This window comes from Protopterus annectens, chromosome 15.part0 (genome assembly GCF_019279795.1).
Source record: "Protopterus annectens isolate FY-2018-M chromosome 15.part0, PAN1.0, whole genome shotgun sequence".
In the NCBI taxonomy this organism is placed as follows: Eukaryota; Metazoa; Chordata; order Ceratodontiformes; family Protopteridae; genus Protopterus; species Protopterus annectens.
The window spans coordinates 124,997,376-125,069,464 of NC_056749.1; the positions used below are offsets into that span (position 1 = coordinate 124,997,376).

General features: G+C 38.7%; 1 protein-coding gene across 1 annotated transcript; it reads right to left on the reverse strand.

Moving 5' to 3' along the window:
* Positions 1-4,838: 4,838 nt before the first annotated feature.
* LOC122789799 (aristaless-related homeobox protein-like) lies at positions 4,839-34,523 on the reverse strand. The gene is made up of 5 exons (XM_044057241.1): positions 34,334-34,523; positions 32,753-33,221; positions 31,731-31,776; positions 17,405-17,682; positions 4,839-5,752 (listed from the first exon to the last, which is right to left on the reverse strand). Exons 1-5 carry the CDS (start codon positions 34,521-34,523, stop codon positions 5,530-5,532), a joined length of 1,206 nt encoding a protein of 401 aa, XP_043913176.1. The 3' UTR covers positions 4,839-5,529.
* Between the last annotated feature and the right edge of the window lie 37,566 nt (positions 34,524-72,089).

Below are 72,089 nucleotides of genomic sequence, written 5' to 3' on the forward strand. Positions count from 1 at the left end.
GTCTGATCTTACCAATGAGGGGTATACTTCTGGTGTGGAGCATAGGGTCCCCATGTTGGTGATGATAAGGTCAAGTATGTTTTCCCCTCTTGTGGGAGTTGTGACTAGTTGTTCCATGGCATTTGAGTTTATAAATTCCAGGAACCTTTGGGCTAGGGTGTTGGGGCTTGAGTAATGCTCCCAGTCTATGTTTGGGTAGTTGAAGTCACCCAGTAGAATGGTGTTTGGAGAGATCTTCATGTTCTCAAGAAAGCCGAGTGGGATTCCTGATTTTGAGACGGTGGTTTGTAGCATGCTATAAACTGAAAGGCAGTTTTGCCCACTGTTAGTTGCACATGGATGGTTTCTGATGCTTCGTGCAAAGCCACTAACCTGGAGGTGTGGGTATCCTTGATAAATATGGATACTCCCCCTCCTTTTGTGGTTCAGTCCAAGTTTTGGGGCCAAAAAGCATGATATGAGGTATAACCTGGTAGTGCTGGGGTGCTCTTTGGAGCCTTGAACCAGGTTTCTGTCACTGCGCAGATATCGATGTTCTCCATACTGAGGAGAGCTTCAAGTGCGTGCATTTTGAGGTTTAGACTTCTGGCGTTTAGCAGCGTTACCCTTAGTTTCTTGTTCTTTGTGTTTTCTATGGAGGTGGGTTTGTCTTTTGAGCCTTGCCTAAAAAGGCACTATGGGGGTGGCAAGAGCCTTTGCCAGTATCCAAAAGCCCAGGGGTGACAGGTGCAAGCCGTCCCTAGCGAAGCAATGTGGCTTGTCGAGCATGTCATCCCAGGCTGACAGGCACTGGATCCCCTTTGAATGACACCAAAATTTTAGTCAATTGTTAAAATCGATCATTTTGTCTTTATACTGCAGCATCATTCTAGGTGAGGGTAAGATGCTGCTCAAGGTCAGGGTCATACCGGCCTGGGCTACATGATCGGAGAGCTCCTCTATGTTTCTTTTCATGTAGTCGAGGGATGTACGTCTCAGGTCATTCACACCAGCATGTACTATGAAAGAGTCAATTTTGTACTTGCTTTGGAATGACCTGAGTGCTTGCGTTATGTGGCGGATCCTAGCACCCAACAGGCAGCTCACTGTGACCTTCTCCTTGTTCAGCCTGGTGAGTGGGACGTCAGTGTGTCTGACTATAGAATCACCTATTACAAGTGTATCGGGTGTGTTATTCAGCCTTAAGGGCTGTGACTGTTTGGCACACTGACTTTGTGAGCTATGAGTTGCACATGTTTTGCTGTGGGGTAGCGTTTGCTTGGATGTCTGCTTTGGAGGTCTCTGCTGCTTAGGTAGATTTTTATTTAGAGCCTCTGAGTATGTTTTTGTGTGTTTATGTGTTTGGTTTGCTGTTGTGGTAGGACTATGTGAGACTGGATTAGTGTTGTGTGAGGTTACCTTCTCCTCCTGACTGGTAACACCAGTTCTGAGGTGAGAGAGCTCAGCCTCCAGTTTGGCTATATGGTTGCATCTCTCACATATGTTTGAACCTGTTTGGAGGAGGAGAGGGTTGTCTGTGTACATGAGGCAGTTGTAACATTGCCTCAAGATTCCCAGATTCACCAGCTGGACTGGAGAGGAAACCATTAACTGACCTTTGGACATGCTAGAGTAGTAAAAGGAACTCTTTTATCACTTAATTAAAAAGGACCAATAGGGGACAAGGTAATTGTGGAGAGTATATGAGGATGTAGTGCTTTTAGTTTATTAGTGCAAGATTGTAAGATTGCTTATTTGGGCAAGTGCAGGGTCTTAGATTGAGAATAGGGTGTTTAAATTGAGAGATAGAGCAGTTCTAAGGGAAAAAGTGAAGAGCAGACTTTATGGAGCCGGGAATAGTTTTAACCCAATTAAGCGGCACTGCCCGATGCTGTGCTATGTGCACAATCGCGCAAAGCTGCGCTAAAGCGGGTTTTTATGCAGGGAACTTCAAATAGCTAGAAATGGCCCAAAACAGCCAATTACTACAAGATTCTTGTGCTGAGGTCACTCCTTCGGGGACAGATAGGCTGCTCAAGGCTCCCCACTCCCACTGGTGAGCAAAGAAACTTCCTTCTATCCAAGTAAGGAAATGGGCAACACAGGAACTATCCAAAAGTCCAGAATACAGCAAAGCCTGTATAAGGGACTATTCTAGTTTAGGAAAGGCGGGAAACAAGGATATATATATATATATATATATATATATTTTTTTTTTTTTTTTTTTTTCAGGTGTTTACCTTACAGACACAGGGTGCAAGGTTTGATTCTTGCTCGGGGTAACTGGCTAGACTTAAAATGGCCCACATGGGCAGTTAGTCTAGTATAAATCTATTGGAGGAAAACACTCTAATACAACTTTGGAATCATATTCAAGAAAATTTGTAGACGGCTATATATAGACAGACATCAAGGATAAATCAGTGTGCATTTATTGTGCAATATCTAGGGAGCCATACGTGTTTCTTTCTTTATTCAAATCTCTGGTTCAGTCCAGACTGGAATACAGAATCTTGGTACGACATAAAAAGGAATGAAGAATTTGCATTATAAAGACAAGCTTTGAGCTTTAAAGCTGATACTTTTTAACATTTGAAATATTATAATAAAAGTTAATATAAATCTGTAAAGCCTTTGAGCATGAAGAGCTGTTGTCCAAGACTTTTTCTTGCTTCCCCTACTGAACTTGAACTGATTTACCCAATCATTCTGGAAATGTACCCAACCTATGACAGACATCTGAGGGGCAGTACATCATACAGGCAAGCATGAGGGTGTTTTGGTTCCTTTCTTAGTGACCTTAACTCCACCCCTGGTGTAGGTGGGGATAAGTTATCCACATCACTTCAAAAATGTACAGTGCTTTCCTTTTGTGAGTGTGCTCCTGTACACTCACTGCAAGGGGTTTTCTCCTGCCTCACTGTGTTATCTCTGAGGGTTTATTTACAGTAGTATGTACCCTGCTACATCCTGTCCCTGCACCAGGATGGACATGTCCATCTTCCTGTGGCAGTTCTGTCGAGTGCCTGTGACACTATCTGAACTTGGATTGCCTGGGCCATACTCGAAGCTTTATTCCTCTGTACTGTCAGGGATGAAGAGCTGTTTTAAAAGAGGCTTCATACTAAGGCAGACAAACACAAGACTGATAACAAGAATTAAATAGAAAATTAACAGGAGCTGTGTAACTAACATGGTTGTGCAATGATGGAATGTTGTCTACTTATGGCACCAAAACTGTGCCATCTCTGGAGAAATTTAAAAACACATTAGAGGCATGGCAGAAAATACTGTTTGAATGGGTTTTTGAAGTCGGTATGGAACCCATGTTTTATGTGTATATGCAGTTATGCATGTATACACACCCCCTTCCCCCCATACAGATAAATAACCTTGAACAAACATATATTCCATTAAGGTAAAGCAAGCAAATGACTGCAACATGCTTATTCTAAGGAAATACAGGTGATTTAAATAATCACACACATTTATAATGTATTACACATTTATATGTGCATATGACATATTTGGTAAACATTTCTAATCTTTATTGCAACATAGTGAAATGTTGTGAAAACAAAAACTTCTATTATAATACAAAATAGTATCTTGTTATTCAAGACTTTAAATATTTTATTACTGCACATGTTCGTATTAAACATATTAAATTGTTTATACAGAATCATCATTTTTGCTTGTATTGTGTAACATGTTATTCCAAAATGGCAGCTGTGAATTAACTGGATAATTGTTTTAACATTTTAATTTGTACAGCAACATCATAATTGCTGGCAATTGACATAATGTTTTAAAGTAGCTCCTTTTTTCACTGCATTACTTAATTGAGTCACAGAAGGTTGTTTAAACAAAATGTTAAAGTCTAAGGCTCTGTTCCATGACATACTCGAAAGCATAAATGTTATGCTTCTCATACAAGTAACTTCAGAGACTCCCATATTATGATATTAGAAATGCTTTGGTGTGCACTAAGTTATGAATGCAAAAAACATAGTACCTATTCACCCTAATGGCAACATCCAGCTTGAAGTTCATTTGGATTTTGATAGATGGCAGCCACTAAACTTAGTGCCACATTTTCTTAGAGATGCAGCATCCTAGCTGTTGGTGGTAATGAATAGTTACATGTGTTTGTGGTGGTGCTAATGTCTTACACAGAATCACCTGGTCTTCAGGCAGTGGCATTGACCTGACTACGCTCGGTGGTGTTCTAGGTAATTAGGGAGTATCAGGATTCTAGGACATGGTAGTACCCTGGCTCGGGAAATAATGACATCATTCAGCTGGGAAGTCAGTCAGGTTCTGCGCGATTAGATCCCGAGTGAGGTTTATCTGGGCTGTGCATGGTGGCAGTATATTTGCTGACAGTAACATTTGTTTTAGGTGAAGGATATATCCTGATTCCTGACTGATCTGTTCTAGGTGACAACAGTGCTATTATATTATATTTAAAAGTATCTAAATAATAAAAAGCACCAAGCTTGTGTTCTTTCACAATGATGTCCTTATTAAACATATCATTTATTTAAAAGGAGTGAAGATGACAGATTTAAAAAGCAGGCATGCAGAATCTGTTCATTGTCAGCTGACTGTAAGAATATATAAAACTAAACACTACAAGAATACATTTCTTTGACAGTTTTTGGCAATACAACATATAAAATGAACAGGAAATATTAAATAAAGTGTGTACTATTGCATTTTTAAGTATAGTTAGCAGTATAATGTATTCTGTATTTGAATTTAAAGACATGCAGGTAGGTGCAAGCATGTGTGGGTGTGCCTTCTTTGAAGGCTGGGTGCTGGGCTGGCAACTCGACACCGTAAAATTCACTACCAGTCATTAGCAGACCGGAGTTCCGCTGTGGTGATCCCTAACCGGGAAAAGCCGAAAGACAGTGTTATAATGTATTCTATATTTAGAATGGAATTCTCTTAAGTTCCTGCATGAAACATAACTAGTTCTGGAATCAGTCAGAACACAATTCATGAGCTTGCTTCTTACAGAAATGACTGTCAGGTTTAACAGTATAATACGAGTATTGATAAACAAGCTTAACCATACTTATTACATTTAAAAAAAAAAAAATTGGATTTCACCATTAGTGTTCTTTGCATGTCATCCTAAATCTGATGTTCATCTTTGATAAGGTGTCCTTAATGGTTGATGGCAACAGCTTTGCTATTATTGGCTGATAACAGCTTTGTTGTTAACTACTACATAGATACTATGCTATTCTATTTCTACAAAACAGATAAGCAATCTGACCATAAGTCATTTGCCTCAGTTTTTTTGCTTTCAGATTTATATGCTTTAACACAAAAGCATTTCCAGCCTATTAAGATGCATTTTGCAGGATTCTCTTCATAAAATTTTATTTATGGTAACTTGCACTATGATCCAGGAGTGTCATTTGTTATGCTGCAACATACATTTCATAAGAGAGAGAGTACAAAATGTGTTTTATTTACATATCATGGCAGTCACAGTAAGGAAGAGAATATCTTTTTGAGTTTATAATATAAGTGATATCACAGTTCATGACTGCCATTTGTAATGCTAGATGCCCCATTTATGTATGGGTTCTGAGCAGAATGTTCTTTAGCTTTTAGTCGGAGAACTGCAATGCTTGATGTTTTCCTTTCAACAGTTGCTGGGTCAATGAGGGCATTAACAGCAGGGTCTGTTACTTGTCCAGGAGGTTTCATTAATGCCGAAGGAGCTGTCATCAAAGGGTTTATTGCACCAAGAAACCTGTACAAAAGCAGTCATAGTCATAAATGGAAGAGACGGTATATTCAAGGTTTCATTATTGCACTGCATTATCAGGTTAAGGTTTGCATGGTTACAAAGTACAGTAGCATCATTTGTGCATTTATTGGAATTTATCCACTTGTGACCACAAAACTGTGTCTTTAAAGATAAATTGCATTAAAGTTTTAAAACATTTGCATCTGTTTGAGAACAAAGAAAGAAACGATTAAATAGTTGTGTTAAGTTAGGATACCAGACATATGCACCCCCCTCACACACGTGCACAAACAGAGATATGCATGTCTTATGACAGTTTTAGTATTCATCAGAACTATCATCAGTGCAGCTAGATGTGTTTTGGGTTCTGAGTCTCACTGGAAGCAGGACCGGCCTTAGGTCAGCTGGCGCCCCTGGTTGCCCCCATCCTGGTCTACCTACATCAAATAAATACTGGAAAAGCATCCCTGCTACAGCGGTGCCCTAGGCGGCCGTCTAGTTGGCCTATGCATAAGGCCAGCTATGGGAAGGACAACAACACTGAAATGTAGCACCCCCACCTCATTATGCACCACAGTGTCCGTGCTTAACCATGAACCCAAGCCACAGTGTCCGTGCTTAACCATGAACCCAAGTGCCTTAACCCTGTACACTGGAAAATTACCTTGTAACTATTCGGTATCAAAATTAAGCATTCAATTAAAACTGGATTTGTGAATACTGCCTGTAATCTTCTCATAGTATTCAAAGCTAAACAGGTGACTTGGTGATGTACACACACTTCTTGATTTGTGTTTATTAATGTTGTAATTTATTTTTGCAATAATTAGGCAAAGTCAAACAACTGTTGTGAGAAATGCCCTATATCTTTTGAATCTAAATAGCAGGCAAGATCTACTTTTCTGTAACATAGGTACCGTAAATAAATAAAGCATATCATTAATGCCCTGATTGAAACAGTGCTTTTTTCATATGTAGTATTTGTCTATATCTCAAAGAAGCACCACTTTGGATGTTCAATAGCAAACTTCATCCCGTAAGCTGCCCACATGATGTGTATAAGAGTTGACTGACCGTAGCACAAACCATGACTCCTGAGAGTCTCTGTATTAGCATTAACTGAACATTGTTGAACATGCCCTTCAGATGTACCTCATTATGAGGAACCTTCTCGTTCTAAGTATTAAAATGTCTGTGGCTGTTCCACACTGAAAGGTTTGACACACAGTTATTGTTAGGATGTTTTTTTTTCCAAAAATCCCATGGCATGTAATACTAAAGCACAACAATTCATAAAAAAAATTCTTTAAATGTGAATAAACACTTATTAACCATGCCATAAGCTTCATATCTTGAGTTTAGTAAGTGCTCCACATTTTGTTGACCAGCCTTTATTTTTTAAATATAATAACATATACCATGTAATGGAAAAATTATTTATCACTCATACAAGCCTGTAAGGCTGATTCCACCCCCGCCTTAAACCCCACTTTTTTATTACATATGCAGTTTTAAAACTGGTAGACAGTAGGAGCTTTATAGTGCATGTATCCGTGCTCCAGCACTGACAGTCAACCGTTAGTCTTTGAAACCATGTCCCAACCTTCACAAAAATATTGGTGTGGTGGTGCTTTGAAATATCACCTAGTATTTATTTGAGCGTGTGTATTTTAAAGGTAGTTGTTTGTGTTAAATAGAGAGAAAACTTAATGAATGTGCATTCATTGTGAGTTAAGATTATAATACAGTTTAGCTAACAGAAAGCGACAGTAACTTTGCCTAATTATTGCAGTTGGCCTAAGGCAGCTGTGGACTTCCGAGCATCACCATTCCACAGTCTGTATAGCCTGCTAATTTAAAATATTCATCTGCCCCACTTCTGCCACTATCCACAGTCATTCCAGTTACTGATTCAACCACCTTTTTCTTGAAAAAGTATTTTCTAATATCAAAGGCTAAATTATGTTTCCTTGATCTGCTGGTCATGCTTCAGCCTACCTGCCCTGCCTGTGTTTCCGTTGTATTATTCAATCTTATTTCACCTTTGGGCCTTACATACTTATATAATTACCCCCTCTCTGGTCTTTTCTCCTTTTGAGTGAAAAAAAAAAGTTGAGATCCCTTAAGCAGTTCTCCTGTATCATACCTTCGGTTCCTTGTATCATTTTAATTTTATTTATTTATTGTTACTTTGTTGACCAGGTAGGTGAACTAGTCTGAGGATCCTTTTCAGCCCAGGGCCAAGGTACAACTCTATTGTTACAGAGCTACAGTAGAAGCTAGAGTCATTCATGTACACAAATGAGAGTATTTCAGATACAGAAAATGTCAGCTATAGAAAGCAGCTATTATAAGAAAAGTAAATTCACTTGTTCTTCCATGTTAGATGGTATGAGAAACACTCATAACATTGTACATTCATCATTGATAACATTTTGTCATGAGCAGTAAGACAAGTATTTACATATTTACAGAAAAATAATTTCACCTTTTGAGGGTGGATCAGCTGAAGGTACTTCGTATTCAGATCTACAATAGGGGTAAACAGATGGATGTGATCTTCCTCTGTGCTTTTCCCAGCACTATGACCTCCCTTTTCCTATAAGGCCTCTGGACCTCACATATTATACTCACAACTGTTGCCTAATCGGTGCCTGATAAAGGGACAGTGTCACCTTCTTGTCTCTGATTTCTATTCTTTTGATATATATCTCAGCATTTGGTTTGCCTTTGCCACTGTATACTTTCATGTTGTACCAGATAGTTTAAGCTTTCCTGTTGCAGAGTTTTTGGACTGATTTATTCAGTTAACTGGTCATTCCCTGAGTTTACCTTTGTCCAGTTAAATGGTCATTCACTGAGTTTACGTTTGTTAAATGAGTAGTGCTTTACTTGTGAACTGAGAAGTGAACCTGACACTTTTCACTCTGTGCTTCCAGTCTCCTTAGATCTGTCTTCATTTTTGTTTCATCATCTATTATCAGTTCTGTTATCAACCTTGCTTTTATCTGAAGTGAGATTAATACAATTTTCTGTGTCCTGCATGACATTCTGGATAAACATTGAATATACAGAGACTCAAAGCTGCTGCGCCCTTCTTATTTTCATGTAAACCCTGTTATTTTCAATTTTCTGCTTTTATAACTGATACTCTGCCACCTTTATATGCATCTCATCATTCCAAGAATCTTGCTGTGTAGGCCTAAACCAGAGGCTTAGCAGAAATTCAGATAGAACACATTCACAGGTATAACTGTATCCAGTCATGGGACCTACTATAGCCATTTCCTTAGTGATCCAATATTTTTAACCTACCTGTAGCTACTTCCGTACAGATCCAATATTGATAACCTACCTAGAAACAATCCCTTGTTACTGTCATCAAAGGACATACTGCTAGCCCAGCTACCTGGAATTTTGTAAATAATTATATGTCATTTGTGAAACATCATCATGATTTAGATTTAAATGTGACAAAGGGGGATACTGCCAGCTCAGCTATCTGGAATTTTTTAAACAATTATATGTCATTTGTGGATATCAACATGATGTGTATAAAATGGTTGTGTTACAAATATATTAGAACTGTATGTCGTGTGTACGTCTAATTTGTTTGTACAGGCATGTGTGTTAAAAAAGCTAATATGTAAAGTACTGAGTTTAAAGATGTATCTACAGTGTGCACTGCAGGAATAGAACAGAAATGTACTTACACTATTGTAATTGTTTAAATGTATATAGTTTAATAGTGGAAATTGAAACACAGGAGGTTAACTTCACTCCAGCAAAACTTCTGAAAAATAGCTGAAATTAAATTTCTTTATGGTTGTGCAATAAAATATGATATTTTTCAGTTTCAGTGCAGCAAGGAGACCATGTCTGTACTAGGGAACTTTCTGTATAGCCCTGGAAGTGTTTTATGACTTCCAGCATCTGCTAAAGATCTGAGGTTTATGTATTTTCACAGGTAGATGCTAAATACTGCCAGATTCTAGCAGTGAGGGTTTCCACCTGGGATAGATTCAGATGACAAGAAATGATGTCATTCTGTAAGCTATCCCAGCAGCAATATTTGAGATATTAATTTAAGAAGTCTGTTAGAGACAACATTCTGTATTCTGTCTTGGACCTGACCAGACCCATTCACCACACATCTGCCTTGCTCTGTAAGTAAGTTAACTAGGGTATAGTAATTCTCTTTGATATAGTCAGGAATATAGCAAAGCTTAGCTTAAATATTTTTCTTTATTTATGTGAGACTCCTGCAATGTTTTAAATATTTCATGTGATTTTGAAGTCTGAGGTCCATGTGATTACATACCGAGTATTTTCTTGTTCTTTTATTATTTATTATTAATTATATTTAAACCTGTCATTGTGGCTGATCTTTGTGAGACCTGTTTAAGTTTTGAGAGTACTTGCGTATTTATTTAGTGACACTGTGGGCCACTCCTAATAGTCTTGCTGGTGGTCAAACTACCATTTGTATTAATAGTAACATTACACAGGAAGATTGGACACCCTTTGTTAAGGGCCTTAAAGTAGCTGATAAAGAGCTGGCTGGTGGCAGTGATACCTACCTTATAGTCTGGGCAAAAGGGGGCGTAACTAGTAAACCTGTGCCAGACTTCTCCAGGTGTGTGTGCATGTATAAATCAAATCTCAGAGAGTGTGTGTGTCAGTTACTTGGGCATGGACACAAAGCAATGGTTGGACAGAGAGGGTACTGGAGGTCTTGGCCTGGCCACTCAGCTGAGATCTCAACCCTATAGCTGTGCCAGTGGAGAGTCTTAGTGGGGATCTGGAGAAAGAGGGGGAAATCATCCCCAGACTGACTGTGGTCTCTGTGTGTTCTTAAGGGAAATTGTACTTGATGCAGAAAGAAATATTGTGTATGTACCTTGTCATCCTCCTAATGTATGTCCTCCACTGTTGGTGGTAAGGACTGAGGCTCCTTGATGGGTGGGTCATCCAGTTATTTATCCATGCAACCTGCCTGTGTCAACTTACTTGGTGATCCAGTCGTAGAACCTATAAGTATCTGTAGCCATCTAGCCATGGATCTGGATTATGTTTACATGTATAGAACTACATGCAATGAAGCCATGCTGGAAAATGTTGAACAGCCAACTCTGCTCAAGGAATCTTTTAAGTCATGACCTCAGTACTGATTCCAACATTCTGCCCATCTCTGAAGTTATGCTATCTGGTCTTGTAGTTTCCTGAACTGATCCTTGCCACACCCTTGTAATGCTTTTTTGTAACCTCCAGAAACAACTGCCTCTTTAACAGACTTGTTAAGTACCTCTGCCAGAAGAATCTTTCGATATCTAAGCAATCCTTTTTTGGATTCTTGGCAAGATCACATCATATCCACATGTCATATCTTCCTTGAGACACTTAGCAGCACCTTTTTCACCTCTTCTGCTTTGTTATCATCTGTCCCTTCTTCCTCTGCCTCTGTGCTAAATTTTCAGATTAATAACTTTCTTTATGCTTCCCTAGTAACGCAGACTGAGACTATTCATTTAGAATATTTGTCTCTTCAATATTCAGCTTGGGCTTTTGCCTTCAACATAAGGGAATTCCTTAATTCCCTCCCTATCTTCTTTCATTCTCCTAAAAACCTGATGAAGACGTTTCTTCCCTAATGTCTGCTGTTAAACTCCAGTCTGTTTTTCTCTTTGCTGTCCTGATGCATTATGCTACCTTTTTTTTAGCCTCAGCACAGCTTCCCAGTGATTTCCATCTTTATTCCATCAGCCACTGTACATTACTTCCGTTTCCCTTATTGTCTTATGTTCCATCTTGGTGAGCAAAGTCAGTTTTTATTTTCTTTTACCTTTACAACCTAGTTTACCCCTTTTTCAACCCCTCCCTTAGGTACAGCTTTTATAGTTTTCATAGTTGCTCCACTCCTTTGCTCTCTTGCTTCCTTACTAAATTTCTCTTTAGAAATTCCCTGTTCAGGTATAATCTGCTCTCCTGTAGTGCCAGACTTTGGTCTTTGTGGTCCTTTCTGGCTCCTCCTCCATGGCCTGTGTGAACCATACTGTTGCATGGCCATTATTATCTAAGGTTCTGTGAACTATAGATCACTAATCTTTCTCCTGCAAAGAACAAGCTGATGGAGTCTTCCTTTCCTGCTTTTCGCAGATTGTACATATCTCTCTCTCGCTATTTATATATATATATATATATATATATATATATATATATACACACACACACACACACACACACACACACACACAAACACAGACATGCACACACGTGCGCACACACACACACATATAACATTGAAACTTTTCCATGTCATAAACCTTAATTTCTTTGTCCTGCTTACTTTGGATGGTAGGATACTTCAGGCTGCATCTGGCACACTGAGGCCTCCCATTATACCATCTCACTTCTTAACTTCTCATACTTCTATGTTATTCTTGGCTGGCTAACCATCCCTTGTATTTTCATGGCCCTTAAGGGGTGTCACTGCTCCAGGCTACCCCTTTGGTCTAACTAGTTTTACTGCAACGTAACTTACGTTTGGTTCCTTGTCCTTTTCACCCTCATCCAGATGACGTTTCTTCCATACCCTATTCAAAACTTTACTTGGTTGTACTTGTACCATTCTTGAATCTTTGCTGATCCTGTCCTTTTTGAAGAGATTTTACCCCCTGACCCCCCCCCCCCCCGTATATCAGCCCCTCTTGTCATTCAGTGATTCTGGTTTGCATTACTTAACCATGCCGAATGGGACTGTCCAATACTAGTGCTTCCAGTTCAGCCATCTTCATTCATAGGTTGCTGGTACTGCTAACTACCACACTCCCTCATTTTCCTGTCTCCTTCCCTGTTCAGCCATTGCCTGTCCTTTCTGTGCTTGCATTTCTATGAGATGATGAGCCTTGCCTTTCCCTGATCTTTTTCCTAATCCATGTGTTTGTTTACTTCCTCTTCCTGACATTTCTTTGGTGCTTTTGTTCTGTGTCTGACATCCGTGTCCATCTCTGGCCTGACTTACTTCTCCTTAGTCCTCCTTTTCCTTCCTGTGACCACTTTCTTCCTAATTTTCTCATTCTCACACTACAGTTTTGTATTTCATCCTGTCTGTGTAATTCTTTCCTGTTACTTTTCCAATTTTTTATTACTGTTGTCTTTCTAACATTCTCAGGTCCTTCTTCCATTTCCTTACTAACCTGATGCTTCCCTTTGTTTTTCCTTCCTTCATCCTTGGAAACCTCTCCCTACTTCTGCCTTTTTCTGCTTTTCTTGAACAGCATTCTTGCACCCAACACCTCTTTCCAAACTACTGCGTCATCTCTGGTCCTTCTGAATGCCTCCTCTATATTTCCATCTGCAGGATCATTACATTAATTCTCACAAGGATTGCTAAACATGGGTGACTTTTTTTTTCTTTTGAGAGAAACGTACTGACTTTTAGGCTTATCCTGACAAAGATTAGGTTTGAGAAAAAGAAACTATTCACTATCTCAACCCCCCACCCACCTCCCACATGAAGATCCTAGTGATGGAATCTCTCACTACCAACTCCCCACCCCTTTTAGGATATGCGTAGCTGTCCCTGACTTCCTAGACTGCTCCTTTTCCTGACAACCTGTTTCCATTGACTCACATTTCTGCCTCCCTTCTATTTAAATTCTTCACTTTTTTCCTTCATTGTAGTTTCTTCCTGCTCTTTCCCAGTAGCTGTGTCCTATCTGTCCACCTCTGTCCCTCACCTCCTCTGCCTGCCTCATCTTCTTTACTGTCTGGCTCTGAAATTGTTCATTTATTCTGTACACAGAGTGAGCCGTAAATATTCAACAGTTGTAGTATGCATATTTTTCATCAAATTTGTTTTTGAATTAACTGACTTTTGTAGTGCACTGTCTTTATTTAGTTTACTGCTTAGCTGGGATTTGAAAAGCTGTATTTTATTAGCTGAATTACTTTCTAAGCATTGCATCCAGCAGCGAGTCTTTTCTAAAAAAGTAGAGATCAGAATTATGTCAACTTTCAGAATTCTGTTCAAATAATAATTATTACACAAACTATGTATCAAATTTGTGCCTGACCTCCATCTACTTTTAAATGTTTATGATTTACTGCGGGTCATACCCATTGTCCTTAATAGGCATGTGGTCCAGGCAGCCATTGAGGAGCCTACTTCAGTTGTCTCAGAGCACTGTCTAGCTAAGTGACTTTTTCTGAGTTATACAGTAGGCAATTGCAGGCTGAGGGAATTGAGACCTGGACTGTGGGAAGTAGTTTTAACAGCTCATAGGCTTAACTCTCTGTGCTAATTGCCATTCGTTTACAGAAGTATCAGCGGAAGAGAAACTGCTTGTTTAATAGTTGATATAAGAATGTTCTTCATTTTATTAGTAAAAAAGTAATGTCTTTCGGCTTTTCCCGGTTAGGAGTCGCCACAGCGGAACTCCGGTCCGCTAATGATTGGCAGTGGATTTTTACGGTGCCGAGGTACCAGCCCAACGCCCAACCCATTCATGCACACACCTACCTGCATGTCTTTAAACGTCAATCGACCGTGGGGAGGACATGCAGTCGAGACATTTCATTAGTAATTAAGATTACTAAAGTGTCACAAGTTTTGTTTTAAAATTACACCACCATGTCACAATGAAATGAAAATGTTGAGATCAGATCCCTTTGTGATTGCAAATATTTGATAAAAGAATATGCCAGTAAAGGAGGAATAGTCTGTGATAGACATATCACTGAATACAACTATAGCTAGACAAAAAGCACTGATAACGAAGCCTGACTCATAGAAAAATGCATGAAATTTAAACCTACAAAACATAATCTTGAACACGACAGCATAACCCTAATGCAGGCCACAGCACTCTCTTGTACCTCTTAATCCTAATCCTAATCCTAGCACTTGAACTAACTCTAAACCTATAACTTCCATTCCAGACCCTAGCTGTAACCCTAAAGTCACTTCTTCTTTTTTTGGCGTTTCCCGGTTAGGGGTCGCCACAGCGGATCATCTGTCCGCTCATGATTGCAGTGGAGTTTTACGGTGTCGAGTTGCCAGCCCGGCACCCAACCTTCCACAGAAGACACACACATGCACACACTCACACCTAGGGCCAATTTAGAGTGTCCAATCCACCTACTGCATGTCTTTGTGATATGGGAGGAAACCGGAGCACCCGGAGGAAATCCACGCGACCACAGGGAGGACATGCAGACTTTGGACAGAAGGCACCCCTGCCGAGAATCGAACCGGAGAACCTCTTGCTGTGAGGTGGCAATGCTAACCGCTGCACCACTTTGGCCGCCCGTAACCCTAAACTCACTGAATTCAACAAATTACAGAAAGGCAGTCAACCAAATGGTCTTTCAGTTCAGTGCAACACTCAATTAAACTAAATTCGATAAAATGGTCTTGATGAATTAGCAGTCGATGAAGTGTATGTTGACTGTGTTACTCCTGGGGAGGACATTTTACAATTGTAACTGTACAGAATATTATATAGCACTACTTATAATGTATCAACGTGGTATAACAAGTCGGGTGTCAAAGTTTTCACTTTTTGTGCAAACGTAATGCTGTTTGTAAAGATTGTAAGTCAATGCTCTGCGTTACATTCCACATCTATATCTACACCATTTCTTAGACACTTTATGAAGAGTGTACAGCTAATTGAATGATGGTTGTAAGTTTGGTTCTAGCTGCATGGTAGAAACGACTGTCAAAGGAGAAATGCCAAACATCTCCCTGTATTGTTTAACAACTGTTATGAGTAAGAAAATAAAACGTTTTTCTGTTGGACTACATCATTTTTATTCAGACAAACAATTTTATGTCTGTAAAGCTAATAAGCATAACATGAAACAATTGCATAAATTTAAAATTAAACCTGTGTGGTGGTGCTGCGGTAGCGTTGTCGCCTCACAGTAAGACGCTGTCCGGTTCAATTTTCAGCTAGGGCGTTTTCTCCGTGGAGGCATGCGTGAATGGGCGTACCTTCATTGAAGGTTGTGCATCAGGACTGGTAACTCGGCACGTAAAAATCAACTACCAATCATTAGCGGACCGGAGTTCCACTGTGGCGACCCCTAACCGGGAAAAGCCGAAAGACACAAACATGTTCTTTATTTATGAGTTAGTTAATTTATTATCTACTGCTACAGCTAAGTTAATACTGGCATTCTGTGTCACGGTAGGAAATGCACAATGCAAATGTGTAAACATTTGTTCAAGTTATTACTTTTGGAAGTACAACAGATTCCAAGAGACATTTGGTTAAGATGTTAATTCTTATGACTTGGAAAAAGAGCCAGAAGTAATAAATGCAAGAAGAATACAAATATATACATTATTATCCTTTCTTAAGCCATCCCAAGGAAATGAAAGCACATACTGATATGTCTTATCTGAATATTTGACAAAATTGGCATAATTTCTTAGATTTAATATGTATTATGTTATAAAGTTTGCATTATATTCTAAGCTTTTCAGTATGATTAACTCTAAGATGGCTTAACTCCAGTTTAGGCCTCAAGTTTTTATGATTCACCTAGTGTAAGAGAATGTCTTCCACAGCAAATATAGCGGTTGGGATACAGAAAACATTTTGCTGTCAACACTATATGGGTAGAGCTGCATGCCCAATAGCATGACTGTTAGATAATGTGAGTAAGAACAACAACTCATTAGAGGCTCATTATCTTAGAATCAAGCACTGTGCAGTTCCAGGTAACCACGGTAATGTCCCCCCTACCAAGCAATGCATTGTAGTTGCACAAGCAACTATAAATACGTACATACACTCGCACATGTATGCAGACAGTGGCATACAGACAGACATCTGCAGTCATGCCCCTGCATGCACACACATACACATGGAGATTGCTTCATGGTACCTGCCTTCCATGTTTTAACAGCTCTTTTCCTGCCATAGGATGGAATGGGTGTACACCATCAAAAAATGGTGCACATGCTATTTGCTTTGCTCTCCGAATGACATGATAGAGCTATTCTTTGAATCACTGTACTGTGCTATTCTGATCCTGGTGAAAAACTCCTGAGAAGTGCACATAGCTAATAAGCATTAACCCTGCCACTAGACTGCTGCATTTGCATGTGGCCTTTGCTGCCAAGACCAGTTTAGAGCTACAAATCAGAGCCTTTTTACCACAGTGGAGCTACACTGGTCTCTGATTCAGAAACTCATACGTATTGAACAAGCTGACCCAAAACAAGTTTGTGCATTGTAGAATGGAACAAGTTTCTGAATCCTGGCAATTTTCTTGTTAGCAGAGCATTGGACAACAAACCCTAAATTTTTACATGACCTTCATAGATTAGCTAATGGATGAGCACTGATAAAATGAACTTATGCACACATTCTGACAATATTTTGGTAATATTTCCTTGCTGTATTTCTTTAACAGTAAGAATAAGCTTTATTTATTTATTTGTGATGGTCCATTATTCAACAACTTTATTACCTCTAATTTCAGTTGTTATCTTTGAAGGTAGAATTTATTTCATATGTAAATCTGTACAAGAAATCTACACAAGAAATGTTAAAGATTCGGTACTTGCCAGTTCTTTTCATGTCATAACTTGATATTGGTAACAAGAAATTATTTTATATAAGTAACAGACCCATTGCATACCTGCCAAGCTGTGGGCTTAGTAAGGGATTTCTGAAAATGGATGCCCATGTCAAGCTGCTAAGGTTGAAGGGTCCCAGGGCTACTGGGTTAAATGTTGGTGGCATGCCAAGACCTGTGGTCGGCACAGTTTGCCATGCAGGTTCCAGAACTGGAGACTGATTTAAAGGAAGGTCCAAGTAAAAACCCAGTGGGTGGCTCAAGGGAAGTCCAGGAATACTGCTGAGGAGCCCTGTTTTTTCACGCTTCCTCCACTTTGCTCTTCTGTTTTGAAACCATACCTGAAAAGACAGGAAATAAATGCACAACAAATTAAAAAAAATGTACTTTGCTATAACAAGCTTGATTTAGCTATGGTATTCACAGCAAAAAGTAATGAAAAAATTGTCTTTTTCATATGGTGAGTGTCATCTGTTGTACTTTATTTTTAAATTCTTCTAGACATTATTTATACATTTGTTGAGCAGATGGTCATACTAATCTTGTAGAACTATACTTCTTTTCCAATGTCACTTAACTTCTATAGTTGCAGTATTCGTGACACAGGGCAGGGTTTTGGAGTGGGTAGATTGGGTTTGGCAGGGAAATTCACCAAAACTACAGGACTGTTAGATTAATGAAGGTAATAGGATCCAGGGAAAGTCATCAAGAGAATGCTGAGAGATAAAACTGGTAGAATTCTTAGAAGTCAGCAATTTCGAGGACAGTGACAAACATGGGTTTGTGGGTAAAAGGAGCTGTCAATCAAACCTGATCCATTTTACAGGTGAAATGGACAGAGGAATGTAAATAAACCCTGTCTACTTGGACTTCATCATTCTTTTGACTTGGTCCCATGCAAGAAGGCATACCTCTCAACCTCTTAGCATAAGAAATCTGGACAAAGCCAAAAGTAATGGGGGTGGGCAAATGTCACAAATAGGGACACATTTTAAATATTGTTCTTAGAAAGTTGCTACTGTAAAGGGTTTTCCGTTACCATCCATTTTCTGAAGGAGATGAAGCCTGAAACTCAAATGTCTGTCATTACTTAATGAATTCCGTCCTCACTGATTTGCCAGAAATCAGACTAAAAATATGAGGCAAAAAAATGGACGTTCTGCGAAAATCTGGACAGTTAAGAAGTATGCAGGTTGGTGATAGGAAAAGTTGGACAGTTTGTTGTCAGAACCAAAACTGATTAAATGGATTGCTGTATGGTTGACTGGGGTAGTGAACAGAGCCAAAACTGAGGAAATGGATTGCAGCACAATTGAATGGAAGAAACATTCGGTTATGTAAGAGGAATAAGGGAATGATGAGTGGATTATTACAGAGGTCATTTTTTGTGCAGTACTTTTTCACTGTTTGTCTCAGACATTTCTGAGGGAAAACAGAACAAGATCACAGTTTTGCTGATGACTAGGCCTAGTTTTAGAAGAGGTGGGGCCTAGGGCAGAGGGTGAAGATGGGGAGTCCTTTACTGAGCCTGGTTCAGGCCCCTTTATATTAGTGGGAACTAGGACCATGAGGCCCCTGTAAGTAATTATGGTCTAGATGTTCTGTGATGCAGTTTAGATCTTACCTTAAAAGGGCAATACTTGTTACCTTTTCTGTTTTTATTGTTAGCCAGAATACTTATGTAAATCCCCACCGTGTGTGTGTGTATACATATAAAATTGGTGATGATTATTTACACACACACACACACACACACACACACACACACACACACACACACACACACTACTACTACTACTATGCAGCATGAAGACCAATACACAAATTAGAAAAATGCCAGGTCATGTGTGACATGTATTTGAGGGACTGGACTGAATTAGAACACCTGGATAAAACCCACACAGACATGGAAATTAAATACAGAGTTTTATTTGTGGACATTTTATCTCTTATTCAAAGTTAAAGAAAGAGTATCTTATCAGAATAGATGTATTAGAAAGTGACAAACTATGGGTTACAAAGGCCGAAAGTAGCATATGCAATAGTTTAGGAACAACTTTCAAATATTACAACTCTGTTTATTCACACAAATTCATCCCTCCTCATGTGCTTACATATGTATACACACACTCAAACAGTGACATTGTTCCTGCCAAACTAGATGAATGACTTTAATAGCGACCAAATAGCAGTAGGGGTCAGTCAGTTTTATACATATGATTACAAACCAGATAGACAAAGTCAGCCTTATCCTCTGGTACTTTAAGCAAATCTTCTCATTCAGAGCCAAAGATGTGACCAGGATATGTAACCGATCAAAGGATTCAGAATTAATTACTAGGAACTGTGGTAAAAATATCCACGGGCGTTCATGCTTAACTATTAAATACATGTAGTGGATAGAGTAGTCCATTACTCATTAGAGTGGACAAGAGAAATTCAAAAACTTCAGAGCAAAACAAGAGATGATAGTAATTTTAAGTACCGTGCAAGCGGGAAGTTCTTTGCAGCTACTTATTCAAATAAGTATTCTAATGTAAAAAAGCAGCTCTGAAAAAGTGGTACACGTATATAATTAGTCACTGGAAACGTATATTATCTATAAACCACTTAGTACTTGAAAATTTACATATGAATTTTCAAGTACTAAGTGGTTTATAGATGCTTAAAAATGTACATGTGAACCCAGCCACTGAGGATACACAAACCAGTGCATTTTTTCATGCCGGTCCCAAGCCCAGATAAATGGGGAGGGTTATGTCAGGAAGGACATCCGGAGTAAAACCTTTGCCCAATGACATATGTGGACAACAATACAGATTTCCATACCAGATCAGTCGAGGCCCAGGTTAACAATGACCGCCACCAGTACTGTTAGCCAACAGGGTGCTGGCGGAAATTGGGCTACTGTTGGCCGAAGGAGAAGATGGATGTGGTGAGAGAGGACATGCAGGTGTTTGGACTGACAGAGCAAGATGCAGAGGACAGGAAGAAATGGAAACAGATGATCCGCTGTGGCAACCCCTAATGGGAGCAGCTGAAAGAGAAGAGAGAGACTTGAAAATTTACATATGAAGTGGTTTTAGTATAAAAAAGAACTGCAGAAATCATTGCAGGTAGGCACCAGCATATTCAAACCTGGCTTTGCTTTTGCTGATGAAAAATGAGGTGATTGGCGAGCTGTAGCCATCTACTATTTCCAAAATCATTCACTGAGATGAGCTTTGGCATCTTTCAAGAAGACTGAATGAAACCAAAAGTGTGAAGAACTGAAAATAATCTTACTTTCAGCAGACAACAAAAACTGCCTCATAATGGCATTAAGTTCCAAAGGTTCCTATCTGCTGAAGTCCCTGGCCCAATCTTAATGCTAAGCGCACTCGTAATATCGGTCTGCCTTAAACACTCCAGGACCAAGGCAATGACCATTCAAACTTGTACTGGTGTTTCTGAGGAAAATGGTCAGCAAGTTTGGGCATCTAGAAAAAAAATTAGTGTATTTGGCATTTTGTCTTTTGCTGTCTGTCTGTATCATGCGTCATTAAAAGCATTATTTTTCTGTTCTACTAAAGCTTTGTATGGCTGTGATATGCAGCGTTTCCTTTCTTATTTTTTTTCCAAGTAACTGGGACCATTTAACAGGGTTGGGGCTTGACAATTGCCCATTGTGCTCTGATGATGATGATGGCTCTGATGATGGCCAGAACAACCCTCGTGTGAATTATCATCTTAAGGGAGCGGAACTAATGGCATCACAACAGAAAAAAACATTGTGTTGCTTACCCCTGGTTTTGACTACCAGGAGCAGAATGAGAGGGCAGTGGCAGCATAAAGCAGAATGTTGGAGTGTAGACCCATGGTGCTAGATTCTAGAAGCAAAGAGATACTGCTTCAACTATACAGGTCTTGGTCATGCCACACTTTGGTCACTGTGTACACATCTGGAGGCCATAAAAGGAAAGTGACATCCAGCTGCTGAAAGAAGTTCAAAATAAAGCTGTTAGAAAAAGTTGGAAGATGAAGGGGAAATGGATATAACCAGAGAGTGGACAAACTACAGGTATTCTGATTAGAGACTAGAAAGGATGGGAGGACATGACATTGCTGTACAAGATAACATCTATATACGTATATCTATATATATATATATATATATATATATATATATATATATATATATATATATGTGGGTGTGTATATATCTCACTACTTTCAGGATCACTGAGGATATTTCTTTATACAAAGGGCTGTGAACCCATGGAATGGAATGGAATATTGGAGCAGGTAGAAAGGAGGGAATTCATATGTATTTAAGAACACATGGGACAGGTGGATAAAGGATGGGGGGTAGGTAAGGATGAAGGAGGTAGACCATTAAATGCACTTAAAGAGCAGAATGGATAGGCTTATTGCAACTTTCTGCCATCAAGCAGACGTAGTCTCTTTGAAAAAAGGGGGATATTCATTATCAGGTAACATGGTTTTGCATAAAATAATCTGACCTTAAATGAAAGAGACAGTTATGGCCTTATTCTGCCCTCCCTCTCTTCCATGAATATCAAGTCCCATCCCCTGTAGGCTTACCCATCTTTGGCATTCTAGGTCATTAGGAAAGCAAGGTCATGGCTGCTATCTGGTGGGGGGAGTGGGCTGTAGGTTTACTGTCTGCCCCGAATGCCCACTATGGCTGGAACTCCTAATGTATTGCTAAGTGTTCTGGTCCCAGTGCAGGCACATATGTGTGTACACTTTTGATGCCCCACTAGTGTGCTTGCTTTCTCTTTGGTCAGCTAAGCACTTCCTGAGTTCCATATAATAAGTGATTTAATACTTGGCCTTTTCCCATATGGAGCTGTTGTGGTAGGATTTTTGCTAACAGCTGCTTATTCTTATCCCTTCCTGGATGCCTTGTCCAGTGCCCAGGCCACCAGTCGAACCCATGACACATGGGGCATTGCCAGGGGTAAAATACCAGCATTGTACAGCTAGCTTCTGAAACTGGTTAAAGTTTGTCTGCTAGTCTGCGGAGCTTTTTGTCCAGTCAGCCTGACTTTAATGATATACCTAGTAAACAAGATTACAACAGCATGATTTAGTTTCACCCTAAGAGAAAATGTGCATGTATATTAACAGTAATGTGGGTGGGGGGGTACATTTCATTCACTCATTGAGTTGCTGTAAATCCTCAGGTATCTTATTAATGAACATAATGTGAAAGATACTATAGTGCATAACTGGTGTTTCTGTTTTTTTATCACCTTGAGCTTGAGCAGCATCTTACCCTCACCTAGAATGATGCCACAGTACGAAGACAAAATGATCGATTTTAACAATTAGCTAAAATGTTGGTGTTATTCAAAGGGGATCCACTGTCTGTCAGCCTGGGATGACATGCTCGACAAGCCACATTGCTTCACTAGGGATGGCTTGCACCTGTCACCACTGGGCTTTCGGATATTGGCAAAGGCTCTTGCCACCCCCATAGTGCCTTTTTTAGGCAAGGCTCAAAAGTCAAACCCACCCCCATAGACAGCACAAGGAACAAGAAACTAAGGGTAATGCTGCTAAACGCCAGAAGTCTTAACCTCAAGATGCATGCACTCGAAGCTCTCCTCAGTATGGAGAACATCGATATCTGTGCAGTGACAGAAACCTGGTTCAAGGCTCCAGAGTGCACCCCAGCACTACCAGGCTATACCTCGTATCATGCTTTTCGGCCCCAAAACTTGGACCGAACCACAAAAGGAGGGGGAAGTTTCCATATTTATCAAGGATATCCACACCTCCAGGTTAGTGGCATTGCACGAAGTATCGGAGACTATCCATGTGCAACTAACAGTGGGCAAGACTGCTTTTCAGTTTATAGCATCCTACAGACCACCCTCTCAAAGTCAGGAATCCCATTCGGCCTTCCTGAAAACATTGGAGAACATGAATATCTCTCCGAACACCATTATATTGGGCGACTTCAACTACCCAAACATTGACTGGGAGCACTACTCAAGCCCCAGCACCTTAGCCCAAAGATTCCTGGAAATTATAAACTCAAATGCTATGGAACAACTAGTCACCACTCCCACAAGAGAGGACAACATACTAGACCTGATCATTACCAACATGGGGACTCTATGCTCCACACCAGAAGTATATCCCTCATTGGTAAGATCAGACCATAAATTAATTTCACTGGATGTCCACATCCCGACCCCACCCCCAGCCCAGAAAACCACAGTGAAAAACTTCTCAAAAGCAAACTTCTCACTTCTCAAAACCGAAGTGGAATCCTTTAAGGCCCCAGGGCCAGTGGAAACTACAGCCTAACTGCAGAATCCTATATAAATGCATTCTACGGACATCTCCAGGAATGCATGGATCATGCTTTCCCAAACAAAACCAAGACCCAATCATCCAAAGGCAGGCGTCCGGTCTGGTGGACCCCTGCCATAAATAAACTGTACAACAGAAGGAGGAAGCTACTACATGATAGAGCAAAATCCCTAATAGGGAAGGCATCTCTGATCAGTACTAGCAAAAAATTACGATCCCTCATAAAATCCTCCAAGGCCAGCTTTGAGAGAAAAATTGCACAGGACACCAAAGACAATCATAAGGCTTTTTTCAGTTATGTTAGAAACCTGGGATGCAACTCCCAGACTTGTTCTGAGTTGATTCTAAACGACAAAAAATACACTGAACCCACAGACAACGCCAATATCCTGGCAGACAGGTTCAGTGCAAACTTCTCCACCCCTCCCCAAAAGAGCAAGTATCTATCCCGGCAGAGGGCTGCCTCCCAAACATCTCAGATGCTCAGGTGAAGGCTGCCCTCTCCAAAGCAAAAAACACTGCTTCCATGGGACCAGATGGCATCCCAGGTTGCGTCCTACATGAACTACAAGAGGAACTAATCCCTCAAATAAAACAGCTATACAATATCAGCCTCACTACAGGATATGTGCCCACAGAATGGCATACAGCAACAGTGGTCCCACTCCACAAAGGTGGAGCCTCTATGGACCCTGGAAACTATCGCCACATAAGCCTGACTAGCTTAGTCTGCAAGGCTATGGATAGGATCATCATGGAGCTCATAAACAAAGACATTGGGGACCTACAGACACTAGATCCTACCCAGTTTGGCTTTGTCAAGGGCAGATCCTGCCTTTTGAACCTGGTTGACTTCTTTGAAACAGTCACCAAAGCCATAGATGAAGGGAAGGTAGTCCACACAGCCTATCTGGACCTTGCAAAGGCATTTGATACAGTACCCCACTCAGGCAGCATAGATAAGCTATCCAGCTTAAATATAAACCCCTATGTCACAAGATGGGTAGCAAACTGGCTCAAAGACAGAACCCACAGAGTGAGAGTTGCTGGAGCCATGTCAGACTCGAAACCGGTCACAAGTGGCATCCCACAGGGTTCTGTCCTGGGACCACTCTTGTTCGGTATATACTTTTCCGAGGTACAGGCAAACGTGGGAGGACTATGGCTCACCAAGTTCGCAGACGACTGCAAACTGGGCGCCATAATCAACTCTCCAGCTGACACAAACATCCTTCAAAAAGGTCTCACAGAGACAGATAACTGGTGCCAGCGCCATGGTTTAAAGCTAAATGTCAAAAAATGTATAGGATACCCTTTGGCAAAAACAATGTGCCCACAAATTACCACATAGGCGGAAACCCATTAAGTACAGAGAAAGTTATTAGGGACCTGGGGACCCAAGTTGATAGCAATCTCTCCTTTGAAAACCACATTGCCAAAGTGGTTAGAAAGACCTTCTACATAGCCCACCTCATCACAAAGGGTTTCACATCTAGATCAAGAGAGGTAATCGTGCCCCTTTATTCATCCCTCATCAGGCCCATCATAGAATACAATGCCCCTTTTGGGATGTACCTTACCCGACACCTGCAGCAATTAGAAAGACCCCAAAAGTATCTCACCAAGAGGATCAAGGGTCTCAAACAGATGCCATATGCTGCTCGGTTAAAAAAACTCCAGCTCTACTAAGTTGCATACCGCCTACTTCGAGGTGATCTATGCCTGACATACAAAGCTATGTCAAATCCAGAATTAATGGACATGCTCCACCTCAGTAAATCTAAATCCCTTAGAGCCACACGCTCAAGGGACTTAAACCTCAGCACAGAAATAAATAGAACTTGCTGGAGGGACAGGTTCATAACCCAGAGGCTCCCTTCGCTCTGGAATAGAATTCTAGTTCATGTGAGGCAGAGCACCTCACTGAATCTCTTCAAGAAGAATCTCGATAAGTGGATGGGGGATCGTAGGTTTGTTCCAGGGATTACTCCCGTGTCACTATTAGACAGAGGCACAGTAAACTAAACCTTAAAAAGGGCACAGTATACTCAAATCAAGGGGTGGCATAAGCCATACAGAATCGGGCTAGGCTTATAATTGCCCCAGGGCAGATAGCCTAGTATGAACCTATGAACAGGAAAGGAAGTAATATATTCTACATCAGTGGCATACCTCTCACCCTCTGGACACAAACAATCTGGACAAAGCTAAAAATAATAGGGAGACAAAGCCCCAAAAATAAGGACAAATTTGAAATATTGCTCTTCATACCTCTCAACCTCTTAGATTAAGAAATTTGGACAAAGCCATAAATAAAAGTGGGGCAAAGGCCCAAAAATGGGGACAATTTCAAAATATTGCTCTTACAAACTTAGTTGATAGAATAACAGGTTTTGCATTAGCATGATTTTTCTGAATGGTATGAAGTCTGAATCTCAAATGTCTGTCATTATTTTCTAGCGTCAGTCTTTAATGATTTGCCACTAATTTGTCAGAAAACCATAATTTTATAAAAACAGAACAAAAATATGAGGCAAAAATCTGGACATTCTGAGAAAATCTGTACAGCTGAGAGGTGTGTTGCTTTTACAAACTTAGAAAGTTGATAAGAATGCAAGGTCTTGTGTTACCATGCATTTTCTGAAGGATATTAAGTCTGAAACTAAGATGCCTGTCATTATATAATGACCTCAGTCCTCATTTATTCGCCACAAAAATCCAGAAAACCACATTTTTTATGAGGAACAGATAATAAATGAGGCAAAAATCTGGACAGTTGAGAGGTCTGATCAGTGGCCATGCCAGTTGTACCAGTCTGTAGGTCTTCTCTCATCATGAACATATGACTAACGGATGGCACCACTGCGCTGAGAGAAGGAATGAAGTGGGGCACCTAAAAAGTCAGGTGGTGTAACTGGGAATGTACATCATGTAGCGCGATAGCAAAAGTGATATGACTGTTACTGCTCTCTCTCAAAGCTATCTGAAGCCATTCTGTCAGACCCACTTGGCAATATTCTTAACACCTTTAGACTGCTAAGTGATATGCAGCATGGTTTCAGAATTGGTCACTTCAACAGTACTGCATTGCTGACGCTAGCAAATGCTGCATACCAAGTAAATGCCAGCTGTGAGGCACAGGTGCTTAAAACCTTGACCGTGACCCAGTTAATCCAGGACTGACTACCAAACTGTGTGCTTGAGAAGCCGGTGGGGAGGATGGTATTGAGTAGTGAATGCTGACTCATCAGTCATGATTAGAGAGTGGAGCCTTGGTCTGCCGTTGTGCACTTACACCTTACTGAGGTCAAGTTACAGCATGTAACCTATTGCTGGCAAATTTGCCTGGTTATTATAGTGTGCATACCCTGTCTCTCATCATGTACAAATGGAAGAATGTACATATCTCAGTGGTGGTGTACCCTGTCTCTGTTATCATGTACAAATGGAAGCATACATGCATCTCAGGGGTGACGTAACCTGTCTCTGCCATGATATACAAATGGAAACATGCACATATCTCAGGGTTGGTGTACCCTGTCTCTGTCATCATGTACAAATGGAAGCATACATGCATCTCAGGGGTGACGTACCCTGTCTCTGTCATGATGTACAAATGGAAACATGCGCATATCTCAGGGTTGGTGTACCCTGTCTCTCTTATCATGTACAAATAGAAGCAAGCACGCATCTCAGGGGTGGAGTACCCTGTCACTGTTATCATGTACAAGTGGAAGCATGCACACATCTCAGGGGTGACATACCCTGTCTCTGTCATCATGTATAAATGGAAGCATGCATGCATCTCAGGAGTGGAATACTAGGTCCTCCCTTCCATGAGTACATGCATCAAGCTGCTAAGGACTGCTTGGTTAATCGGCTATCAGAAAAACCTTGTTGGTGCTTCGGGGACAGCCTTGCACACAGTAGACTCTTGTCTCTGATGTGTGAATAAACTGGCTTGATAAATAACATTGAGGCTAGATGGTCAGCAGGCACTAGGGTAGAAAAAACGACAAAAACAGCAGTGCATACCAACATACTGTTAGAAATGGTGTGAAAATATACATATTTAACTATCCTTTACTGTTCTTTAACTTCAATTGATTACTACCTGTGAACTCATACAGATACCTCTAATATGTCTTCTCCATTTTACAACCAGGCTCCATTATATTTTGGCCATAGCACCATTTAAGCCACTACTTGATAATTATTTGTATCTCTGAAAGGGAATTAATGGTTCAGTATGGGGTACTATTAGATAAAATAAAAACAATTAGAATAATTCATGGATTAATACCTGTGAGCCTTTTCCTTGGTGTGATGTGTACTTAAGAATGATGTGTAAGTCAGTGTCCAGTTTCTATAAGTGTTTTTAAGGCACTTGAACTCTGCAGTAGTACACATTGCCATTTTGTGTCCCTTATAAAAAGGTACACATTTCTTTAACAGTTATCTAATTTAAAAGAGCACTGATTTTAACTCCTAACTGTGCAAAGACAGCATACTTTATAGGAATGTAACCTCTGTATGGTGACTGCTGTTTTAAGATATTATAATACAAAAGCTTCTTTTTCCAAGAAACAGGTGAAATGGCTGGCAGTGCATGAAATGCCAGTGTCCAAGGTGCTAGTAAACATTGTACATGGTACAGGTAACAAGCACCCAGTTGATAGAAAAGTTTTAGGATATGTGCATGCCAATAGAGAGATTTGGTGACTGCAGGAAACACTGAGCGCATTAAATGTTTGTTCTGTATTAATCCATACGTTGTTAAGTCAGAATACTGGTAAGCCATTTGTCGATGTAGATTGTCAAGCTGGACCAGTGCAGAATTGCATATGCTTCCAAACTTATTGAATTTTTGGATGGTTCTCATAGCCTCTAGTGTTATCCATAAATGTCTGTGGCCTTATTGCTAGTTAGACCATCGGACAGAAAGATGTGGCCTGTTTGTTACCTTGATTGTCAGGTAGTCCTGAAACAGCAATGGCCTCCTTACTGCCAAAGGTATCAGGTAGTCCAGAAGGAATAGTTGCCTTCTTTCTGCCTCAGCTTTTAGCACTGGAACAGCTGTGGAATATTAACAGTGAATGAACTGCATGCACCTTAATTGGTGATTTGTGTTAAACAGAACTAGAAGAGCTGTGACCTCACCAGATGAGCAGTCCGTGTTTCAACTAAATGTGGTCAAGGAATTACACTAATCAGATAGTTATTTTTCTCAGAAATGTCAGTTTTTGTACAAAAAGAAGTATATGATAGCCTTTTCTTAGTTAAATGTGTACATACCCTTCAGTCATTTGAAATACTTCTATAAACCAAAGAAATGCAAATTTCCTTTATTTTTTCAATAAGCTTTTTTTTTTTTTCCTGTTGCTTGGTGCAGTGTGTATGATACAGATGTCAAATTGCATTTCATACAGTATTTATCTACTTTTTCTCTTGCCTTACCCCACAACAGTAACCCTTGGGCCTGTGCCCCTTGTCTGATACCCTGTGATACAGAGAGTGCTTGATTCAGCTCATTCAGATGCAAAAATCCCTCAGTGATGGCAAACCTGCCACCTGATACATGTGTAAAATACTAAGGGAGGAGGAAGAGATGCATAATGCATCATCGTCAGGGACGCTGAAGGAAAGTGGTGGAATTTTTTTTAAGTGTAAGCTTGAGGGGTGGCACCAAAGCCTTGCCAACTGTCATTTACCTCCTTCACACACAGTACAGCTGCTTGCAGGGTTTCTTGTCTCTACTCTTTCATCCCTTTTGTGAAAGTGCTACTTTCCTTCCCCTTGACAATTTTACCCCCTTTTAATAGTGCTAATTCTCCTCCCCTGACAGGATGTAGCTCAAACTTCTGAGTTTGTTACTGAAACTTCATCATTGGCATTGCAAATGAGAGTCCAAGCAGTGATTGGTTTACCCTAAATCATTGTCATGGCAGATTACTACAGCAGTCTACAGGGGAGGCCACCAATGCACTCCAGCGCTTTAATGCCAGGCCATTTTGACAGTGCAATAACTGGTCCCGCAAGAACTGCAGTGGCTGGCCAGTTTACCTAGATGAGTCTTAATCAATGCAGTACTACGAATAAGCTTTACATTGCAAGTGCACACCAGTTTAAGAAGAAAGTCTATTGCACAGGCTTAACAGCTAGCAGAGATCAGTCTTCCCCCATCTCAGCACTTGCAGGCCATATAAATATTGTAGTGAGATGCCAGTTTACAGAAATGTTTTTTAGTTTGTGAGTAGTACAGAAATGTTATCTGTGCCGAAATGGCTGAATGATAGTTTTCTACTTTGTAATTCATTGGTGCCAATTTCAGGGAATTAATGAACAAAACTAATTAATGCCTTATTTTAGCCTTCCACTACTGTCTGTGCATGTACTGAATGTTGCTATAAATATTGCGTTTTTGTTATATTGTATACTGGAAAATTAGGATGACATGAATGAGAATAATTCCAAATCTTCATTCTTCAGACGGTGTGTAATATATATCTATAAAACACTTTCCTGAACTAATTATTCTGAGATTAGATGACTAGTTTATGACAAAAGTTAAAATCATGTTTTCAGTATTGTGTAGAAACAATCATTTTAACAAAATGTTAACGATTACTACGGCCTATGGCCTTGGCTTGTACACTGAGAGACTTTGAATAAAGCATCTAATCTCTAATATTCCTTGGGTGGCCTGAAAAACTGGCTGATAGACTTTCATTTAGTTACCAAAAACAATTTAAAAAATGTTTAACCTTTCCGACATAATCACTTCTAAACAACAATGGGAGTCTCTCATTGTAACAGCTAATGGTGAAATCCTCCTGAAGTGTTCTGTGTAATACGTAACTTTTTTATTGCCTAACCTTAATGTTAAAATTATCAACACACACACACACACACACACACACACACACACACACACACACACACACACACACACACACACTCATCATTTTCTGTCATCTGATGAGCTGGGTTGGGTTGTATCACACATCTGTTAAAACTACTGCTCACAGTTTTACATAAAGGGCTGTAGCAGTGTATATAGCAATGCATTTAACTACAAACTTTTTTTATATTTTTGTATGTTGGTCATTTAATATTGCTTCGTTTTCTTTCTGATCTCTGTAAATGAGAAAATGTATGTTAAAAAGAGGGAGGTTGTCATATTCAGCAAAATATAGTTGCAGATCACATTCATACTGAGCAGCATGTGGGAAACCCAAAAGTGGGATTCAAACTGGCTTAATTTAAAGCAAATGCTCAAAGAGCGCGAGAGAGAGATTTGGATTATTTTATGGTACAAAAACTGAAAATATTAAAATGTAAAGATTTGATTTGGATTTATATATGAGCTCTAATTTTTAAGAGCCTATGAAGATAGTAAAGGGTTTGACTCTTAAGCTTCATGCGTAACCCATATCTGATAATGAAGAAACATATGACTGAATTTATTTCTCAGTATGAAATATACTGTCTGAAATCATATGCTATGTTTGTGATATTACAAGCAGTTTGTGCTAGGAAGTTTTGCTGTATCATGAGTGATTTTGTAGGATTTGGTAGCATCAGCAGAATTCCAAATGAAACTAAAACCTGGCCTTTATACAAATGTACCTGTTCAATGTAAAATAAAGGCAAATATGAGCCTGTATTGGAAAGAAAAGGATTTCTGCCCACATTTTATGATCTGATAAATTCTTTTACAAGCGACAGTTCCTATTTAAAAAAAACTGTTTAAAAATCTTAATGGTTAAGTCTAATGTTGTTCCGTTATGAAAAATGGATTGCTTTTTGCTTCTTAAACATTACTTCATACAGAGTACTACACTCTTTTAAACAACTGAAGTTTTTTAAGCTAATTCCCCTCCTTTTAAAATGGTTGCTCTTAGTCTACTATGAAGCTATGTGACATGTTAACTTTCCACATATGTATCAGCTTTTATGTTTCTGAAAACAGTCACACTTTAGTCTCTCAAAGTACCTTTATTTATTGGCAGCCAACATCTTCTAAAGCAAATATTTCCAGATCTTTTGACTAAACACTCACCTGAACCCGAGCTTCGGTTAAATCAAGCCGAACTGCTAACTCCTCCCTGTCAACAAGAAATCCATTATTAATTAATTTCTTGCAATAATGTTATCCTATGCAACACTTATTTTGTTATAAAAGAAATGTGCCCCAAGAAGTAAGCATTAATAGCCTGAGAAAAGCATGTGTGAGTTAACTACAAGAGATGTGTTTTCTGTGCTACATTTTAGTTGCTAGTAATGTAGATGTAAAAGCTTTGCTTGTGTACAGTTAATTACATGTTTTGTCTTTATTGATGGTTGAGGCATTACACTAATTTTGGGGTGCACTGCATATACTCTAACAGCCTGCTGTGCATGCATTCCAACAGTGCTGTGTACATACAGGTTAAATGTCTAAACAATAAGAACATAGTTAACATACTTTTCAGCAATACTGACTACATGTATCTGACCACTATTGGCTAATGCTTCCTATATCATTTACAGAAGTGGGTTTCAGCCCCTCATATGCCAAATTGCTTTACAGATCTACAGTTAAACATATTTATTTATAATTTGGAATACCTTTTTTGTAGCTGTTAAAAGAGCAAATTATTTTATTAAAATTATGTACTCTTATTTATAAAATTAGGTGATTTATGTTGTCAGTAATGGGTACTATATCACATTAAGTATAACAACACTGAAAAAGCTCAGTATATACATGCATATTTTTCTAGAGTTGCAGTAAATGTAACTAATGGATATGGCTGAATTGAATTACTCGCATCCAGCATTTTAAAATAAAATCTTAACATATTTCTTATTTTCATTTTGCTATTTGTCATAATTAGTTCTTTTTTTTCATAAAGTAGTTAAAGCATAGATTTCCTAAGTCCCTTGTCACCAATGTTTTCCACATCTGCTATTTATTCCCATTGCCCTACTATAAAAGTTGCTGTACTTTGTTTTGCGTTGCTGCAAAACAGTGTTTAAAAATAAAACCATATAAATAAAATAAAGTTGTTTGTTATGTTTCTTAGATACACAAGGTTATACCTGGTAAATACATCTGGGTAATGTGATTTCCGGAAAGCCCTTTCAAGCTCTTCAAGTTGTGTGTTGCTGAAGGTGGTTCGATACCGACGCTGTTTCCTTTTTAGACCCGTCCCTTCAAAATGCATGGGAGAAGATAGACAGGTGACATCCTTTTCCCTTCTGTTACCTTCTTCAGCCTCATTTGCTTCATTTTCTTCACAGTCCTCTTTATCTATATTACCTGTTTCATTCAGCTGTGACTGTGAGGAGAACCGTTTCCCACCATAGTGAAGTGTATAGAGCCTGTTATTCTCTGAATAATTCTGTTTATTCTGGCTGGAATAGTCAGGGCAGCTTAAATCGTCATTTTCCCTTGCTCTCCTTTGTATAGCTCCCTGAAGTCTCAGAGTCATATCTTCTGTCTGTTGAGAGTTTGTCTGTAGCTCGAGCTGGAGGTTGGACTTTTTAGAGTTTGTCCCATCTTTATGACCTGCAAAATAAAGAAACATGAATTTGTAACAGCAGTCAGACATATGATGATTCATCGTATTACAACTTTAGTGAGAAAGGCACTAATATAGTGCTTGTGAGCAAATAGCTTTGTTTTTCTAACTCTTACTTCACAGCTGCCCGCACTGTTGAACTGCCAGTGGAATGGTCATTCGTCTTAAATGAAAGCCTTGAGGACTGCAGCATTATGACCTGAACTACTGCCACAGCAAGTGGGTGGTGACACACTATGAAATTTTATTGTGAAATGGTGGCATCCTGTAATGACACCAGATTGTCACACCAGCTTGATGTAAAGCCATCAGTACAGAACCTTCACATAAATAGAGAGACACCAGTAATTAGTTCATTCAGTAAGTAGTTAGTGCAGTTAATTTGTGCTTGCTCACTAGAATGTATACACACATTTTTTTTCTTTGTGATTAGTCTGAACTACTCTGTTATTGCTTACATTTTGTATTTTTTGTTTGAGAAATGTTTTGCATTTCATCCTGGCTGAGCCTGAAATTGGTCAGTACTGATCAGAACACTACCCTGGTAAACAAATATAAATTTAAAAAAAAAATGATATAAAATTAATAAATTCACCGGTACAGTTAGTAAATCTAGTCATGGAGTATAACTAAGGAAACAGGTTCTAAATAGAGGCATATTAAACATAGAATAAAAGAAAAAAATATAATTTTCAGTTACAAGAGTACCGTAACGATACTAAACAAACAGTGCACGTGCATTTACTAAATCCTGGCTTTTTCCTTCAAAATACCTTTCAGAGAGTCCCTTACTTTGTTGCATCTTGCTGTACAATATAAATAAAATGACTGACATTATTCTAGGCAGTTGTCTAGCAGAAAATAATCAAATGGAAAAACATATATGAAACTCAGACTGAAAAACACTTCTGTATTGAAAACGTTAACAGTTTTGAGTTAAGTAGTTGCTAAAACATTATGCTAATAATTAAATACAGGAAGTGGTCTAAAACAAAAATCCTTGTCATAATCTGTTTAAGTTCTGAAAACTTACAATGGTGTATGTACTATAAAATATAATATTAAAGCTGGGCTCATAAATACAGCTTAGAATATCTACCTTCCATCCCATCTGTATTATCTTCTTTAATATTGCCTGACACAAGGACTTGAGTTTTGGTCATGCTTGTCCTTCCAAGTATATTGTCTATAAAGTAGGAAGAAAGGAGATGCAAAGGCTGTGATGGCTTGAAACATTCATGCTTTTGATGGTCTTTGTCCTGTGGAGCTTGGAGCTGGGTCTTCATCATCTTGCTCTGCAGGTATGACAGCTGTTTTCCTCAAGTGCAGGACCCTGGAACTTGGAAGGGGCAGTCATCTGCATGGACCAGCCCTCACGCGTTACTCCCTTTTGAGCTGCTGTTTCCTCCCACATTGTGCATGTTTCTGGGTGATCCAATTTGTATTTCTGTTACATCACTGTCACTAGTGATGGGCAGAAACATTTGCACTCAGGAAAATAACACCAAAGTGACTCAAAGACCCACATAAAGCTAAGAAGAGGCAGTGGCGAATTGCATGCAGCAAGTGTCAACAGTAACTTTGTGTTATTGCTGTATTATAAATGCTACTTCTGCACATTCTTTTTTGCTTGTGGACTGTGTGTTTTTTGTGCCATAATACATTTTGTCAACTTTTAAAATAATTTATAAACCTTGAAACAGTGAATATTACTATACTGTGTTTTGATTTTTCAAACAGGTACAGTCCCTTGTAGTTATGTTCAAACTTTTATATTTATTTTATTTTCTATGTTTTAGCTCCTTTGTCCTGTCTGCAGTTAAAAGTTTTGAAGTACTGAATTTTATGTAGCTTAAGATAGCTGCAGATAAGTACAGACAGCTGTGGAAAATGTCATATTGCATTTTTGTGTGTGTGGGGGGGGGGGTTCACAGAAACTACCTGTAGAAATGCAGTGCATATTATCTTAGTTACAGCCTTAAGAAAATTGTATTTATTTATTTAATGTCTGTTAAGCAGCCTAATGGAATAACGCTGGAGGACTTGTTTCGGCCATATAAATGAGTTATGGGTTACAGTGCAAATACTCATAGCTCATACATATTGTACTATGCACTGTTTATATCGAACATATTCTAAGCAACAGAGGAATCCACAGAAATATAAAGGATGTCAACAGAAAATTATCTGGCATCCTCCCCTTAGTATAATAGTATTTTTTAGCTTGTTAATGTTTTAGGGAGCAAATGTTTTCTTCAAACCATAATTTTATTTCTTCAAAACAAGTTGTGAAGTGCTTGTTCTCAATTTACCTTCTGTGTTTCTGGACCAGTTACTTTCCTGTAGCAAAGTTGGTAAAATGTGTTTCAAAGGCTGTCTTGCTGACATCCCATCAGCACTCAGCCTGAGTCCTAACCTCTGCACTATGGTTTTTGACGGTTTCTTCTGTAGTTTGAGCAGTACGTCATTTTTCTCTCTAATGCTGGAGTGAATGAAAATTATTTAAGTGTATACTGCAGGAAAATAAATGTTTACATGATTTATTTTCTTTTATATTACCATATTAGTCACTTTTGTAATGTCAGGATTGATAAAGGTGTTTGCCCAAATAAGCACTAAACAGCGTGATCAATACGTATGCATAAGGGTGGTCATTATATAGTTAATTAATCTTCTGCTATATGCAGGATGGTTTTGTCTATTGCCTGCTCCGTTCTCAAGCATTATTGCTACTTTTATTGAAGTTATACTGCAGGACTTATAATATTTGCAGTTCTCTCCCCAGCATGTACCTCTTTCAAATGAACAAGTAGCAACAGCGCATGTCCCCAAGCAACAAACTTTGAATAGAAAGAGAGAGTGTGAGAGAGAATAAAGGACAAATTTCTGCTGAAGTCAAAGGGTTAATGACCAGGGTACACACAGTGTTGCATGTTTCAGTACCATCTGTTACATTATCACTCAGACAGTGTAAAAAATATTTGCATAAAATACAAGTCACGTAAACAGAAAGAGAAACATAAAGCTAGATAGAACAACATAATTCGAAAGGTCCTGGAAGTTGCATATTTGAAATCTGAGAGAAATCACATTTCAGGATACCATACAGTTCAAATGTCCCCTTGGTGGATGAGGAATGCATTTTCTTATTAGTTTCAATAGTATGTTTGTCTGATACTAATAAATGCTGTAAATAGTCAGGATGTATTATTTAACTATTTCCTAAAGATTAAGTATCTACCCATAAAATTTAGCGTGTCAACCAAACACTTAAAACAGCAGTCTTGGAGGGTTGCAAGGTGACTGTGCCATGGTTTGTGCTTGCATAAAGAAAGTAAATTATTACTCACATTTGTATATATTGTTATTTACATTGATTGTATTTGTACGTCTATGCTTTGCCTATTTTTTGTGCCATTCTACATTGTAAATTTTGCTTCTGTTACTTTGTTGTGTTTTTACACCTGGGCTGAGGCTGAAATAGGTCAGATGGGATCAGTGCTCTGCCCCCGTTAAATATGAACAAAAAAAAAACAAACAAGAAGAGTCCTCATTGTGCAGCTTAGCAGGAATGACTTGTGCAAATGGAATGGCATTTTACTCAAAAGTAAGTCCTAAGAAATATATAAGCTGCCTTTATTTCCAGTGCATTTTCCTGCAAAATTAAAAAAAATTTTTTTTCATTTACTCTAGCACAAAATACATTTCATTTCAATCATTTTATTCAGTCAGGGCCCATAAGTATAAGAAAATGTATTTAGTTTTTTATTTATTTTATTTTAAATTTGTTAACCGGGAAAGTCCGACTGGATACAGGTCCATTTTCAGTGGAGGCCCAGGAAGAAAAGCTCCAGGTGTACATTACTACATTACTAATTACTAGTGTAACTACAGTGAAAATTATTACAGTGAATTATTACAAAAATTGAAATTTTTAAAAATATATATAGACAGGAACAATTTCAAGTATTTTAACAATATATATATATATATATATATATATATATATATATATATATATATAGACAGGTACAATTTTAAGTTGCATACATACAGGATAGGTTGCTAGTTAGTATCTAAGACAGAAAATAAAATAATTTTTTTTGGGGGGGTTTATTGGAGTTTTGTAATTGTTTGACAGTGTACAGCAATGTGCAGTGAATGCTTATTTTGTGAGTTGTGGATATAATGCCAAGAAGTATATATTTATTGGTGAAGAAAATAAAAAGAAAAAAATATGGGTAAGTGTATGCATCTGTACAGTTGGTACTCACTATCAGATTATACCATATAAAGACAATTGCCAGGCAATGCATTTTAAGGAGGAAGCATTTAGTATATGGAGACTGTAGGTATAGAACTATATACTTCATTAGACTAAAAAGAGATAGTTGTCTTGTAGCCCAGAAACTTTGTGTATGCAAATGCATACATTTTACTATTACTGCAAAATTAAAATATTAGGGTTTGTTTGTTTTGTCTTTCGGCTTTTCCCGGTAAGGGGTCGCCACAGCGGAACTCCGGTCCGCTAATAATTGGCAGTAGATTTTTACGAAACACCAAGTTGCCAGCTCGACGCCCAACCTTCAATGAAGGCACGCCCATTTACGCACGCATGTCTTTCGAACGCTACCCAACCGCAGGGAGGACATGCAGACTCCACACAGAAGACACTCCCAAGCCACGCCGAGAATCGAACGGGAGAACCTCTTGCTGTGAGGTAACAATGCTACCGCCATACCACCGCGGCTAAAATTAAAATATGAGGGTCTAATACTTAATGCATGTATGAAACAATTCCAACTGATCTGATTAAAAGGAACATTGATCTGGTTAAGCTGTTATTGGAAAGACTTGTTAAACCGCAGGTGTAATTAACACTTTTGGAACTGTGCCCCGCAGGTGTGTATTGCCTTGCCATGTGTATATATGGATTTTTTTAAAGTATGACTTAAATTTCACATATAACAATAGCAAAGAAATGTACATACTCCATTCTGGAGTAATAAGAACAGTAGGCATGCAATTCAGTAAGTGATACATTTCTGAATGACAATGGAATGAATGACTCCCAGCGATTATGTGTATATTTTTTATAGAACAGCCTAAGAGCTATAGACAGATGTAGCCTTTAGGGTCATCCCAGTGACCCAGGTTCAAATAGCAGCCTAAGTGACTGAGTACCCAGCTGGGAAAGATGGGAAGGAGTTGCTGACATTGCCTTACCCGTCCAGTATCGCCTTTTATAAGCTGAGTGTGAATTGGACAACAGGTAGTGGGCTGACAGGTGAGGTCTAAGTCCTGTCAGGCAGTGCAGAAGAACTGGAACTAGTGCCTCCATCACTGCAGACCCTGCCACAGCAAGGAGTAGTGTGGCTCTCGTGGGGAGGTGGAGTAGGGTAAAATGCTGAAATGCTGTTATGTGATGTGTGTGCTGCTCATGGCTCTTGCTCATACTGCTAAGGCAGGATAGTGGGAATGAAAGGTTGAATGGATGTCAAGGATGTGAGTAGGGGGTTTAAGCTTGGAAGGACCACAGAATATAGAAAGAAAAAAAAAATGAGGGGATGGGATGGTGGCAGCAAAACTTCTTTGCAAGAACATATAGGAAGTGATGAATGTTGGCTTCACCAAAAACAAGAATTGTGCCTCTCCATTTTAGCATTAGCCAAATCAGGTTTAGAACAAGTCATAGATAACAATCTGTTTCTCGTGCTGCAATACTGTAGTGCTCATAAACAAGCAACAATGGATACCTTTAAGACAGATACAAGAACAGAATATTTTACTGAGAAGATAGTGAGTTTGAAGTATATTCACAGAGGAGCATAGGGGCAACAGCTGAAGTCAAATGTAGCTGAGACGGAGGAGATGAGTGGCAGTTTTATATGAGCTACAACCGTCTGTGGATTTACTAGACCATTACGGCGTTTTCCTTCCTACAACTTGTACATTTGTATCCCTAGGATAAGCTCTGCAGACAGCATTATGAAGCACCAGCTCAATGTGTGAACAATAGGACACACACACACACACACACACACACACACACACACACACACACACACACACACACACACACACACACGTGCACACACACCCACACATGCATACACACACACACACGTGCACACACCCACACATGCATGCATACACACACCCGCATGCACACACACCCCACACACACATGCACACCCACACACACGTACAGACACGCACACACGCGCACACATGCACGCACACACGCGCACACAGACACACACATGCACACAAAATCATCATTGTGGCGGCATGATTGCACTCCTCTTGAATTGTGCAAAACAGTGAACCAGTTCACTTACTCAAAAGGCTAACCTGTGTATTGGATGACATGTAGTTGTTCCTGCTTGGGTAGTGACTATTATGCTGGTAAATGCATTGAGCACATCCACTGGCTTCTTTGTGTCTGTATTTTCTCATCAAGTCTGAGGTCTTGGGTAATACTGAATGAACTTGAACATTGCATTGGTGTCTGATTTGGATATAGTAGTACTGAGATTGAGTTGTACTGCAATAGGTGAGTGCTGTGCAATGAACAGTTTATTCCAAGGCAAGTTCTCTTTCCATAGTACCACCAGCACTTTCCAAATGATGAAAAGAAAATGTTTAGATTAAATGTGATTATCACTAAATCACTTGGGGGAAAAAAAAAAAACTAAATGTTGATAACAGTTCCCCTAGACAAAATGACCCCCTCAAAAATGAAAATTTATTTGAAAATCTCAGATGGCATAAAAAGATAAAATAACACCAAGCAGGCAAAACTGCTGTCTGAATAAAATGAGCACTTATTTTGAACAAAAGTAAAAGCCGCCACAATTCATCAAGCAAGCAATACAATGAAAAGAGTAATCTCTCAGATGAGCCAGCTACTGTGGAATCTTTGCAACAAGCAAGCAACCACCTTCTTCTTTTGACCACAATTGCTAATTTGTTTTGACTTCATACTTCCAGTTTCACTACCAAAATCATTGGTTCTGCAGGAAAATTTTGCAGAAAACTGGATACACTGGATGGAAAAATTGAATCTTTCAAATAATAGCTGCTGATGTAGCAGATAAAAGTGAAGCGCTGTTATGTTGCTGCTATTCATCTTCCTAAAGTTGAAACAATTAAGATATTTAATATGTTTAGTCCTACTAAAGAGGAGCAGACTGATTTAGCTTTGACTGAGGATACATTTAAGCAATATTGTGATTCTGAAAACAAATTATCACATATTATTTTATTTTTTTCACTAAAAGTCAAGGATTGCAAAAGTCCATAGATACCTTTGTGAATAGATTGAGACAACAAGCTAAACTGCAGATTAATACCCAACCAGGCATTGTAGATACATTTACAAAATTAGAAATAAACCCATATGTCACCTGATGGATAGGCAGCTGGCTCACTGATAGGGTACAAGAAGTTAGGATAGGGGAATTCACCTCCATAAAGGGGCCAGTCACTACAGGTGTCCCCCAAGGATCAGTGATGGAGCCTCTTCTTTTTGCTATCTACTTATCTGAAGTCAAGGCAAATGGCAAGGTCCTCTGGCTGGCCAAGTTTGCCGATGACTGAAAACTAGGCATGATCATTGAATCCCATAAAAACACAGATACCCTTCAAAATGGCCTACCAAGACAAATAACTGGTATCAGAGCCATAGATTAAAACGTAATGTGAAAAAATGCATAATAGTATCCCTTGGAAATATGGGCACCCCTGGAAATTACCACAGTGATAATACACCCCTAAAATTAGACAGAGTGGCCAGAGATCTGGGAATGAATGCTGACAGTAACCTAACCTCTGACCACCATGTGTCTACTGTGGCGAGAAAATCATTCTATGTTGCACAACTTATAATTAAGTACATTGCTTCCAGGTCCTAGGAGGTTATTGTTCCTCTGTAGTCTGCTCTAATCAGACCAGTCACAGACTACACTGCAGCCTTCAGCATTCACCTGACCAGGCACTTGTAACAGCCTGAGACACCACAGAGGTTCCTCACAAAAAGAGTACAGGCAGTAAACAGCAAGTCCAGTGGGGACTATCTCAAAGCCCTATTGCTGTAATCTGTCTCCTACAGAATGCAGCGTAGCGATCTATGCTTAGCCTACAAAGGCATGCTCTAATCCCACACTGGTGGATCTGTTGCACATGTACAAAACTGAATATCATCAGAAATACCCAATACAAAGTATCAAAAATAACCGATCTAAGAACCTAAACCTTGTCTGTGACATAAGCCATTCATGTTGAAGGGACAGGTATTAGTCTCAAAGATTACCCCTTCTCTAGAACAGACTTTTGTCTGTGTGAAACAAAGCTCATCACTAACCCTGTTCAAACATACCTTGGCACAATTGATAGTAAATTGAAAATTGACCCCTGGTTTGGCAACTATGTCCCTAGACACATGGCAGCAATATTTGGGAAAATTTGGGGTATGCTTGGCTAGGTTTAAAATGGTTCTTGGGCCAATAACCTAATAACTATCTATGAACCTACAAGTAGAGTTTGGAGAATTGCATGCTTGAAAATGACAGAGTAAGGAGAACAATGTTGTAGTCTGAACTAATAATTTTAAAAAGTTATTTATGTGTTTAGTATAGCAGCATTAACCAGTATTCAAATGAAAGTGCGAGGTACAGATTGAAATGTGTGTAAAAGTAAAATAAAGCAAACATTTGTTAATAAGCAAAATGAATCTGCCCTAGCACAGCATAAAGTGAAAATACATAAAATCATGGAGCACCAAAGGAAATTAGCACTATGCTAAGTCATGTTGATGGAGTTAAAAATGAAAAACAATCATGTTCAAGCTTTTAATCTGCATGATGACAATCCATGTCCCAAATAGGGAATGAAGAAATAAAACTATATACTGCTTAAATTTTCTAAAACTTGCAAGAAGGGAAGAGCAGAGAAAAATGCTGAAAGTGAGTGATGCACATATAAATGTTGATTGTGTAGTCACCGACTCAAACCTCTGTGTAGAGGAATTGTTTATGAATGCAACTGATTTGTTTGCTGTGCATATAGCATTTATTTTATAAAGACAGATATACAGCAGTGTTGTCTTTATAAAAAATCACTGGTCTGAAAAGCTGGATATAATTGGAAAAAATGTTAAATTTAAGCTTCATACTAGAGCATAGCACAACATCCTAACAATGTGTCCGCATTCTGGGACTTGGATGTGACAGTCATAGTAACAAGAGTCCAGCTGTACACTGCTGACTTAGTTTGGTTATAAGTTAACACCACTAGGTCAAAAGCAGTAGTGTTGTATTTAAGAAGTAACCTATCATCATCATCATCATCATCATCTTCTTTCAGCTGTTCCTGTTAGGGGTCGCCACAGTGGATCATCTGTTTCCATTTCTTCCTGTCCTCTGCATCTTGCTCTGTCACACCAACAACCTGCATGTCCTCTCTCACCACATCCATAAACCTTATCTCAGGCTTTCCTCTTTTCCTGTTACCTGGTAGCTTCATCCTTAGCATCTTTTTCCCAATATACTCTGCATCCCTCCTCAGCACATCTCAAAACCAACATAATCTTGCCTCTGGTTTTGTTTCCAAACCTTCCAACCCTGGCTGACCCTCTAATATACTTATTCCTAATCTTGTCCACCCTCGTCACACCCAGTGCAAATCTTAACATCTTTAACTCTGCCACATCCAGCTCAACCTCCTGCCTTTTTGTCAATGCCACTGTTTCCAACCCATATAACATAGCAGGTCTCACTACCCTCTTGTATTTCACTCTTACTGGTACTCGTCTGTCACAAATAACTCCTGACACTCTTCTCCACCCACTCCATCCTGCCTGTACTCTCTTCTTCATCTCTCTTCCACACTCACCGTTACTCTGAACTATTTATCCCAAGTATTTAAACTCATCCACCTTCACCACCTCTACTCCTTGCATCCTCACCATTCCTCTATCCTCCCTCTCATTCACACACAAATATTCTGTCTTAGTCCTGATGACCTTAATTCCTCTTCTGTCTAGAGCATATCTCCATCTCTCCAGGGTCTCTTCCACCTGTTCCCTACTCTCACTACAGATCACAATGTCATCTGCAAACATCATAGTCCACGGGGACTCCTGTCTGATCTTGTCTGTCAACATGTCTATCACCATTGCAAATAGGAAAGGGCTCAGACCTGATCCTTGCTATAATCCCACCTTCACGTTAAATGCATCCGTCACTCCCACCGCAGACCTCACTGCTGTCACACTACCCTCGTACATATCCTGTACCACTCTTGCATACTTCTCTGACACTCCTGACTTCCTCATACAATACCACAACTCCTCTCTAGGCACCCTGCCATATGCCTTCTCTTAGTCTATAAAAACGCAATGCAGCTCCTTCTGACCTTCTCTGTACTTCCCGATCAACACACTCAGAGCAAACATCGCATCTGTAGTGCTCTTTCCTGGCATGAAACCATACTGCTGATCACTAACCCTTACCTCCCTTCTTAACCTAGCTTCCACCACTGGTTCCCATAACTTCATGCTGTGACTGATCAATTTAATCCCTCTGTAGTTAACTACAGCTCTAGCCTATACTCTTTGCAAATGCTGTCGGTATAATAACTAAATATGCTGGGCAGAATGGCTTTTGATCAGCTGGGCTTGTCTAAGGTAATACATGTCATAGTTCACTACAGGATAGTATGCAGTCAGTCAAGACAGGAACTCGCATACTGGAGAAGCAGATGAGTTGCAGTATCACAGAAGGATCATCTGCATTTTATAAGCAGTCAGTATGCACATTAACAGAGGCAATGAATCTCAAGAGTTGTGAGGGCAATAGCTCACGGATTCCTTGAGTGAATTATTTGGATGTTTGAGCAGTAAATTCTGTTAAGCCTTAACCAAACAACAACTCATTAACCAGTGATGCTGGAAAGCCTGATTCAAACAAAAATGCAAACATTGACAGTGATATTTTTATATAATAAACTAATTTGTGTACAACACTTGACAATGGTTCACAGCTGATGCATTTGGGTGTAGTGGGAATTTGTGACGGCTGTGTGCCTGAGCACACCTAATGCACAATTCAGAGACATCCATTGCCTTTAAGTGCAGCGGCTGTGTGCCTGAGCGCACCTGATGCACGATTCAAAGACATCCATTGCCTTTAAGTGCAGTTGCTTAAACCAGTCTGAGAAAGTAGTAAGCAAATGAAGTAATGAGAAGTAAAGAATATGCAGATATGTGACCATCTTAAATAAATTAACCACTCTTCACACATTTGAGCATTTCACAGTTTCTTTCTGCAGTGCGCAGAAGACTTATAAATTGTGGTGTCATGCCTTCTCCATCCACTTTGCAGTTCACAAAGATGCTTGCATTCATTGCCAGCTTAGCTGTCTCCCATTCTGAGGTCCTTGTCTCAATAGCACCAAAATCATATATGCTCAGCAGTGCTAACTAGCCAATAAGGCAAATTTATATGCAAAGGCTGACCAATGTGAACTTAGCTGATCAGAACTCATGGACAAGTTTAGAGTTGAAACAGACGTGGTACATACTGTGGTTAATTCGTATGGCTTACAGATGCACTGAGGGGATGCATGGCTTTGTTTTAGTTGTGGATACCAAGGTATGTATAGCCCTGACTATAGATGTCACTGGGACCTTCCAGAGAAAAAATGTGGATGTGCTGAGTATTGCACATGCTTCTGCTTTGAGGATACTTCAGCAGTTTCTTGATAAACTCTTGGCACATGTCGTGTAGTTTATCTATTTTGCAGTGTCACCTCAGGACAATCCAATACTATGTGTGTCTTCTATGGGATGGCATGCCATCCTGAGGTGCTTGGTGTTCCTATTAGGGTCCTATCTGGACCACAGGGGAGCTGTACTAGGGGGTGCATCACTAACGTGTCAGCCCAGCATCCTGGAAGTGCTCACAGCTCCAATATTTGGCAAACAAGCTCAATGTACCATTGCTTTCTGGATGGTTACTTAGTTGGTAAGTGCAAACTATTAAGACTATCAAAAAAAAGTCCTTTCTTAAGCTGTAGAATGGCATTGGTGCTATTGAGTAATCACCCCCCCCCCCTTTCTTTAATATTTTTCTCCCTGTTTAATTATCCATGTGAATCCGGCTACCTTCTAATACCTCGGCTGATGAGACCAGTCTGTAACTCCCTGGGAGCTGCTGAGGAGCACATCAACACAGTCCTACGTACACATCAGAAAAAGACCAGGGTTCAAAGTCAAATGGTTTGTCTTGCTATAATGGTGACTGACAAAATCACTTTTAGACTGAGATATGTATATTAACTGAAGTGTTAAGAAGATGGGGTTACCCAGACTCATTACTGAGTAATATCAACATGATGTTTTTACTAAGAGAAGGGTTGAGGTATATTCCCCTTGTTAGGTTATGATGATCTATAACATACTGCAGTGTTAACGATGTTTTGGTTGGCCCTTGATCTGATGATGGCATCGGCCTTTCTATTGTTTTGACTTTCTCTGTAGGTAGCCCATCAATAAAAAGGTTATTGGTAATAATTGGTATATTGGTATATTTTCATAGTGAGTAACTTAGTTAATTATGTGGGTTCAAAATATCTTGTTTTTAAGAGAGGCTCTAACTTTAAGAATTTAATAGAAACTGCTAAAAATTGGTATAAGTGTCACTCATAAAAACAAAGGTACTTAAAAGTGTGGTATATGTAAACAGTGTAGCTATATAAGAGAAGGTGAAGATGTTTTGATCAGTGGTCCAATTTTTAGTAGCATTTAGAGTTGTTGTAGCTATACTAAAGGTGTGGTTTAGGTCACTGCTTGCAACAGTTGCACAGCATTTTATATTGGTAAAACAAAGTCCATTAAAGGATAGAATCTATGACATGATCTATGAGCATATATATGATGAAATCAAAAGTAGTAGGAGTGCCTTATATAAACATGTAAAAAAGTTTCCAGATCATAAATTTTGTTTTCAGATTTTAGCGGAGGTTGTGGTTAACCCTATGGTGGACCATGGGGCGAATGATTGGAATTATGTGAACTTAAAAGGCAATTAACTATCAATGCCAAAAACATTCCATGGTTGAATGAGTATTCCTGCATTATGAGTATATTAAAGCTAAGGGCCTTAAGAATGTAACAGAGGCACTATGTATGTGTTTTATTACTCTGCATTCGATGTCTATTTTATTATTACTTTGATTAAGTTATTGCACTATAGATCGAGTATTCTAATTAGTTTTCAAATTGCCTTTGAAACATATTAGGTGACATTATGTAGATTTATAATTGAGATTATTTTTAATAATTTTATTTTGTGTCTTTAAATGTATTAATTACAGGCTGAACCGGGATCATGTGATTTTGCTTGGTTCTGATGAAGTCCCACTTGTTTTTAGGGACAAAAGCGCCTAACCATCAATCCATTTTTGTTTTATATCTTTAAATAAATTTTTAATTTTCTAGTATCTGGCAAGCTCTTTTACTCCTTTGTTACATTGTTACATTTATTAGCATGTGGCTGGCTTGTGCGTGGTGTATGGCTGCAGAGGTGAGCAGGCAGTGTCTAGTCCACAAATAAGGTCCATGAGTTTCATTTAGTGAAAATGCAAAAAGTTCACACGTTCAATACTTAATGTATGCAACATTAATTGTGGGCTGGGAAGAGTGATCTTGGTCAAATTACACCATACAACAGACCTACTCCACATACCAAGAAAAAAAATGTCATAATTTCATACGAGTCATCATTTGTATGATGTTGAGATGTAAGTGACAAATCCTAGTTATACTGGCAGGGCTTGACTTGAGTGGGTAAAAGCAAGTGTTATGAAACATTTTTAGGGTTATTCTGAGATTTTTTACTATACAGTTCAGAATACAGTATGATAAATGCTACTGTACACTAATTACTTGTATTTGGGGAATTTTTTAGTGTATTCTGTTTTTACTGCTCAGGTACAAGTAAGAACTGTAGCATTGGCTGTGCCTGGAAAGTGATTACTAGGTAAGTACTGTTTCCCTGTCACTGATAATAATCTAAGTTACCTTAGAAAGTGTCATATACTATGTCCCCTAAAGACATCTCAGTATAATGTAGTAAAATGAGCCACACACTCCTTAAAAATTTGTTGTTGGAAGGGACTTAAAGCACTGGTGCCCATGCCATCTCTGTGGATTCCAGAGCATCCTCATCTGCTTCAAAGCCATCACCCCTGTTGGAGAGATGGTGCTCCTCATCAGGTATTAAAGGTTGGAGTGTGGAAGGACTGCCACCAGGACTGATATGGGAAACTGTGTTCTGCTTGTCTTCTGTCCTGGCTTTCTCCACCATGTCATTCACTCTTTTCGTCCACTCTGTCACGGTGTGGTTCCTTCCCCCCCATACTACATCGGCTACTACTTGCTTCCATGCCATAGCTCTTTCTGCAACCTTTGTCCACCCTTTTTCCAAAAAGAGATTTTCCATTTGTTTTTCAAGCTTCCATGAGGATGTGATTCTGAAGTCGATCTCCTGTGTCTTGTTCTCTGCTACTGCAGTACTTTATAATTTCCAATCACATATTGTGACAGTCACACCTGCCTCCCTTGTATGGTACTTTTATGAATTATGGATCATGCATGCATGCATGCTAGTATATTAAAAAGAAAGAAACAAACAGGCTGATAAACACATTGAATCATTAATTCTGAGTTGTGAGTTTCTGTTATGTTGGCAGTACTGCCTCTGTTTTATATTCCTCTGCAGCAATAATAATACAACCACATTGTGTGTGCTTGTTCTGTGGGTATGGTGAAGTGTGTATTAAATAATAGCTCTTGTATGTTAGTACTTATTTGATTATGGTTGTCTGCAGCATGGTCCTGTGTTTTTCCCATTGCCAGAGACCATTGTTTGTACTTAGTCACTTCAAAGATGTTGGCATCAGTGTAAATGTACTTTAAATATTCCCAAGCATTTCATAAGTAATCAGAAAAGTATTATAAAATGTTATGACTTACCAGTAAATACAGGATAATGTTGAATAGGTAATATAAAAATACAATAATTGCCTTTTCCGTATAATTTTGGATTATACCTGCTTGTGTAATAAGTGGTTTTAGTTTGTTCACACCTTTCATAGACTTAAAAATGATGTGCTGAAGCAGGTTGGCATAAGTTGGGGCTGATCTGAAACGTTCTTGTCCGAATGAGGCCCAGTCACCCTGAGCTCCGTGAATTGCATCGTAAAACAAAAGTGTATTCCCCTTTTAGGCGTAAGTGAATTTCACTTGGTGTGGGTGAGTTGCACTTAGCACATACATGACGGAGAGCAGCGATCACAGTCGCTATATCATATGTATGGTGTGCATGCATTTATAAGGTTGACTGTGGCCAGACCTCATTGTCTCAGGCTGTTGTGATTCCAGCTTTCCTTAATTCCACTGCACAGCCCCGTCACAGTGAGAATGTATCATGTCAGACAATTTTAAGATAAAGCATTCACTAAGATATTCATAGAGAAATTATGTGAACCCTGTTATTGATACAGGCATCAATTTCAGTATAGGCGAACACCCTCCTTGAAAACATGTAAAACACAACTAGATTATCACATTAGAAAAACAATGCCAGGTTACCATTTATAAAAAAAAAAAAAAAAATCAGTCATCATTGCAGTGAATGAGGTTGTTGCCTGTTCTGATAAATGTCATGTTATAGCTACTGTTACTATTTCAATATGTAGTAAAGTTAAATGGCTGTATGGAATAGGCAAGGTGGTGCTACACCCTTGTGGGTGTGTTTCACACTCTACTATTCACTTGCTTAAGACTTGTATATCTTATTTTGAACTTAGTACTTCACAGCAATGTAGTCTGTTAAATCCCAGGGTTGAACTCCTAGTTGGTCTGAAAAACAGAGAGATGTACTCTTTGTCTCATTGCTGTAGCAGTCGTACATGCGGAAGCTAAGTAGGCCGTTGTTGACTCCCAGTGGAAAACAATTCACATCTAGCAAGAGCTGGCAAGTCACCTGTCATAGTTGACAGGGATCCCCTGCTTTGGGGAGCAAAGCTGCCATAGAAATGATGACCTGCTGAGCTGGAGGAGGAATCAGCTGGGCGGATGGGTTTCGGAGGAAGAGGACCAAAGGCCAGAGTACTGTAAGTACTGTATTTCTTACTAAAATGTATCTCAATATTTAGCTTGATATTTCTGTGTTTATTTTGTGCTTGTGTGTATGTGTGTGTGTATATATATATATATATATATATATATATATATATATATATATACACATTTACATACACATCTATCTATCATATATATATATATATATATATATATATATATATATGTGTGTGTGTGTGTGTGTGTGCGCTTCTTTTTCGATAGTGAACGTTCCCAACAGGGAACATTCAAATAGCGATCATTTTAGAGTGAATCTAAAGTGATTGAAAATATGAAAAAGTACTTTTTTTTTTTTTTTTTGCAGGGAATAAGCCCCCCCTTCACCCACCACATGAATTGCTGTGCCTCCCCCATTCCCTGCTACTTACCTCTAGATCACACAACAGAAGGGTAAGGGTAATTTCTATTACCCCAATGCTACGCAATCCCATTCAAAAGGCTGCTGACAAAAACTTGGTTTAAAAGAACATTTGCTCAAATGGGCGTTTGATTTTTTATTTTTTTTTTACCCCAGAAAAAAGTGTTCGCTGATATGAATGTTCACTCTTTCAAACTGTATCTATATATATATATATATATATATATATATATGTGTGTGTGTGTGTGTGTGTGTGTGTGTATGTATATGTACATACATGTACATATACTTACATACACAACACATGTATGCCCATATATATATGTTTACTACTGGCATGTCGAAACCACATTGGTCGACTGTTTAAAATGTCAACTCTAAATGTGGAATTCAGCATGCACAAAAGGGAAACTAATTTGAAAATGAATGCATCAACAACCATGGTTCGATGTATTCGACATAGCAGGAGGTGACATCACTGACCTCCTGCTATGAACATTAACGTACCGTTAGACTGTACAGTCAATGGTACACTAATTGTACTGTTTTGCAGGGGGGGGGGCTATGCCCGCCTGCACTCCCTATGTGGGTGGATGCACCCCCCACACCCCTTGCAAATTAAATATACCAACTCTGAGAGCGCACTTCAGCGAGGAAATGTGCTAATTCCCTGTTTCTCACTGAACAGCAATCCCCCTGTACCCAAATGCTTGACTGATACTACCTGTTCGCTGTAGTGTAGTCTATCGATCTGGGTTTGACATTTTGCCCACTTGGAAACTGCAAGTCGACCATTTGCCAGTTGGCTGATGCAGTTTCCAAGTTTTAATTGTAAACCTATATGTATGTGTGTGTGTGTGTGTGTGTATGTTTATATATACTTATACATATATATATATAAACACACATATGGCTATGAATATATTGCAGCCATGTGTACTGCAGAATTAATTTTTCATGCATTACCTAAGGCAGTATAAATGCAAAGGCTAATAATGGTTGTAAATGGGTGGTACTGCTGCCACGTCAAAATAATATTTGAATTATTTATGAAATGTTCAACTGTTGTGTACTATATGTGCTATATGTGATATACACTGCAGTTCAGTCAGACGGTTTGATTGTAATGATGGCGGTTGTGCTGTAGTAATCTGTTCATAAAGTTTAATGGCTGCTTGTTGATAACCTTATACTTGTATATTAAATTATGTAACCAGTATGTTCCATCACTATATAAACTTCTAGTGAAAATGTTTGTTTCCAGAGCTTTTCTCCACTTTAGCAGTGGTGTCTGTATTATTAAGGTAGGTGACTGACTTCACTTCCTTGTTGTTTGTGGAAAATAAAGAATAAAAACAATTAAACATTAAAATATTAAGCAAAGTAATACAGTCTAAAACTTCAGATGTGAATTCCTCTTCTTTGAAGGTACTGAAGAAACAAACTTAGCCACTGGAATAACTCGCTTTTAATGTATGATAAGCACTTTTGTCTAGCAATTGTATTTCATCAGAGCAACTTTTCAATGACAGCTTTAACCCACAGAAAAGTAATATAGACATAAAAAGCACAAGGCATCATAAATCAACCTTGTACATATTAATGAGTCTAGCCTAGAGCTAAAAGTTAGCTTGATGTAACACAAGTCATTTTTTTTCAATCCAAACTGAAATAAGAAACAGAAAGAGTACTAATAAAACCAAGTCCTAATAAATTGAAACATAGAACTAGTAATAAACCCCTAGTCTGTCTTCAGACATGAACAAGGTGTTAGAAAACTTCCTTCACTAGAGGCTATTTAGCACCAAGGTGACAACAAGATCCTTCTGAAAGAAGTGATAAACTTAAATGAACAAAGCAAAAAAAAAAAAAAGTGAAGGGTGCGTGTATGTGTGTGTGTATACACACACATACAGATATATATATATATATATATATATATATATATATATATATATATATTTATTAATGTTAAAATAATAATGAAATTGTCATACTTGCTATAGAACTGTGGCCTACTCTCCTGAACTTCTACTACCAGATGGGGCAGCTGGTCTAGGTTCATACAGGTTGCCATGCCAGTGTCTGCACTGTTCACCAGATCTGGTGATCGCAGCCAGATACCCAAATCAGAAGAACCAACATTACATTGCCTGGATGTCGACAAAGAAGAAATCTGGAGAAGGTAAGAAAAATAAATGGAAAAGGAGAGGAAAAAAACGGTTGAGAAGAGTCTTGCATTTGTTCAGCAAAAATCTGTTCAGGTTGTGGTTCATGAGAAAGCTTCCAATAATTTATATGACAAAATAAATCAAATAGATGCAGAGATATTTAAAATAAGTAACACTGGAGGAACATATAAATTCAAATGACAAAGCATCTATTCTTTCCAGCCTTTTGAGTAGCTATTCAGATGTGCTGATTAAAGTTTAGAAACCAGAGGTTAAAATGAAGGAAAAACTGGCTTTATATGAGGCTTCTCAAGAAGAAAAACGGTTTAAAAAATAGTAGAGTAAGAAAGAACACACAGCGAAGAATTGAGATTTTCTGCTGTACTAGAGAAACTGGAAGAAATCGATAACATTTATTTTATGAAAGTAAAAGTAACCACCTGACTTGGTGTTACACAGCAGGATTTGGCAAATGAAAGGGCACGTCTCATTTGACAATTCCTCCAATATTATCAATTTCACCCAAACTATAAACTTCACCACTAGAATCGATAAACACACTAAGAAAGAATCTATTCTAGACTGGATACTAACCAATAAGCCCAACTTTGCCCACCAGGCTGGGTGCCTCTCAGATTCTCTCAGTGATTACTTCTCTACCTTTCTTCTAAGGAAACGCATTCACTCCCCTGTAATGTCATTTTTAAACATATATGCAACAAAAGAAATTTTTCACCTACCATCTTAAATTCCCTACTTCAAAACTGCAACTGGTCACCTCTAAAAATCACACCACCTAGACCAAGCTGTACAATATTTTAATGATACCTTCCTCAACATCCTTAATAACCTCGCTCCAACAAGAACAATTTGTCCAAAGCCAAAACCTGCCTTGGCTAACCAAATAAATCTCTTATTAAACAAAGGGATAGAGCCTGGACTGCTTATCAAACTTCCAAAACCTCAGAAAACCTCACCTCTTATAAACATCTAAGAAACCTAACTAAGAAGCAAATATTATCTGACAAAGCATCTTATTTTCTAGCTTGTCAGCAAAAACACAAGGTTTTACCAAAATATTTGTGGGTTATTTAACTACTTCCACAACCCTGGCAAAACCTGTACCCCTGCACCATCTACAACAAATGGTAGTGAATGTATAGCATCCCAATTTAACTTTCATTTCATCATAACTATCACTTCACTTTTAAACAACAAATCTAACCAACCCCTTACAGTGCCTACCTCTACTAACTCTAAACCCAACTACTTTTCTTTTAAACCCATACAAACCTCTTATATCAAAAAACTCCTATCGAAACAAAAACCTACCTATCTAGTAGCTTACAAACTCCCTAATGACTTCTTAAAAACTGCTGCAAGCTCCATCGCCTATCCCATATCTATCCTAATCAATCATTTCATCGCACAACAATATGTCCCCATACTATGGAAAATATCCCATATCTTTCCCTTCCACAAGGGAGGCCCATCGAAAGATCTCTGTAATTATTGGCTCATTGCCATTCCTTCACCCATAGCCAAAATCTTAGAAAAATGTATCCTTAAGCAGCTCCTAGACCACCTCACTACAAATGACCTCTTATCTAGTTCACAGCACAACTTTCGTCCAAAACACAGTACCTCCACAGCCCTCATAAGTTTCACTAACTACAGCAACCTCCTCAAAAACAATGGACAACTAGCCTTTACTATATTCCTTGATATGTCCAAAGCTTTTGATACAGTATCCCACCAACTACTACTAAACACTCTAGCCTCCTTCAACCTCAACTCTACAGATCTCAATTGGTTCTTTAGCTACCTTAACTAAATGGGATAATAAAGTTTCCATACTCCTCCCAGTTTCCGTTGGGGTTCCTTAGGGTTCCATCCTTGGCCCTCTCCTAATTTATTATATTCACAAATAGTCTAAACATTGCCACTAAATCTGTTTCAATCATTCAATGTACTGATGACGCTACTCTTATTTGCTCTGCTCCCACACCCCAAAATCTCCAAGATAAACTGCAAAAGTCATTTCTAGATATTGAAAATTACCTAAATGAACTTCATCTCATCCTAAACCCAAACAAAACACAATTAATGATCTTCTTTAACAGGAAATTCACAGCAAAACCTCCTGTCTCCATCTGCTCCACTAATGGCACTATAACAGAATCAGTTATAAATAAAACTATTTAAAAATATAATTTAAAAATATTTAAAAATTAAAAATAAAACTACTGGTGTCACAACAGACAACAACCTAACATTCAATAAATACATATCACTCACAATTAAGAAAGTTCACATCAAACTTGGTGCTCTATATAGGACCAAACCTTACCTTACTCAAAATGCCAGCCTAGCCACAACCAGATCCCACCTCCTATCTACTCCTCTGTACTGTTCACAACTTTTCACTAACCTGCGAGGATCTGATTTACATCTACTTGATTCCTGCTATAACAAAATAGCAAGATTTTGCTGCTAATATAAACAACAGGACCCATCATTGCCTTGGTCTTCAAAAATTACACTGGCTTGAATTTCCCAATCTGTTATTGGTCAGTCAGCTCACCACTGCCCACTCTATTATCCACATACCTGAAAACTGCCCTAGCGCAACTAAATACCAACCCCAGGACCCTTAGATCATCCGATAAACTGATACTCAAGGTTACAAAGTCCCATAATTACTTCAGTGACTCTCTCTTCTCCTTCAAAGTAGTCAAACAGTGGAACCTATTACCCCCAGAATATTATAAAAAACACAGATAGTCATAGCTTCAAAAAATTCCTAAAGGAATACCTTACTCAACAATGGTTATGCTGTAATACCCCTGGCTATTTTCTCATGCCTTTGATTAAATGTTTTCTATTATGCTATCTTGTCTTACTTCTACCAAATGAAAATACCACAATGGTTTTTAGTTATAAATCTAATAAGTTTTATATTACTGCCTGTAGTAAGGCTTAAGACATGTAATGTTTTCTGTTTTACATTCCCCTTTTTGTAAATTGTGATTGTTGTCAACTGTCAAACTTTTTGTATATGGTTTACAATAATTTGTAAAAGATTTGCAATCCTTTTGTACTATTGTTATGGAGCTTATCATCCCAGGTCTCTGCTGAAAATGGGCTACTTCCCAGCCGGATCCTACCTGGTTAACAAATGTAAAATAAAAATAAATAAAAATATAATCCAAATTTGGCCATTAGAAAGCAGCCAAGACCTGTATTAGTAAAGAGGCAGACCTACCAGCAGAAATAATTGTTCTAACAAAATTGTAGAAAAAGGAAACGTATTAAAAACTGGGAACACTAGAGTATTTGTGTACAATTTATTTATTTATTTGATTATTCACTGCACATCGGGCAGAAGAGAAGTGAGTTTATCCCTGCAGTCCTGGCTATCTAGAGGCAGGCATGAGATTCAGGTTGCAATATCCAGCTGTCTTGTTTCTATGAAATTCAAATGCATTTTTGAATGCAGAACAGACTAAGGAGGAAATAAAAAAAAAGTTTAGCCAAAAAAGACTGACCCAGCAAGCCGAAGGGGACTCTGGTTCTCATTTTTCTGATAATAACAAAGCCAATAGGCACAATTTGTTTGAGAAGCATTTCCCATAGTTCCAAAGGAAACTGCTTGAGTGACAGAAAAAAAAATAACAAGAGCTGTCTAGAACAATAAGTGGATACATTGGTCTTGAACCAGAGACTGATGTTAGGAGATAAAGATGATGATAAGGAGGATCAGCAATAATATGAATTTAGGAAATAAATGGAAGCACTGTCAAGTGTCATCCCCATTAGCTGCAGTCTAGACATGAGAACTGTGCTTCTACAAGAATTGTCTGAAAAAAATGAAGTTTGGTAACTGTTAAATTAGTAAGATTACTCTAAAGCATAATTCATATTTCATTAACATTTAAGAGGACAATGAAGGGGCTGGAAATGCAACAGTAAGTAAAAAAGAAATTTGTGGTAATAGTTGTCTTTACTTCAGGAAATTTATTAGAAAATGTTATATTGCAAAGTAGCTCTGCATAATGTACAGAAGTATTTTAAATGTTAGTGGGGGAGACTTATCAGTGACTATAGTTTGTGGTAATGATATTGAAGTAAGAAAGTATCCTTTATTAACTAAAATGTATCCAGGCTTTACACTGTAATGGATACTGACAATATAATGTAGTGATCCTGGGTTGCTGTGTGTAAGTGCAAAGGTGTATTGATCATAGTATATGTGTGTGTGTGTGTGTGTATATATATATATATATATATATATATATATATATATATATATATATATATATATAATTGTTTTGTTTTTATACAGGTGGAAGTCTAGACTAATTTTCTTACTTTATGCTGCAGACAAGGGAATTTTTTAAATACAGGATAGAAAATGAAAAACATAAAAAATTGTATTTTTGGGAGGGGGGTTGAAAAGAGCTGTTATTTTTCATTTAGCACATGTTTTTCAGCTGAAGACAAAGATCAAAACAGGTGCAAGCCATTAGTTATGAGAGGTTTGGCCAATGCACACTGAATGATCTCTACTACAGTCTTCTATTGCATTTGTAAAGCTGTTAGCCATTTTTCCATCAGCAAATGCTTTGAGTTGGAGATAGTGAGTCTTCAGGTGAACTCAAGTAATCAATGAAAGGACTGAGCAGCATGTTCTGAGTAATCTGTATAAGAAATATTATAATTCATATTAAATGGGGAACTGAATGGGGAATTTCAGTGAAAATTAGATGAAATCCAAGCAGCAAGAAGAGTGGAGTAGATCTACATGATGGCTCCAGGTTAAAACAAAAAGCTTTAACCTGGAGCCATCGTGTAGTTCTACTCCAGTCTTCTTGCTGTTTGGATTTTATCTTTTGCTGGGTAGAGCTTTTGTCCTGAGCTACTGGATCTTTGTGGAAAATTAGATGAAGTTTGAAACTGTGGAAAGTGAATACTTTTGCAAGTAGTTGCAGCCACAGCAGCCTTAGTACTTCTGTGCTTAAACTAATTTGTGCACTGCTGTATTCATTCATTTAAGGGTAGCCAGTACATTTTCCTTGAGGCTAACAGTTAGTCAGCAAAGAGAATATAAGTTATTTTTCACATATGTGAGGGAAACAGACAGGACAAAGAGAGATAGTATTTGAAAGAGAGATAGTATTTGTGCAAGAGGGAACACACTTTCAACATGATGAAACCTAACTTTAGGATAACGCTGAGGTGCAGTGGCTTCATTGGGGCAGCTGCCCCTATATGGAGGGATAGCTTCACTTTTTGGAAGTGTATATAGCTTTGTGTGTTTGCATTGAGCTAAAAGGAATTGGGGCTTAAACTGTATAGTTTTGTTTTTCTTTCTTGTTTGAGTTTTTTATAGAACCAAAATGTCTGGGAAATGTGGCATGGATTCAAACAGAGATGAGAAGCAGCAACTCCATGCAGGATGAAAATGCAAAACTGTTTGTGTCTGTAAGTTGCAAGCTGGAAGCATATATTACAAAGTATTGAAGAAGAAGGGGAGTCTCACAGAACAAGAAGAGGAGCAATTGCTGAGATATAGGGGAGTATTTGGATAATTCTCATGCATTTAAAAAGGTTGCTGTTAATCAAGGTTTTTAAAACAATTCCAAGCCACAGGAAGTTGGGCAACAGACTGTTGAAAGGGTTATTGACAAACTTAGGGAGCATATGGCAAGAAAAATAACTAAAGTTACAGCAGTATTAGAAATATTTTGGAAATAATATGGAAATTTGTATAAAGTAGAGGAATGGGGAACCAAGAAAAGGCATAAATGGAAATATGTATAGAAATCTTAACTATATAAAACTTAGAGGGAGATGAGGCTCAAGAGTTGATTACTAAGGTAAGAAGGGATAAGATAAAATTGGTTATGTAAAATCAACAGTGAAGTCTTAAGGAACACTTGTTATTTATGTTGAAGTTAGGATGGAAGAAAGTGATAAAGATCTGGGAGGTTTTGTTTAGCAATAGTTTAGAAGGGGGGACAGTATCAGCATTTTGGAAGAAAGCTGTAGTGGCTATATTACCCAGTGAAGGTAAAGACTCTCTAATACCAGCTTTATATAGACCAAATTCAATTTGAAACCATGATTATAAAGTGTTTTTATACTAGATAAGAGAATGCCAAAGGTGGTACTAAAAGGGATGGATATGGATCATTGGGGTTAGAGGAGTGGAAGCAAACCTATAACAATATTCACAGAACAATGGCAATGCAGAGGGAAGCACAGTATAAGAAAACACTGCTATTAATGGAGGATCATGATGGAGGAAATCCATTCAGGATAGTAAGCTGGGATGTTTTGAGTAGTGCATTGGTGGTAATATTTGCACTCCCAGACAGAACAATATTACGTTAATAAGTAGGATACAGGAAGGGTCTGTGGCAAGAATTAAAATGGGGCAGGAGTCCCTTCAACAAGCTGTGTTGGAACAAAGGAACCAAGTAGGGATGTCCTCTCTCCCTTTATTTGCTTTAAATTTAGAAATATTAGTAATAAAAATAAGGGACACTAAAAATCAATGATATAATGGGTATGGTATTCAGGAAAAGCTAGCTTTATTTGCTGATTATATTGTTTTGTACTTGATAATTTTAGCAGAGGATCATTTTGAGAGAGTTTCAAGCCATTTTGGGATGTGAAATAAAGATAAAGGCTGTAGCAGTAAACTATGGATCCACATGGGAACTGTTTTTTCAATATCCATATTTATGGGGACATGATAAGATGAAGCATTTAGGTATGGAATAAAAAGGATCTGTTATGATAGCTAAGGATATGTTGTAAGAGAATAAACAACAACACATGCAACAGCTGGAAAGGCCACAAAAGTACCTCATGAAGAGGATCCTAGGCCTTAAACACATGTCCTACATGGACAGACTCAAACTCCAGCTATTCTCTGTCTCATATCGTCTGCCAAGAGGCGATCTCTGCTTGATTTGCAAAGCCATGTCTGGCCCAGCTCTGTTAGAAATGCTTCATCTAAAGAAATCCAAATCCCTCTGCACCATATGCTCCAGAGACCTCAAGCTCATTACCACAATCGGCAGAACATGCTGGAGGGACAGGTTCATAACCCAGAGACTGCCCGTGCTCTGGAATAAACTTCACATATATGTCATGCAGAGCACCTCACTGGCCGTCTTCAAGAGAAATCTTGATGAGTGGATGGGAAATAGAAAGTTCACCCCGGGGATCACTGCAGTGGCTCTACTTGATAGAGGCACTGGGAACTAACGTCAGGTGGCATGATGCCAGGGCACTTCTATGGGCTAGGCTTGTAAAGGCTCCAGGGCCATTAGCCTAAGCTGGAAACTGTTGATTATGGATATTGATACTAAGATACAAGCAGCAAAATGTTTTAGCCCCTTTAGTTTTATATACAGGTCAGGCATATATTTTATCACCAAGAGGAGACATGGATGATACATAATATAGGGTTGAAATAATTTGATACTTAATTTGGGTTTGAAATAATTTATTTGGGAGAGGAAGAGGACAAAAGTTAAGTGGGGAAAGTTTATTCTCTCCATAGAAAGTGGTGTTTTGTGATTGTCTGATGTGAAGAGATACTTGGAGCTACATAGTCAGACCCATAAAACCCTCTGCTTCAGTTATGTATACATCAAAGTGGAAATAATTGATGAGGAAATAGGGAGGAAGGAGTTCAAAAAATAAGGAAAGAGTAGATGTTGAATGCAGGTCATTGTGAAGAATAACAGCAGCCATGCAGAATATTATTTCTGTAAGGTAGCGGAAAATATTTTAAAAACTACACCAACAGAAGAATGGAGAAAAGATGTTTTATCAGTAGAGTTTGACTGCAAGTAGGGATATAGAAATGAGTAAGAGGGGACTGATATTTTCTGTAGAAACCCAACACCAAGTTACTGGAAGTAAATAACTATCGAGTAGAAGGTAATAGATTGGGAAGAGGCCAAGTAGATGTTTGGACTTTAGGTTAGAGACTGCCTTACCTACAAGGGATTATAGCATAGTATAGACAAAGAGAAAGCAACAGGTGAGTGCTAAGTCAAAGACCAGCTCTGGTTGAATTTTTTTGAGTCTACAACAGAAGCTGCTGTTAAAAATGTATTATTAATGGGGCCTGTAAAATATTGTATGGTAACTATATGAATCAATCAGAGGAGGTTAGGAAAAACTGTGAAGAGAGACTGAAAAAGCTATATACAAAGAAACAGTGGGCGAACATCTGCATGGCTCCCAAGTGGGCAAGAAAGTCCAGAAGGTTTGGGTTTATTGCACAGAAGTGTTTGCACAGGTATTTGTATACCCCAGCCAGGCTTTAGGGAATTTTTTCTCAGACAGGAAATGCTGCAGGTGTGATGATGGGGTAGATAATTGGGAACAGTACAACGCCATTATATTCATTTAGTAATGTAACTACTCACTTGTCGTTTATCTTGCATTTGGGATTGTGATACTCCAAATGGTGTGGCCTTCCCCCCACAGCGACAGTAGTTTTGCACAGTCTGTCTTGATGAATATACTTTTTCAGTGTTTTAAACCCTATGTATGGCATTGTACTTCTGCATAATGTGTTGGTGAGATACTCATTTTCCTAGTGTTATGTCAGGGAATTTATTACCTATTATGTTTTGAGTCATACCATACTGTGTTTTTGTTTCATCCTAGTTTCATCTGCTCTATTAAGTGTTCCATCTTTGCTGTACTGTATGCTGTAATCCCTGCTATTCCCCACTACAAAGTCTATCACCTGTTCCTGAACCAGCTTGCTCCCATCTGCAATGTTGGAGCTCATGTGAAGAACATCCCCTGCTAACTTTTGGAACACAGCTTTTCAGTGCTTCTTAAAATTAAAGTACGTTTACCTAATAAACTTATTTTACTGCCCCAGCTACCTGCATTTTATTCAAGACTGGAAACACACTACTTCACTAAGGCAATTCCTCCTCGGGTCTATATTAGATCACTGAATGCTTAGGTAAGCGAACGGTGATTAATCGACCCCATGTAAGAGAAAGAATACAAAACCAAACTGTCAAAACAGCGATAGAAATTTGCTGTTCCAACAAAAAAAAAAGAAAAGAAAGCACATTAAAACATGAGATTAAGTGGGGGGCTTCGCCCCTCCACACCCACTGATGAGAGGGGCTGTGCCTCCACACCCCCCCTACTTAAATATACCAACACTGAGACCGCACTACAGTGACAAAAATGGCAAAGTACCAAAGCGGCCAAGTGAATTCTTTCCCAGGGAAAGAATTCGCTTACGTGCCGCTTTGATATTTTGCAGTTTCGGTTTTGTCAGTTCGACCAAGATGCATTCGAAAACATGCGTCTTCGGTCTGCTGATAGGAACCCCTCCTCCCCGTACTACTCTTATTGCTATACCCATGTACATCCTTATCCTAATGCCTTTAGCCTTTCTAGTAGACTGGACATTTCCCCCTAACTCTCCCTGCCCAACCTAGCTGCTCTCCCCTTTTAACCAGAGATCTCCTGCTGTAGTGTATTTCCTGTTCCTTCTACTTGCCTGACACCATTCCTTCCTGTCTTTCTTTATGGTCTATCCCTTCTCTCCCCGTGCTTCTGCTGTTGCTTTCTCTTAATCTCTCTGAGTCTTGGTTTCTCCCTTTGTTAGGTGTCTTTCTAGGACTGCTGTTCCTGCTTCCCCCTTTACCTCAGCTTCCTTCTCTTGGCAGTGTTTGTACTCCTAGTTAAAACACTGTTCTTGCCTTTCCTTTGACTTACCCTGGTGTACTGATTGTCTCTGTAGCAATTTGCTCTGCAACGGTGGCCTGTCCCACTACGTTCGCCGTCCACTATGCTCTGGGCTCACTCCGCTCACCTACCCAGCCCCAATTTCCCACCCACCCCACCTCAACTACACTTATACTCACAAGACCACACCTACTTCTTTTCTCCACCTATCACACAACTCTCCACAGCCCTCAACCAGTTGTTCCCTTACCTCATTATAATTATACCAGTCTATAATCTAACTCAATTACTATTCTCCCCTAGAGCCTACCACTTAAACCATTCTCTCAATTCCTATCCCTTACGCCATTCTCTTCACCACAATCAAAAACTGTTATTACCATCCTATACCTAACCTACTCCCTAGCAGTCCTCTCACCCACTATGTATACTACACCCACAACCTTACTTCATATCTTGTTACCCCTCTCCCTTCAATTCTTATATCAACCCAACCCCCTAATCTCTTATACTTCCCTCCCTCTCACACTACTACCACCCAATATAAAAATGACCCCCCCCCCTATATGCTGCTCATTTCTCATCTCTACCATTATGACCACTATCTCTTATTTCACAGAAGGATTATTCAGACGCCAAATGTATACTCCCCCTTCAATACTCCCCATGCACCTTCCTCTCCTCTCCTCTTCATACCACGAACACTTTAACCTCTAAAAGACTATTATCCTTATTTTTGGAACTACTGTCACTCCTGCTCTCCCGGGACATTCACCCCAATTCCTGACCCCTTGCCAACCACACTACTAACCCCATATGTCCCCCATCACAAACTACCAATAAGTCCCTCTTGTTTGCTACCCTCAATGCCCAAAGCCTCTGTAACAAACTTCCCAACCTCCAAGCTTGGCTCTCTCATAATCATCCTCTGTATATCTGAAACTTGGCTAAAGCCTCACCTAAACAACACTGAAATAATCCCCCCCCCCCCAACTACAAACTTATTAGACAAGATAGAACCAGGAAGAAAGGTGGTGGAGTAGCCATTCTCTTCTCCTCCTATCTAACTTTAACACCTTATACCAACCCCATACCTAAATTCTCTACTGCTGAAATGACCATTGTTCTACTAAAGATTAACAACCATAAAGGTATAGTCATAGCTGCACTTTACACCCCACCAGGAAACAATTCCCCCATTCTAGAAGATATACTTTCCTGGTTCTTATCCACTATCTCTAATGAAACCATCATCCTAGCTCTACTTCCCATACCTTAAACCTATAGGGCTTCTCTCAGTTAATCAACACTTCTACCTGACCCAACAAAGATACCTCCTCTGGCACTGTTCTGGACTGAATACTAGTCTCCCACCCAGACATTATCTCTGAAAATGCTATTTTGCCCGACTCCATTAGTGACCATCTTCCTGCCTTTGCAACCCGTTCCCCATCCCCACTGCACTTACTGCACAATTACATCACAACATGCACCCTTATTACCTTTAACCATCAATCATTCTCTGATACCTTAAAACTAATAAATTCTAGCCCTTTGAAAACTCTTCCCCTGGATGATGCTGTCATCCACTTTAATACTATATTTGCAAACTTACTAAATACCTGTGCCCCTCCCAGAATCAGATTTAATCCAAAATAGCCCCATGACTCTCCAAAGATACCATCACTCTTATGCACTCATGTGACAAACTCTGGAAACTCCACCAAAAACTCAAGACCCCACAATCTCTTAGCTAATATAAACTGTGCAACACAGTAAAACCATGTATTCGCTCTGATCGCAGCTCCTACTATGCAAAACTCCAGAACAACTATAAATCTAACCCTAAGAAATAATGGAGTAGTATAACAGCCCTCTTCAAACCTGGCAGAAAAGATAACCCCTGTCCTGATCCTTTTACTCCTGACCATACCATAGCCACCAACTTTAACTCCTTTTTTATTGACTCTATAACCAGACTTACCAACTCTTTCCCTGCTGGCTCATCAATCTCTTCTGCCGCACTCTCCACCAACCCGTCTTCCTCTACCACAAATTCTACCCTCCTCCCTCCCACCTCAGCCCCTCTACACAAACCCCTCTTCCACCACCAGCAACCCTACCATCCTCCCTTTTTTCTTCCTCAAACATGTCCCTGTCAATGCTATTAAAAAAATTCTCAGTAAATTAAAACCTTGCTCTAATGCCCCAGATAACCTTCCATCAAACTTTCTAAAATTAGCTGCTGATGGCATAGCCTACTCCATCTGCATTCTCATCAGCCGCTCTATCCAAGAATCTTATGTAGCCCTCCCTTGGAAAAATGCATTCATCATCCCCTTACATAAGGAAGGCAATAACAATGACATCCCTAACTTCTGCCCTATAGCCATACTCTCCCCTATCTCAAAAATGCTTGAAAAATTTATTCACCAACAACTTCTTTCCTTCCTCCTAGACAATAACCTCCTGTCACCTACACAACATGGTTTCAGACCCCCACCATAGTACCTCCTTAGCCCTCTTATCTTTCTCGACATTGTCAACCATGCCAGAGACTCTGGCAATGTTGTATCCTCTCTGTTCTTAGTCTTATCTAAAGCCTTCAGTATCATTTCCCATAACCTATTACTATCAAAACTCTCACACCTTAACCTCTCTCCTCCAACTATAAATTGGTTTTCCAGTTACCTTTCAAACAGGCAACAATCCATTAAATGGAACACCACCACCTCCTCTTTTCTTGATACCCTCACAGGAGTGCCCCAAGGGTCTATCTTATGCCCTTTATTATTTGATATCTTCATTAACAATTTCCATCATTGCATCCCAAATGCTAAACTTGTTCAGTACACAGATGGCTTTACTATCATCTGCTCAGCTGATTCTCTCTCCAAACTTATGGCACTAACTCAAGCTACATTTAGTTGCACTGAGACCTGGATGCTAAATCACCATTTAGCCCTTAATGCAACTAAAACTAAGCTTATGATTTTCTCCCCTACCAAGAATTACACAATTGATGGAAAGTCCTTCATTATAAAAAGACAAAACATGATTCCCATTGAAATAGTCCCTCAAACCAAGCTTCTCGAAGTCTTTATTGATGAGCAGCTAAAATATGATATACACACATTCAAGCCAACATCAAGAAAACCCACCAAACGCTAGGTATGCTTTACCAGCATAACCGCTATCTAACTACCTCAACCAGGCTAATCCTCTCCACCTCTTACCTCCTCCCGTCCTTCCTTTATGGAGCTCCAGTTCTCACCAACCTTCAAAGTACCATCAAGGCTAAGCTGGCATCCTGTTACAATAAAATTTCCAAGTTTGCTACAAATTCCACATCTTCCTCTCACCACCACATTTCCTTACATTTACTGAATTGGTTAGAACTCCCTAATCATCTATCTTTCATTCAACTCTCCACTGCCCATAAACTCATTTTCAACCCTTCCCATTGCCCTTCACTATCCTCCACTCTCACAATGCACCATCCTGGCCGTTCTTTTAGATCCACCAATCAGAACCTACTTGAACTGCACAAACCTCATCGCACTCCAGGCCAGTCTCTATTAGCCTTCTCTCTTGCACAAAAATGGAACTCACTTCCTCCCCATATTCAGACTACCCAAAATCATTTTGCCTTTAAGTCCCTTCTACACTCTTATCTATCCTCCACCTGGGAGTGTTCCTGCTCACAACCCTCCTAAATTTCTCCTATTTCATTTCTCACAGTTAATCTCCATTGTATTAACTGCCAATAAATGTGAATGTATCTTGCAGCTTTCTCCTATAACTGTATTAACTGCCAACAAATTTTGTATTGTACATGGAGCTTCCTCTCCTATAATTGTATAAACTGCCAGTATTATTTTTTTTGTACTAACTGCTCAAATGTTGTATATACTTTCTTGTATTAACTCGTAAAATAATTTTTAATGTACTTGGAGCGTTTCTCCCCCGGGCCTCCATTGAAAAAGTGCTCAGTATGGCCCAATGGACTTTCCCAGTTAACAAACTACAAATAAATAAATAAATAAAAATATTTCTGTTATGTAATGAATTGGCAAATTAAAAAAAATCCCTTCAGACTGCTTTTTCAAAAATGTTGGAGGGGCAAATGTTTAATTAAGGAAATTATTCTGTTGAGCTGGTATACAGGATCTGAATTGCCTAAACATAGTAAGGCCAAAAGACGATTGCTAGAAAATAGAGCTCAAAATCTAAAATAGCTGTAACTGAAGTACAGAATATCATAAAAGAGATGAAAAAATGGAGATGTGACCATTAGAAAAGCGGAATGAGCAAATTACATAGAAGTTAATGGAATTTGTGGGAACAACACATACAGAGTAATTTTCAGATGGAAGAGGGAAATTTAATGGAAGGCAGGAATTGAGCAATTTATATAATGCTGGAGTAAATGAACATTTGATTGAAAATTGTATATAGCATGAAAATAAGAATGGAGATTATATTATGGATTGCAGTCTCTTCTACTACCATATGTGTACTTATGTCACTTTTGAAAAAAATGTAATTTTTAATAAAGATGTGCAAAAAATTCCTCACAATTTACCATCACCAAAATCAGTCCATATATCTTTGTTTTTAATTAACATGATATATGTTCCATCCTGGCAGAGTACAATGCTGCATATACATACTGGAAATACTGGAAGATTTTTAGCTTCCATGAGACACCAGCTGGGGACAATGCCCTGAGCTCACACAGAAGTAGTTATTTTAGCAGCCACGTTCAATAAAGAATAATGCATAAGGTATGAAAATGTGATTGCTATGGTGTGTGTCACGCCTACTACAATGTGACATCGACAGTTCAGACAGCTGTAAAATATTGTATGGTAACTATATGAATCAATCAGAGGAGGTTAGGAAAAACTGGGACGAGAGACTGAAAAGGTACTCAGTGCCTGAAAGCTAGATGTGTATGACATGAGCTTGCTGCTGCTCATTCGGGTCCATGTTCAAAAAAAAAAAAAAGATCCTCGAACGGCTGAATATTGTATGTAAAACATCTAAACAGAAAATTCCGAAATGCCATACAATTTTAAAAATAAATTCATTGAATGGTCATAGTTGGCCAACAACCAGAAAACAACGCGATGCATAAGGTAAGTGAAGGAAACATTTTAAATTTGCCCTATTCCCCACTATAGTGCAATCTCAGAGTTGGTATATATAGTTGAGAGGGGGTGTGGGAGGTGATGTTGGCTAACTATGGCCATTCAAGGAATATATTTTCGAAGTTATACGTGTTCGGTAATTTTACGTTTAGCTGTTTTGCATTCGATATTTAGCCATTCGAGGATCTGTGTTTTCAATAGCTCATTCATGGCGGCACAAAGCTGCCTATGACATTTGATACACTTGCACATGTCCATGCTAATGGGATTCATAGAGATATGTGCCGGCAATGCTCATTTGCATGGTAAATTTGTAACTTGAATAAAACTTGCTGAAACTGAGTGTTGCCATTTTGTGTGCCACTGGTTACCACAATTTTGCAAAGACTGATGAAAGCCAAAATTAAAGCTAACAATTTAAAATCTATACAGTCAAGGTCGAAACAGAAAATCTGTTGTGTTTATTATAATAAAAGAAGTTGTCGTAGTTTTGCTGAAACTTTATTAGTTGTAAATCTGAGATTTTGGGTATTAGCTGTTAAGATGTCCTGCCTTATATGTCATGTACCCAGTTTCTTGAGTAGATAAAAGTTAATTCATTAATTAAACTGAGTTAAAGAAGGAACTGTTAAGTGGATAAAAATAGAAGTATATTGTTTATGAGCAAGCTATGGCAGAAAATATATGTGTGTTCTGTGAGAATTATTTAAGATACTACTTCTTAGCAAGCTAGACTAGAAAACGTATTTGTGTTCTGTGAGAATTGCTTCAGGCATCATGTTACAATTGTGTATTGTGGGTCTAGATAAGAAATCACAGCCATACTTTGCACATTATAAACTAAATAGTATTATGGAATATCGCTTGACTAGTAGAAAAGTTAGAAATCTGAAACTTGGGACTGGTATGTTAGTTTTAAAAATAAAGCTTTAAGTGAAAGCTGGGATATTTTTTAAAATTCTGTTAATTTGATAGACTGTCTTGTCCCTGTTGGAGTGCAAACATCCTGTTAGGGTAATCGGCATTCTTGATTGAGTCTGAAGTTTTCTATTCTAAGAAGGAAAAAGATAACTGTGGAGAAGATATAAAAAATCCCCTTTGGTTTCAAATAGGAGCAATTATAAAACATTCAGAAAAATATACCTCGTGACTATTAAAAGTATACGATCTAATTATGAGGTATATTTAACGGTTTACCTTTGATATGTTGAAATTCAAGTTGTTGAAAGACAGTTGCACGAAAGGACGTTTTCAAGATCACAGTTAGCTGAATACAAATGCATCGAACGCTTAATGAGCGAATTCACATTGACATTCGCTCATTGCAGATTTGGCATTGTGGGTGCAGAGTGCACTATAGTTGGGATCGGGAAATGGATCCCTTCTCCACTGTAGTGCATTCACGGAGTTAGAATATTAAAGTAGGGTGTGTGTGGGGGGTGCAGGGGGGCTTGCCCCCCTGCATTACAGTGTGTTTTCGATATCTGAGTTTGAAACTCAGCGAATCTGCTTTTCGATTTGCTGAGTTTCAAACTTCGGTGCTGTTCAGAATGACGGTTTCATCATTTTGGTTCGCACAAAGGGCTGTTTGGCAGGTTGATTTTCAACATTTCAAAGGTAAACCATATTTAACAGATAATCTGAAGGATAATAAAGATTTATTTAAACACTTACGGCATTATAGTCTAGACGATTCTTCAAGTATAGTGTTGAAAGATGGGTCTCAGACAAACACTGACTCAAATGTATTAGTGAACCTCTTTGCAGATGGCTTTAGTAATTACTCCCATGGGATCTTGGGAACTGATTTACCCATGCTAGTTACAGGCACTTGTCCCAATATGAATGAGAAAATGGTAAAGCAAGCCTACTCTAAAATAAGTCAGAATTCAGCAGCTGGACCTGATGATCATCATGGATATTTTTTAAAAGGAATATCTGAAAAGTTGATTCCAAGCAATAAGCAAAGGACCACCTCAAGAAAAAAAAAACACCCTGCTGGATTTAAAGTATCAATAAGCTATATAACAAAAGGAAGAAAATGTATAGCTATATCTGGAAATTATTAGCCCATATATACCATTATTGCAAGAAACCCCTCATCAAAATAATCAATGATGGTGCATGGAGTAGGAGACAGTCTGTGGTGTCATTGGAGAGGAAAGACTTGGTGATTGCTGGTGATCATGTGGTCAGTGAGGCCAGTCGGGCCTGTAGATAGAGGTGATAAGACTGTGGTCAGAGAAGGTAGGAAGGAGGACTGAATTGGTGGTTGCTGGTGATGGTGTGGTCGTTGAGGCAAGTTGGGTGATGGACTGTGGTTGGAGAGGGTCGGAAGGAGGAATGTTGGAATGGAAGTTGCAATAGCTGGTCGGCTGACTGCAGGTAACAGCGGTTGCACTGATGAAAACGGATTTTTTTTTAATGATGGCCTTCGGTTGGCTCTTGGCTGTTGTGTCATTTGTTTAATGTTACATGTAGTTGTGATGTGTTGTGCTGTTATGTTATTGTGCATGAGCTTGGAGGAACATATTTTCGTTCAGCTGTACTTCGTATGGTTGAATGACAATAAAGTTTGCTTTGCTTTGCTTTAATACTCACATACCTATATGTCCTTTGGCAATGTATGTTCTCATGTATAACTGATGAAATATGGCCAGCCCAAAATATTTGCCATTAGTTAATACATCGATTCACCTACAAATGTGAAAATATGGATAGCCTTAAAAAGGTCTCCAAGGGCTGTTCACCTAGTAATCCACTACTAGTAATCCCCTATGAACCTATAATGTTAACCACACAGTCTGCCATTCTAGATTCATTTTGAATTGCTTTTGCAATGTTTCATTAAACTTCTAATTCTATTCTGATAAAATAAATTTTTGTCACTAAGATTCATGTCTCAGTGAATTTACTTTGATATGGACAGTGCTCTGGAAATTTACATTAGGTTTAGTAATGGCCTGAATAAACCAGGCTAAAATTTTTAGCTGGTGAGCTGGATAATCCTTGAATATGTTAGACCAGTCTTTGTCTACCAAGCCCATTTCAGGCCCTGAGAGCTGGCTGCCATTAATTTGTAGAAAAAGCAACTGGACAACACAGGCCACAGTATTCATAAATAGTGTTTCTCATGGTATACAGACTTGGTTCAAACTCTTGTTTGCCCTTGGTCCTGAGACTGCAGCAAATCACATAACAGAATACCTCAATGCAGGATTGTGCACAAACGAGATTAACTTGGACAATCAGAAACCGCATGCGAGGCTCACTAACACTTCTTCATGAATCTCACCTTGTATTTTGTAGCTCAGTAGACCATGCAGTGGTCATTAAGCTGGGTGAGCAATATGGATATGAAGGAGTGGCTGTATACTGGACAACTTGGGTGTACCTGCTTTACTCCTGCCAAAGGTGTGCTACAGACAGGATTGTTGACAGCGAAGTCCTGCTTTCATTAATTTCTTGCTGTCCACAGTCCTCCACAACCATGGGCAAGAGTAAAAGTGAAAATATTCATCAAGATGGCTCTTCATTACCATATATTGAAACAAGGATGAATTAGGTAGCGCAACTGCTCCCACTGGGAGTGGCTGCAGTAACAGATTAGACTCTATGACAAAGGATGCCATAAGTGCTGTTTTCTCATCTTTCTTTACATCCCACTCTGATACGTTTCTTAGCATTCTGTAGATGGAAAATGACATCAGGACAAGGCAGGGAGCTTACATCTTCTTATACAGATGTGATAGCTGGTGCAATGCATTTATGGCGATGGGATCGGATTATGTACAGCTGTCTATTACGTTGTGAATCACATGCCATGGTGGGGAGGTGTCGTTTGCATATGTACACCATACTCTGAGTAGTCTAAAACTATTTCTGAATTTGAAAGCACTTTGGGACTCCATTTTAATATGTACCAGCCCTGCTTCATAAGGTACAGTGTTTTAAAATCATATTTAGAAAAACATCTTGCTCAAAATGTATAAATGTCTCACTTCATAGACCTGATAGAACTATATATTTTTTCGGTAATACTCAATACTTGCAAAATAAAGTTAATCAACTAATTGGTTTTAACTTCTTATTCTTAGCTGTTGTTGAATCATGGAATACTGCAAACTTTCATATTCTAAATCATACAAAATATGAATATTTATTGACTAACTTTGTGGATACACAGTAGTATAATGTCATATTTTATTAAATGTGTTCCTGAGATGGAGTGTGTTACAATACAAGTGATTAATAATCAGAGTAGTAACATTTTAAATTTTATTCTTTGTTATTGCAGTCCATCTTTGGAATTTTGAAGACACTTAAGTATGTTAAATCTACTCTTGATTAAAATACTTTAATATAAGAGCACTTTAACTATCTTGGCATTTCTTGGGATAGTTTGACAACTAAGATAGCTTATGAAAGAGACTGTGTTGATATTATATTAAACACAGCTTGTCATGGTGGACACCAGCGATTCTAATATTTTGAAACGCATGCGAACAGACAACCGAGTTACATTGTTAAATTAACAGTTAAAAATACTTCTTGGTTTGGCAGATTATAGCACAATTACATTTCAACTGAAAATTATGTTTCAGTACAAAGACCAGTTGTAATTTTAATACTTCTATTTGAACCAATAAGCTAAATCGACTGGCAATCATAGTCTGTAAATAGAGAAACAAACTATGGATATAATATCGTAACTTGTAAAAGAGACTGAACCTACTCTTTCGTATAGGTATATGGCATTGAAAACATACTTCCTTATTGGTGGAGTTATTGATTATGTAACTTGTATAGGAAAAAGCGAACAAGGTATATTTACAGAAGATTTCCCACAACAAAAAATAAATATTGAATGAAACAAGTAATTTATTTTCATGTTTAATTGTTTTTGTTATAATCAATGGACAAAGATAATAAGAACTTATATATATATATATATATATATATATATATATATATATATATATATATATATATCAAGGGTCTATATTACATTGTCGAACTCACAAGAGTTTGAACGATGTAATATCGAACTAGGAAGTTCGAAATGCAAAAAGTATGAAAACACAGAACAGCAATTTTTTTCCCAGGGAAAAAAAATCACTGTTCCGGTACAAAAACAAACAAAAAAAAAACATGTACACTTTAAACTTATACTAATGTGGGGGGCTGTGTCCCCCGCACCCCCCCAACGTGGGGGGCTA

Coding starts and splice junctions, on each gene's coding strand:
- LOC122789799 (XM_044057241.1), bottom strand. CDS start 34,523: ATGATGAAGACCCAGCTCCAAGCTCCACAGGACAAAGACCATCAAAAG. Junction 17,683..31,730: donor TAACCGAAGCTCGGGTTCAG/GTGAGTGTTTAG, acceptor CTGTCTTTTCAG/GTATGGTTTCAAAACAGAAG. Junction 5,753..17,404: donor CTAAGCCCACAGCTTGGCAG/GTATGCAATGGG, acceptor GCTTTTGTACAG/GTTTCTTGGTGCAATAAACC.